The sequence below is a fragment of the Scleropages formosus genome, chromosome 4 (genome assembly GCF_900964775.1).
Source record: "Scleropages formosus chromosome 4, fSclFor1.1, whole genome shotgun sequence".
Lineage (NCBI taxonomy): Eukaryota > Metazoa > Chordata > Actinopteri > Osteoglossiformes > Osteoglossidae > Scleropages > Scleropages formosus.
In genome coordinates, this window is record NC_041809.1 from 2,604,765 (window position 1) to 2,665,712 (window position 60,948).

Below are 60,948 nucleotides of genomic sequence, written 5' to 3' on the forward strand. Positions count from 1 at the left end.
AAGCACAGTTGCACTTAACAGCTTGTCCTCCTCATGTCGCTGTGTGTTACTGATCTCCCATGTTTAACTGCGACGCACCCGCTTTGTGCTTCCGAACGTTCTTGCAACCGTACGCTGCTTCGGAGAAAAACATCTGGAATGCAATTAAAACAACGGATGGAAGGAGAAGCTCTGCACTTCCACAAAGAGCCCAGGGAGCAGTGGTAGCGTACCAACCGGAATGAGTCAACATTCCAGTCCTTGCAGCCTGTCAGCTCGGCAAACAAACGATGGCAGAGCGCCGATGTGCGGGAAAGCGTTCAGGGATGGGAGCCTTCATGCCTGTACTCTTGAGATAAAAACAAATGCACAATGTAAGATGACGCTGGTCCGCGACTGCCCGTTCATACGCCTCTTTTCCAGTGCAGTCTCTTCGGTCCCTTTAGATTTGTCAGGAGTTCTGTTGTTTAAACACAGAGGAAACGTTGACAGGAGGGCAGACTTGCTCTCTGCATGTTCTTGACGTCATCCTTCCTGGGAGAACAAGGAGTCCACGGCTGGGCTGTAACATAGCGAGTGGCAGGTACGAGGCGTGGGATTACCGCTGCCCGGCCAATTAGCATTTCCGTGTCCTCTTCGGGGCTGCCTCGTTGCCATAGCAATGCCAGCAGCCCGTATGCCACTGCACCTCGACTGTAGACACACATGACCAGCGGCCCGAGCTCTGATTCCGACGGCAAACATGCAGACGGCTTGAAAGGAAAGCGATTCAAGCCGTGTAACCGTGCTCCACGTTTGGATGGAAGTGCTCCATCCTTCAATATCTGTTTTTTTTTTCTTTTCGCATGACTCTTTTGTGGTGCGGATATTATTCCTTCACCTAAAGCAACCACAGAAATTTCAGTCTGCTGTCATCACTGCAAAACTATTTGTCTGAATTCTAACAGGAACCAGATGCGAAGCAATGACCTTGGAGAGAACAAAACCAAAACCTGCAAATGAATTCAGACAGAAGAGTCTCAGTAGGGAATTCAAATGTTACGCAACCTTTCCGGAAAAGGTGTGAATCCGAAATAAAGGCCTGTTGCATTTATGTGTGCACTTTTCATTTCTTGGCCTCTTCGTCAGCATGAAGGGCTTATACTCACGTTTACTTATCCGACGCTTTTCTCCAAAGCGACTTACCACGCTAATTTACTTACAGTGATTTACCTGTTAATAGAGCTGGGCCATTTTTACCCAGTTCAAGGTAAGTACCACACTCCAGGTACTCAAGCAGCTCTGCAAATGGCAATAACTTGTCCACATCCTGGTGAAGCGCCAGCTGCGTGAAGCTGCTGGATTCTCCGCTGACTTCTTCCCCACATTCCAAGCCAAAGTTCCCAGCCTTGATGCTCCGCCCCCTCCCCTCTCCCTGCCCCCCTCAAGGCTGGGCCCTCAGCTTCACAAAGCTCCGGATTCTTCCGCAACGACCAAACGAAACACGGCAGAGACATGAAAGAGGACGGCGAGAAGGGACGCCAGCATGACAACATGTGGAAGATGCAAATATCGGGACTGGACCGTTCCCAGTGATTTCCTTCCCTGAACTCCATTTTGTTTAATCGACCTCCTTTGCGTTATTAGTTAGAAAAATTATTACGATTAAGTCGATCACTTCTAAATGAACACTAGCACACACATTCCCAGTTTTCCGCAAACGGGCAAGGTGCGTCAAGAGATGTGTGCCTTTCCAGCTCATGTTGGAAGTTGTGCGGCAGCGGAAGCTCTTGGCAGGCAGTCGGGCCCCGTGGCCACATGGAGCGCATGATGAGCTCGTGAGTCAGCTCACCGGTTCGTTTCGTCAGACCAGCCGAGTGAACGCGGCCCGCGGCGCCGGTCCTTCCCGCCTAGGATAAGCGGGCTGTGTCACGCATTGTGCAAACCGCGGGTCACGTCAGGACTGCAGGCAGCGGCGTGGCCCTGCTTTACAGCAGCGAGAATGTTTGCGTTGGCAGGTCGGCGTAGGGTGGAGAAGGAGGAGGAGGGCAACCGATCACATGGGGGCGGGGGAACGGAGTGGTGAGTCCTTTACATGTGTCCTTATTGCTTTGTCACCGTCAACAGCTCTTCCACAAGGAAGTAAAACATTTAACTCTTAATGCTGCTCTGACCTACAAAGGGAGAGGAGTCTTTTTGGAAGCAAATGTCCATGGCATCCTGTAGCTGCTGATCAAGTTCAACGCTTTGGTTACGGTCAACAAGACGGTCAAAGGATATACACCTCGATAACGTACCCCGATACGACCTGATTACTCCTTACAGCCCAGTGAGAGCGCTGCGCTCCTCCACTTATGGTTGCTTGGTGGTTCCACTCACAAGGGTCCAAAATCATGTAGTGGAACAAGTCCCTTTGTCCCTCAGAGCTGCTGAATCCTTCCCACATTCAAGAAGGGGCTCGAAGCCATCTTTCTCAGGCCCATTTCTCTCCTGATCTCATATTTACTCCGCAAACTTGCATCCCACACTCTGGAATGACCGTTTCTGTATTTCCTACCAGTTCTCCATGCAGCTGCTCAAGTAAATTTTGCAAAATCAGTGGTGTTGGAGAAACAGACTGTGCTTCGGCAAGCGTGTCTCTCCCTGTGTCTGGAGCTCTTCAACTGTTCTGGGAAGCACTCATGGTTACTCTGAGTAGGGACTTCCTTTGGAGAAAATTGCCTGCTAAATACACACGCACATCGCTGAGGGAAAGATACCTGTATCGGACAACAGTGCTCATTTCACGCGTGTGACTCAGACAAAGGAAGTACTAGGTGTGGTAAATGGTGTTCGGTAAGGACCTTCTGTATGGCTGGGGTCACACTTCCCGGTGCAGCTTTTCCGTCTGTTTCTTTGTTCTTGGATGTATCTCCCACTTTTCTGCAGCTGATTTTTACTATTATATGTTGAGATTGTACTGGGGATAAAAGACGGTGACTCATGCTGAGGGAAATTATAGCATTTAGCCCATTCAGATAGATGGATGGATGGATGGATGGATGTGGTACAAGTAGATTTCAGGGTGTTGCCAAACCTTGACTCTTTTTAAACCAAGTTATGCCTTCAAGGTCAGGTTACGGCCGTATCCATTCATAAGTACGAAGACGGATTTTTTTGCCAAATACCGCAAAACCTGCGCAGGGAAACCCCACAGTGTGTGTTTGGTCTTTTCAAGGTTCAAAAAAATGCACCAGCTCTCTAACCGAAGGCACACGAGATGTGTTAGGATGAGACAGTAGAAATGCGAAGACAGTGGGGACGTGATGGCTCTGAGTGGAAAGGACCCCACCAAAAAGCACCACCACCAACGCTGTGGCTTTTCTAACACCTTTTGACCACCTATGGCAGGACAGGATGAGAGATGGGAAGACTAATGACAGCAGTTAAGGGGCTGTGGAGACCCCATGCAGGTTCACTTCCTCACTTCATCTCTCCTCATCTTCACTTGCTTTCTCTCTGCAGATGAAAAGTCTCTCTCTCAAACCCGTGTCTCTCCCGCTCTTTGGCTTGGCGCTAGCGGAGATCGCGTTTCGCCAAAGGCTGCGACTGTCCGGGCTGAGCTTTTCGCCACGGCCTGAAATGGACGACACCCATGTGACCAGCCTGACTGCCACGTCGTTATCACTGAAATATGCAAAGCAGCTGTGCCACGGCGCCGTGCGCCAAGGAGACGCAACATGGCACGTCGCAGCGGGGGCTGCCCGCAGGGGAGGTGAGCAGCGGGCCAGCAGCCCCATGGGTTTACTCCTCTCCCTCCAAGGGTTCCTGTCCCCCCGCCCGGGGGGTGAAACAAGGGCATCCCGTGGCCTACTTTCAAGATGCGGCCCTCGCTTACTCAGCATTGCTGAGCAAAATAGCTTAGAGGAGCATTGCGGCCTTCACAGCTGACCGGCCAGGGAGGGAGAGAGTGGGTGAGGGTGAGAGAGAGACAGAGAGAGGGAGGGAGGGAGGCACAGACTGACCGGAGGGTCACACAAAGAGGGCGGGCAACACAAATAGATTTTCCATCTGACACAGACGACTGTGGGCATCGCATGACAGATTACAGAGGCTCCGATTCGCCTGTTTTTAGTTCCTGTTTCCTTTTCTCTCCTCTCGGCCATTTCGCTGCTTTCTTCTTTTCTTCTGTCGAACAAAAGCCATATGTCACCTAAACGCTGCCTTTTTTCTCTCCTGTGGGTGTTGGACGGCACATGGAGACGCTCAGTAAGAGGAGTTACCCTTCGAGCGGGACGCAGCACCACTATTTCAGCACTGCACTGATGGGATGTTTATTTTTCCCGTATATTAGATTTACATGTATTTATTTATCTCACACTTTTCTCCAAAGTGACTTACAGTGATTTACCCATTGATACAGCAGGGTCATATTTCTCTATCAGTTTGGGGAAGTACCTTTATCAAGGGCACTACAGCAGGAGGTGGGATTCAAACCTGGCTCCTTCTAGCGCAAAGGGCCGGCTCTAACCACTACGCCCCCCACTGGCCATGTCTAAAAGGAAAACTAACCAACGATCTCGAAGGGAACGACTTCCCTACAGACATGGCGATGGCACAATGCTCCGCTGATGTCAGGGTTCGAGCCGCAAATCGCCCGGTGCTGCCATGCACACCGGAAGCTGCCAAATGGTCTACCTGCCTGCATCAAATGTAATTTTCGCTGCCTGGAAAACTGCAGAGTCATGCAGCACAATGAATCATCGCATCGCCACACCGTGCTGGCACAGTCGACACATTCCACGTTGCGCAGACGCGGTCGGAGCGGCGGCCCGTATTGCGCCCGTGTCTGCAAGGGTCCAGCCGAGCGCATCTTTTGTGTCGTTCACATGCGCCGTTGAGGTCTTCTGGGAACACCTCTGTTGTTGCGCTTCCCAGAATCCTCCTGTTCACGTACGGCGATGCAGTTTTTTGTTTCACGCCACCACGTCCTGGAACCCGACACCCACGATATCGCACCCCCTCCAACACACACTGTGGGGCAACGGGATCTTGTGAGAGAGGCTGATGGTTGGCTTCCCAGCAGATTGAATGGTGGAGCTGTGTGTGTGTGTGTGTGTGTGTGTGTGCGTGCGTGCGTGCGTGCGTGTGGAGAGGCCATGTTGGTTCACAGGATCCCTCCACTTGAAGAACGTGGAAAAGAGAGCAGCAGCACGTGGTGCAATGGCTAAAGCTGCACTCAAAGAGCCCGAGTTCAAATCATACCTCCTGCTGTGAAACCACTGATTGGAGGGATCACTCTGCGGAGGGAAACATTTTTACGGCACGTGACTAGACCTCACTCACGCACGCGACTCAACTCGTAGTCTCTCTGATGCAAATGCCGGCCGCATCCTAAACTATAATACCTTGTTTTACCCCCCGCCGACGGCAAGCTTATCGACACGCCACAGGATTTCCCAACAGCCACCCTTCCTCAGGGTTCCAGTAAACCCAACCCATGCCGTCGGCAGGCTCGCACCGCCTGGAGATCCGTGCCGCACTGTTGCGTACCAACCCACGAGGACGGCAAAGCCAACGAGGATGCTAGCAGGCTGCGGCCAGCGTGGCCTGGAGCAAAAGCAGGAACGGCAGAAGGCTGGGTGCACCTGTGAGAGTCGGTGGACTTCGCAGATAATGTGGTTAATGGCTAATTCGCAGCCGCAGTCCAATCTAAACCCAGAATGACCTTTGAAATGGTTTAACCGGCCAGTCGTCAAAACGGTAACGCCGCAGGATGGCCGCAAGGGTCTCGGCCGACGTGTCGCTGGGAAATTGGATAGGAGGAGCTAACAAGGTCTGAATGCCGATTGAGCCGACAGGCCATCCATTGTCCTCCGAACGCATCCGTGTGAGACGAAATGTCACTCGTGCAAAAGACTTGCCGGGGGACAGACGAACGAGGCGTGCGATCCGAGCCCTGTTCCGCCGTGTGAATGCGGTCATTGTCTGAAGGCTGTGCTCCACAAACCTTATACATCTGGGATAGATAGATAGATAGATAGATAGATAGATAGATAGATAGATAGATAGATAGATAGATCTGGGTCTAGAACTGCATTTTCTTGAGGCTGTTTCTCTCCCTGAACCAGCAAAACGAGAGTTCAACCCACCTGTCTGCAACACAGAGGTGAAACTGTTTTTTTTTCCTTTAGAATGTGGGGGTGGGGGGGTGAGCTGCATCAGTGATAGTAAACGAGGTATAAAAATAACTTCTTCCCTCCAGCGGTCTGCCTGTTCAACCTCCGAAGAGCACATAACAACTCATATACACACCAGAAGGGACATGAAGATCCCATGCAGCATAAATGTACCTTTATGTATTTATCTGATGCTTTTCTCCAAAATGACTCGAATAATCATTTTAGTCGATCGATACCAGTTCATACAGGTGGGAGATTTTACTGGTGCAATTTAAGGTAAGTACCTTGCTCAAGGACACTGCAGCTGGGTCAAAAGGCAGCAGCGATAAGCACTACAGTACCAGCTGCCCCAGCTAGACTAAATGAATGGAAGTGGGAATTTGCACCGGTACCATAGTATACAGCCGAAACAACAAATAATATCGCTCATACATTTTAAAATGTGTTAATATGTCTTCAGCTCCACCTAATTATGTTTGATTTTACTGCTGTTAGCCACATTTATGGCCCTGCTACTCAGATATGGTCCCTGTAAGAAACTGTGCTGCGCCGTTCACCGTTTACATCTATTTACTGCACCTCCATGCGCCTGAAGGACCATCCATCACGTCACAGTCGTTCTGTGCAAATCTACTTGGCCGTTCAAGTCTCATTCTAGGAGACCTATGAGATGTGGTGCCCCCCCACCCGAAACTGAGCTTCCTGTTGACTGGGTCAGGGGTCGGGGTGGGGGCGTGACAACGCCACTTCCACTGCAACCTCTCACTGTGTACCTCTCAGCTCCCGCTCACCAGGGCATCTCAACGTTGCTAAAAATGGCTGCACCCCCACTCCCCCCACTCAGACTACCCCCACTCCGCTCCCGGTTGCCGTGCAACCGTACGCGGCGCCGACCGCGGCCGGCGAGCCGTGCCGAGATGCGATGCGACACCCCCTGCCCCCCGCTGAAGGTCACGTCTCGTGAGGAGTCTGTTAGAATAGCCTCCCTGCTCCACACGGACCCCCGGCTGCCCGGCGGGAGCCCGCTGAGCATGCTCCGTGGACATGGAACGGTGCGCGGCGATAACGCGGTCGACGCTCCCACGTGCCTCCACAGGTACAGTAAGCACAGAGAGAGTTGCGGCAGATGGAGATCCTGGCGCTGACCCTGCAGACACAGTGGCTGTGACCACTGGCTTCTTGTTGGGGGTGGGTGGGTTTGCCCTGGGTTTGCCCTCCATTCGCCCTCCATTCTTAACTGTTAGCGCCCACGGCCCAAGCCCCAGCAGCCCACACATCCCCCCCCCCCATCTTCTTTCTTTAGCTTGTCGGGATGGCAGTGGCGGTGGGGGCGGGGCGGCGGTTCATAAACGACGCATCTGCGCTTTCACTTTCCGTTTCGGCCGTCGCAGCAGCAGCGGTCTGCGACACCCCCCAACAACAGCAGCTCACGCTTACAAGCATACGGTCGTTCGGAGCGTCACCGTTTTATACGCCGCTCTTCTCCCGACACTTTACACACGCTCAAGTCAAACTGATGTTCATCGCTTGTTTTGCAGGTTTTGCAAGTCCTGTGGTTTAATGTTCTGTCAGAAAGACTGATAGCTGCTTTTCGTATTCCTACCTGCACTTTATCGCTTCTGTTTCCTTTCGAAGCGTTTGATTGTATCTGTTGTTTCCAGGCACGCGCAACGGTTTCGTTTATCTGCATGCTTGCTGTGCAGAGGCAGCAGGTGGCGCCGTGGTTAGAGCTGCTACAACATTGAATCCCACCTCCTACTGCAGTGCCCTTGATCAAGGTACTTACCCTGGTCTGACACGGTAAAAATTACCCTGCTGTATAAATGGGCAAATCATTGTAAGTCGCTCAACACTCCAAGTGGTCTTGGGGAAAAGAGTGAGCTAAATGTGCTATAATTTGTTTGCAGAGTTTATTCGATTGTTTGTCATATAGTGTTTGATGTTATGTTACGTTTTTATTTGAATCACTTTATTTAGCAAAGTTTGTAGAAGTTTGGGGAAAAAAAACTGTTTTTTGATTTCTCCCAGAACGCGGAGTCTGACTGATGGCAACAAGTCTCCTTCCGGATCCCGTTTCTCTCGGCCCAACGCCGTTCACAGCTCGCACCTCGGCCACCCGTTCCGCCAAACCATCTTCCCTCGAGCTCATTCCGTGCGGCCTTTCGTGAATCGGCGGCGTGCGATCGCTCAGGGACAGCCCGTTCGCAGCGGCGCCAACAACAACAACAGGAAGTTGTGGGTGTTTGCATGTGGCCCACGGCTGGAAGAACCTCACACGTTCCCGCGAGCCCCAGGTGTTTACATGTATTGCCTCGCTCGTACGGCCTGCTGCTGCCGCGGGACAACCGTGCTGAACCAGTCTGGTCGGTGCCGTGGGGCGAGTTCAGTCCCTGGCACATAGGATGGATGAATCTGGGAACGTGATGAGACAGACACAAGAACACGTGATGCTCAACGACCCCTCTGTTCCCCCGTTAAACCACAACCCAGACTGCTTTTCTGCAGTTGTGGAACATGAGCAGATCGCTCTTGCATGCTTTTATGGGAGAAAGGAATTGCGTTTCGCTGCTCTTGTTGCCACCCGAAGCACACTAAATATTCAGATGACCAAAGAGTTTAATTTTCTTCCCCTCAAAAAAACTGACATTTGATCTGCATGACGGTTCAAAGGAATTGGGGGATGTGTGGACACCCTTCTGGACCTTACCGGACAGCGCTCCGTTCACCTTGTCAGGTGGACTCTGGGGTGTCGGACTCATCCTGACCCAAGCCGTGTCCCCGTGCAATCGTCATCGTGGTACGATATCAATCAGGGGACACCGGGGACCCATGCGAATCTCGGTGTCACCAGCACCTAGTCCATCTCCGACGAACTACGCACTTGAGTTCGGCTCAGCAATTTCTACAAGACACGTTCGTTGCCCAGCGACACTCCAGACACGTAACTCCGCAGCTTTCGAGGATGACACCTATATTTGGGCCACATGGTAGAACAGTTATGGTCTTAGTGACACAGTTTATAACCCTTTAGATGGGAAAAACCTGGAGAGCCCACAGTGGGTCGCTGGGCAGTTGCTGTACGGCTCACCTATCGGGTTCAGGTGACAGACTTCAGGACGACCTCGCTGGAAGCCACATCGGCAGGGAGCATCGAGCACAGCCACCAAAGAGCTTTAACATGGACCGCACCGAGCCATCCTACATTGGGCCTCCAAGGAGGCTGACATACGGTCCTGCTGCATTGTGCCAGTGCCATGAATTGGCAAACTTCTCAGGTCAGGATCTCCATCGTCGACGAGGCCCCGGGAACGCTGCTGTTACCGACACACCTGCCCTAGCCCTTAACCGCTTCCACCCCTTCCCCATGATGGCTTTGAGAAACCTGGTAACCAGGAGCCCATAGAATGGGGATGTGGATAGCCTGTTACGACCACCGCTCCGGTCCCATTGGTTCAGCCCGTGGACTGGGTTTGAGACCGGTGTCCATCGCTGGAGTTCTCTGCCCATTATAGACATTGATGAAGCCGACTGGGGATTTAACTCTTCTGGATTCGACCGCGTCGTGTAGGACACTGGTTCCAACATTTTGCTTCCCCTGTTGGAAGCATCATCAGGGAGCTGCCACATCTTGTAAAAGCTAGATGTGAACTGGAGTGTTCAACGAGGGTGGTGTATTTATGGGCGGGATCAGGGTCGGAGGTCGTAGCGGGTGGTCCTGATAGGTGGTGCCCTCGCTGTGTTTATGAAGCCGTTGTGAAAAAGAGACAAACACATTTCAACCGACTTCAGTCCTGGTCATTATCACAAGTTCTGCACTTCTTCTTGGGGCGTATGGTCCATAGACCTCCTTTGCCTGATGTGTTTCCACTAATGGTCTCCTGGGAGGAAAGCAAGTGGCTGCAGCTGAAAAACTGCGTCCTGTACCATGGTAAATTTACCGCCACACAACGTAGAGAGCCATGAGTCCTTTCCTCGATCCCTCGCCATAGCTGCACCGTTGTGATGAAACGTATACTACATAAGTGAGAAAAGTTCCTTCAAGTTACTTTTTGATCAATAATCTTGCGTAACATCTATCCTGCAGGCCAACGCTAAGAGAATTTAATTTACCAAAAGGTTAACAAAGAAAAGTTTCATTTTACACTTTTCACACAAGTCTTTTTTTATCCCTCTGCGTGGGGGTGATTTACTATAGGCATCCATGTGGTACAGAACAGGGTATTCTAAAATATCCCGCAGCGTGTATATAATTATACCAGCGGGGAAGTAGCCAAACGCCAGTTATAAGTTGTGTGACTCGAGCCTAAAAAAGGCGGACGTGAGCTGCTCTTCCAGATGGCTGAGTGAAGCACTTCCATCGCAGCGCGGACTTCAGCGTAGTAAAACGCAGCTCAGCTTGCGGAAGCCGTCACCGAAAATGCCAGCCGTACGGGCGTGTGGAGGAGCAGGTGAGAAATAAAGCGGGCAGAGGGAGGCCCAAGCTGTATGGAAGCGGGTTGGGGGGTTCGATAGTGGCGAACATGGGCACAAGGGTGACAGTGCCTACAAAGGCCACACAAGACCCCTCGATACCCCCCAGGAGGGTCCGATTACACATTACCCCACGCTTACGTACCCCTAACTGTAGGTAAGAAGGGCATCTGCTCAGGGGGGGCTGCTGTGCTCGCCGCAGCACCAAACCCATGCACACGTTGCATAAGTTTCTTGCGTGTTCTTTATATCAATAACGTTACATAAGTTCACCTCGTTTTGCTCTAGGCTGAAATTAATATTCTGCGAGCGCAGCACATGCACAGCGGTGCAGACACAAAGCTTTCTTTCCTTTTGTGCCACCAATGCCAAGCCGGAATGGAAAGAGGGGATGTGAGACAAGCGCTAGTTTCTAAGGGGGGTGAGAGGCAGTAGTGTGACACCCCCCCCAACCCCTCACAGCATCACATCGCGACCTCGTGACCAGCCTGCGGCGTATAGGTCACTACATCCTCTACCCACCCGGCAAAAGCAGTCAAAACAAAAGTGAATAAGCCGCCGCTTTGCAGTACTCCATAAACGTAATTGTGGCCCAGGGGGGTGGCGGCGGGGGGGTCGGCGTAAGAGTAAGTAAATAAAAACGACGGGGGGTGGTTCGCTGATACAGAATAAGGTCGCCGGGCCAAATGGGAGCTCGCTGTGCCACGCCGACACACCGAGGTCACGGGGTAAGCTGATAAACCAGGGGGCGGGAGGCCCAGAGGGAGCCAGGGGTGGGGGGGATCCATCTCAGCCTTGCTGTGATTTGTTTGTGTGTGTGTGTTTTTTTTTTTTTCTTTTTTAGCTCTGCCTGATTTATGAAAGCAGGGCATCTGCTCATAAGTGCTGCATCAAGGCCTGTGGCTTGAAGCTCCCTCCTCGGCCTCCTGTCCTGCCTGGGTCGCATCACACTCTCTTTAGCCACCGTCGCTTCCATCCGCCCCCCCGGCCCCCACCCTGGGCATTCGTTACGTGCACTGAATTAGTTAGCCATTTAAAGGCACAGCCACTGTTTTAGGTGATTGCTTATTGTTTTGCTTTCAGCTGGTAAGCTACTTACACTCATTTACCATTTATCAGCCAGAACTGGGTAATTTTCACTGTATCCACACAGAGAAAATAACTTCATCAAGGGTACTACTGCAGGAGATGGGACTCAAGCCTGACTCCTTCGAGTGGCTCTAACCACTACGTGTCCTAGTGGCAGTGCAGTGCTTAGGGACAGGACCCCGGATCCCTCTGTCTGCGCACCACGAGCTCTACGAGGGCCCTGGCGCGAGGAACCTTCCCTCCTGTCATGCCCTGCACATGCAGAAACGCACGGCTCGCCGCACACGTGCACACGCTGCACCGTATCTGCCTCATCTGCTGATACTGTCGCGAGATGCAGGCAACAGCCTCAGCAGAAAACCTCCCGCACTTTGTGCTTCTTCGCTGCTGTTCCGCGCGAGCGGACGGGGACCACCAGCGGCCTGCTGGGAGGAGCAGCATCGGGAACCACAGCTGGTGGAGCCCAGTGCGGCCTGGACCGTGAACCGGCTGCTGTCGCCGTGCATATTTACGTGTGTGTGTGTGTGTGTGTGTGTGTATCTACATATGTAGGTACTCTGCATGTGCGTATGCATGTATCTGTCTACACACCGACGACCTTTATCCCCACTCCCATTAGCAATCCAGTATAAAGACCCCCGCTGAGTGCACTACTGCCTGGAACGGGGATCTGAAACACTCTGGAATCCGAGCTCAGCAGCTCTCGGGCCGCATTAAGCAAAGAGAGACCCACTTACTAGGCAGCGATGGCCGTGCAATCGGTGCACATGAAAACAAACACGCAAATGCAACTAGGAGCAAACGACCCAAAATTGAAACATCTTTCAAGTCTGTTAGTGGAAACTGATAAAATGGTAAAAAGTAATATTTGGATTAGATGAGGGGTAAAATATTAACGTTGACGACACCACGGTAAAACTCTGAACAGTCACGTTCGTTAGTAACCCATTCAGCTGACCCTGTTTTGGAAGGACTTAGGGACAGGACCCCTATCAGTTTACGGTGAGAACCTTGATCAAGGGCACTACAGCAGTAGGTTGGACTCGGAGATCGTAGGTTCGAATCCTAAGGCAGCAGCTCTGGCCCCGTTACTCCAGCGTACCTACTACTATAGTATCTCGACACGGAAAGTCTCTGAAGTGTAGGACAAATGAACGGATGTTTAAATGTGCTGCGGTTGCAGAAAATCCCAGGTATAGTCAGTACCCAGAACTCCACGGCAGCTACAGTCTAGGACTAGAGCACAGGCAGCGTGGGATCATGGGAAATCCGCTCACTGTCGCAGTGATGGGAACTCGCGGGCTCGACACCCAGAGCTTCTGGGCTATTGGCAAGGGCTGATCAGCAGTGTGCAGGGGGGCCGCCCTCAGCCCTCATTAACGCGTGGCAGCGACGTGCAGATCAAAGCGACTCCGGCTCTGCTCTCGGCCCCGTGGCTCCGCCCTCAGGGCTGCTGCTTTCTCTCCCCTTTTCCGCTCCGTTTATCAGACTGTTTTCATACGTCCCCCTTCTCCCCCCTCCCCCCCACAACCTTCACGCTCCCACGCACATAACCCAGCCATTACTCGGCAACTCGATTCCAGTCAGGAACACCTTGTTGCCATAGCAACCGGCTCTAGCACGCAGGAGTGCTTTTTTCGCCTGCGCTCTCAAGCGACGGAGACCTCAGTGATGCTGCAGCCTCGTACCTTTGATGTCCCGGACGTTTGGGGGGAATGCGTGCATCTGGCACGCACCGACATGCGCAGCCCCCCCATGCTCGCCCCACAGGGCCCGCCTTTCCTGAGTGCTACCGCACCTAATTGCTCTATGTGCTCAGTTACAGCACACGCTTGCTGACATTTTACACTGGAATCGTGGTAAAGGTGTAACAAAGCACCTCTGAATTAGACCGTTTTAACGTCCTCTCGTCTTGTATTGCCGCACTTGCGGGGTTTCATCGACATGCTGCCCGCCGAGCTCTCCGAGCACAGAACGCCATGTGCACCAAATTGCGCCAGCCCTCCCAAACATACTCTACTCCAGAAACAGTTGCCATGACGACCCGACTCCATGCTTTAGCGGGGGTCCACTGATTCCATACCAAATGGGGCGCACTCGTCCTCTGCTTCGTGTCCACATTGCCACTTCTTCACCTCATAAATTATTCAGCAGGGAGATTGTCTGGCTCTTGTCGGCATACCGCGGTAAAGGAGACCACGACGAGACGTGGGCCCAGAGGACAAGCTGAAGCAGGGTCACGGACGCACCGCTCCAGCCCCATAGCTGTTTACACACTGCAAGCATGATGTGCTGTGTCAGCAGGGGAATCCCAGGCACACTTTCAGCGGGAAGGGACAAAGTCCATTGCAGTGTGGCCCCGCCCCCTTCCGCAGCCATCAATGCACCGAGGCCATGCGGGCAAAGCAAGCGGTCATTTCCGAGAACACGAGAGCTCTGAAATAGCCGTCATTGCCGGGTCCTGAAAAAACATGGTTCGGTATGGTCTCTTTGCACCCCTAGTGGAGGGTCTGCAGCCCCCTGGAGACAGAGCGCTGCCGGCGGATGTCAGTCGGTGGCTTCTGATCACTCCGCTCGCCATGCGGGGCTGCAAGAGACAGCTTCGTTCCAACTTACATTCCAGTTTTGCGTGTCGCACTTCGGCAGCATGGTGGTGCAGTGGGTAGCCTCACAGCTCCTGGGCTGGGGTTCGAATCCCACTCACTCTGTGTGGACTTTGCATGTTCTCCCTGTTGTTCCTCCAGGTGCTCAGGTTTCCCCCCAAAGTCCAAAGACAAGTGTTTCAGGTAAACTGCTGACTCTGAATTGTGTGTGTGCGTGTGTGTGTTTTAGACTGTCTTGTGATGGACTGGTGTACCCCTCCTCACACCCTGTTCTTCCAGAATGGACGCTGGACTGCTGCAACCCTGCACTGGGCAAGTAGCTGTGTGCGGTTAAGAGCCAGGCGCTGCAGTGGGATGTGTTCCGTGGAACTGTGTGGAGGAAGTGAAATTACAGAGCAGAAAAACCCCAAAATGACGCAGCGTTAAAAATGTGCGTTGCCCCACCGAGCAACAGCCGCTTTCATTTTGCTCTCCCCTCCATCTGATAAAAAAGAATTGTCACAGCTAGTTTTTATAATGTGCAAAGGGGCAGAGTGTGTGTGTGTTTCTGTACAGTAAACATGCTGTCTGGCGGCGTGTCGTCGGGGACTCGTTCAGTTAATGCCATCACACCCCACCCAACAACACGGCAAAGAACAGTAGACCGAGCAAGGTGTCCAGCAGGGGGTGCTGTAGGAAGGGGGGTGGTGTCGGCAGGACTCTCTCTTTCCGACATAATGTAGGAACGCAAAGCTCAAGGGTTGTGTGTGTGTGTGTGTGTGTGTGTGTGTGTGGGGGGGTGTTCACACACAGCTGATGGGGGTGCTGCTCAGCTCTCCAAAGGCCAGACCCCTGTTCCTCAGGCACTCCCCAAAAATTACGATATGCAAAAGAAGGAAGAGAGTGAGTGAGTGTGTGTGTGTGTGTGTGCGCGCGCGCGCACACACAGCATGCCTTTCACTGTTGAGACTGTGTGACAGAAGGAGAGTGAGAGGGGGAGGACATGGATTGCATCATCATCTCTTTGCCTCTAGGCAGCCAAACAGGAAACGGGTGCGGCTTGGTGGATGGGGGGGCACAGGAAGAGACGCCCCCCCATTACACATGCTGATTGACTCACACAGTACAGCTTGTATTAATACATTAATACCATGGTACAGCACAGCCCTGAAATCCTGTTTCTTTCCAAACCGCCCCTATTATTACTGTTATTATTAACACTTTAGTAACTGCTATTTGCCAGACACTTTTCTCAAAAGTGATTTACCCTGATTTATCAATCTGCACAACAGGGTTATTTTTACTCTTATCAAATCAGGGCACAAGAACAGGAGGTGGGATTTGAAGACTCTGCCTCTCAATGGAAGGCAATGGCTCTAACCACTGCACTCCCTGCTGGACCCCATGACACACACCACGTGTCCCCCCCCCCCCGGGAGACTGAATGAAAATAACAGGAGCCAATAGTCCCGCCCCCGTTGACTGTGTGACCCAGCTACGGCTGCAGGTACGAGGGAGGTATCCGCTAATCCCGACACGACATGTAGAACAATCCTGGCCGGCTTCCCGCTGGCCCCACCCACCACACAGGAAGGTTGCTGCTAACACACCAGACTGCTTATTCAAACCCCCAGGCCCATGTGGTCCCCCCTCCCCCGCTCACCCACTGCACTGCCTGTTTTTCACTCCTGACCGTAACTGGCGCTCCTCCGTTCCTCCTCCCCGGCCCAGATGAACCGGGTCACCCTGATGACTTGGCGAAAAACACCATCTGCTAACTTTTATTTCATTGCAGCTCCTTTTGGGATTAAAAGCAAAACAAAGCAAAACAAAACAGAACAGAAAACAAATAAGGAAGGAGGCTGAGGGGAAACGGCGGTGTGGTGCAGCACGGCACGGCGGTCCGACCCCCCGGCGCGTAAGAGCGCTGTGCTCCGGTGGCCCCCGGTGCCCCGGTTAAAGGCCACCTTGAGGGAATGTAAACAATGAGCACAAACAAACAGGCAGGGGCAAGGACACCCCCCAACTCATCGTCACACACTGGGAGGAAGTGGACCGGCCCCCTGCGTGTGTGCATACATACCTATTTTTAGGACGCTGCAGGAGAGTCCTTGCCGCAGTCAATGCTGGGCTTCCAAGTAGTCAAACCTATTGGTCGGTTTTCTGTCACAACCCCTTCTACATGCCGGGCCTTCAGGTCAGCTCCCGGCCACGTCCCCTCTCTCGTTCATATTCCTGATCACGTCTGCACTTACATGCGTGAACCACATTCTCCGTGTCACCAAGAACAGGCCGACCGATATCAACCATTTCATCTTTGCGCTACATGCCTACGCATGGTCAACATAACAGTAAACAATACCGTAAACGTTAACTAATGATGTTGCTTGGTCCAGTACAGGGTATGGTTTCCAACCGCAACCTCGCTGCTGCCAGGATCCTGGACTGCAGGACCAGGACCGTCAGCAGTAAGGTGACGCACAGAGCCGACAGACAGCGGAGAGGGGTCCGTCCTGTGGAGACCCGTCCCCACTGTGACCACGAGACCAAGCCTGTGTCCCCCCCCAGGGCCCAGTGACCACGCTGCAAATGTGCCCCCCCCACCACAGAACAACAAGCCCGACTCTCAACCTCCTCCGTCCCCTTTTCCTTTGTCCTGCGTCGCTGCGGCGGAACGGCGGCGCCCCCCAGAGCCCCCCCCGTGTAGGGGCTGCACTTGGCGGAACAGCAGCTACCCCTGCTGAAGGAAGCAGACCAACACCTGCTCTATGATTATTAATACCATGGTCACTTCTATTCGTCTCCTCTTCAGTTTTGTTAATTTTTGTCTCCATTTATTGTGAATGCATTATTGTACCACTGTTCTACATTATTGTACCACACTGGACTTCCTTCTGATTATAGAGCACCTAAAGAGGCTGATTGTGAAGGTGCTACATAAGTTATCACTTAACATCACTATCGTCATTATTACAACTCCTGCTGTAGTGCCCTTGATTAAGGACCTTAATCCTGAATTGACACAGTAATAATTACCCTGGGGTATAAATGGATAAATCAGTGTAACTGCACAAATGGTGCATTGCAAGCTGCTTTGAAAAAAAAGTATTGGCTGAATGAATAAATATTCATTATTGTAGGCCTCCATCTGGGCCCCCGTGCACAGCTACATGAAGGCTGTTGCATACAACATTTAATAAAAAAGCAAATGAGATAACTAATAACCGGACAGCAGTTAGGAGAGTCTACATGTGCATATTATTTTTAATACCTCAGCCGGGCCTTCAGAGCCCCGACCCATCATGAACACATATTCACTTTGGCGTAACAGCAACATCTTCCGTCTGGAACCCGTGAGGGAGGTGAGATCTCCATGGCGACAGGTAAACCATGGCAACCAGTGTGAGCGTCCACTTGGCTTCAGGCAGCACACACACAGCACAGGCTATCTGTTTACGACGGAAGCAGGGAAGGTGGTGGTGGGGGTGCTGAGTAACCCCCAAGTCCCAGCAGCACCCCTCCCCCCAAAGGCGTTCCAGGGACTACGTGCTCAACACCTGAAAAACAAGCCCGGGGAGCCCCCAGCGCACTGCCTTCCGCCCACCGGAAAGGGAGGAAGGAATGGAGCGAATGACAGGCCTAGGATGAGCTCATGGAAAGAGCCGCCACACTGCTCTGGTTCCGCTCCACATTTCTGGGCCACGGCTCAACTCTCAGGTTTTATTCTTATTGTTCTGGTGTGTTTTCCCGTAGCCCTGGGCCTCCGGGGGGGGGTGCCGTCCATCCTTAAAGACACAGCAGCACAGTCAGCGTGTACTGACAACGGGTCAAACCTCTAACATCTCTCATTGCTGGGGAAATACCACAAGCGTTTCCATGGCGAGAAACCATGGCAACCGCACTGTGCAGCAGCAGCAGCCGGCAGCTTGATGAAAGGGGGAGGGGGGCACCAGCTGACTGTAGTCGAGGAGCAGACATAAGTCAGCGCCCTATTTACGGTAGAAATGCTGAATCAGCAGACTCAGTGGGACCATGCCGTACCATACGAGAGAGGAGGGTTTGCACTGGACACACACACAGCACACTAACACTCACAAACAGCGATGCGTGTGAGAGGATGTTGGGGAGCACAAATGCAAACCTCCCTTATGACCCAAGTGTATTAAATGCACAGACAGAGGATATGATTGACAGGTGCAGGACCACAGTACCGGATGAGCAACTGCTTTGAGCCCAGAAATGAGGTAATTTGTGGTTCAGATGAAAATACACCACAGGAAAATTGGAGGCAGTGTTCCAGGCATTGTGGGTAATGCGTGTGGGCGGGAGAAGGTGGGGCCAAAGCACGAGGCCCCTGTGTGGTCTCCCGCTGCAGCTGTATGTCAGTCCTGCCTCTCCCTTGATGCTGGAAACCCCCATGAACACACAAAGACACACTAAGGACAATCTGGAGATATTAGTTCACCTGGAGGAAACTCTGAGACACACACACACACACACACACACACACACACACACACAGTGACAAAATGCGAACTCCACTCCCACTGAACCAAATTTAAACCCCACCCAAGCAGCTGTGAGGCACCAATGCTACCTATTGATCCATTTGCACATGACAACAGGTTCCAGAAAGGCTTCATAGGACCTGTGTACAGGGTGAGTGTAGGGGCCTTGCCATTGTGTCCCTATGTGACAACATTCTTATTTCCTGTGAAGTAACGTCATGCTGAGCTGGCCCTCGAACCCCTGCCCTACCCCTTCACACCCCAGGATGAAGAGAAAGTTTGTTCGTCCGTCTGTAGGCACCCCCCACGCGACACAACCATGACAAATCAGAGGAAAGGGTGAGAGGCGTGGATATGGAGAGGCAGCCCTGTCCACAGGCCCCTTCATTAATATTAGCATTACCAAAGCGATTTGTCGCACAGTGATTTACCATATATACAGCAGGGTAACTTTAACATTAGTACGTCTGGCCTGCACATGTAAGCCGCTGACCTACCTTCCAGCTCTTTGTAGAACAGAACATATTTTTCTGAGGAGCCACTTGTTCCTGAGTGTTCTCCTGACCTTCTTTCAGAGGTTGAATATTTTCCACGGAGAGAGACTGCCACCTGTTGGCCACATTCAGAAAGACAGCAGGCTGTTCCCTCCACTAAGTGTAAACATGAGTGGTAAACATGCATTTACATGCAATTCAGAGTAAGGACTTCTCGAGGGTACTGCAGCTGCAGCAGCATGGCAATTTTAACATGTACCTCCGAGTTCACAAGCAGCAGTTCTAAGCACTACACCATCTAGTGGCCCAGATGTTTAAAACAAACATCTCCAATCAATACTGACAGAAAAGGCACTTTTGGAAAACCATGCACACATTTTTCTAGTTTTTTTTAATTAAAAAAAGGCATGTATTATTGCAGAGTATTACAAATTGATGTCTTTCAAATAAGGCTTTTTTACTTCATTGCAAAATTCCACAAGACAAGGAGCTTCAAGCTCAGCATTTACAATCACGAGTAACAACAGAGACAAAGCAGGAGGGGGAACATGTGGCACAACAGCTCTCAACAAACCAACCAAGATTTTACTATAACAACCCCATGAACAGACCAGCTTCAATAAATAATTTTATTTAAAACACAAAAGTCCTGACACTTTTACATCACGTCACTCCTCCTCAGTGAGGTTAAAGGTCATTAACACCGAGACCAAGAGGGAGGATGTGCTGTCCTAATGATGCAAAGATACAGGAGTAACCTATGAAGATATGGTTTTCTGCATTTTGTCATGCTCTGCACAGACAGTGACACCACACAGCTCTCGATTTCACTTTACATTTACACTTGTAAAATCCATTTAGTACACAGGATGCACACCCAGAGCCATCATTCTCAGTATTCTAGCTTCATGCGCTGCTGTGAGCCAACCATGAGATGATAGAAAGTACCTTTAAAAAAAAAAAAAAAAAATACATAAGGACAGAAAAGTAAGCGCAAACAATAAGAGGGCAGCAAAAACAAATGACAGCAGCTGATGGCTACACTTCATTAAGAGTAGTACAACCTGGACAACTAACTGCCCGCTGTCCCCCTGGAGCTGACAGTCAGGACAGGAAGTGATGCATCAACATTTAACATCAGTTATGAGAACAGATCCAATTGACCATGGTTATGTCCTTGTGCTGGAAAGGCTAAGAATCCTGGAAAGATGCCCCTTAACTTTGCTCAGCACAAGGCTTTCTCTCGCATCCTATTTTGTCCCAGAAACAATAATCTGCAACCAGGGGGTTTCTTAAGAATGCATCATTTATGATGTTTTGCAGAGCACATGATGTATGTCTACATATCGAAGTCAGATCAAGAACCCGGTGGCTCACATTGTTTAGTAGCGCCCTCACCTGGCTGATGGTGGGCACCTTGAAGAGCATGTCAAACCCCTGCAGGGTTTTCTACCTGGAACAGCTACTGGGCTTCCCACGCACAGTGATGGCAGAGAGCAGGTGGTCCACACCTCTATTACAGTCACCTGTCAGGGGGTGAGATGTTTACAGTTTAGTCACAGGGGTCCAGGCTACATAAAAACAGGACATAATAACTGATGACAGGTTGTGTGTACCAGGCAATTACAAAATTTTCTCAAAGAGTTTCATCACAAACACATACCTCAATATCACCAAATTAAAAGTGCCTTGTATGTGTTACACTACCGAAGGACTCATAGCGAGAGCATATCTGATTCTGGTCTGAAAACAACTCAAATTTTGAGTTTTCTGTCCTAGAGGAAAACAGCCAAGAGTCACTAAGTGAGAAACTCAGCTTTGCACCACTCTAGACTATAGTCTTGCACTCTTTCTTGTCCCAGAAGCAGAAATCAGCAGCTGGGGGGTTTCTAAGAATGCATCCTTAGAGACCAGGCACAGACATCGTGGGTTTCCCCTCCACTTACAATTGTTCAGGCAGGGTGATGAGACAATTAACTTATAAGGAAAATGCAAGTGTCATCAGGGGGAGGTGTATCTTAACCTGAGTCAGCAGGTCCTTGCCCAGAAGGATCTTCTGAAAGGAAGCTTCAAAGTCCAACTGGTCTGGCAGCTGAAAATCCAACACAAAGTTACCTGAATTAGCTAAATCACACCATCTTCGCTTGTCACCATTGAAAAGAACACCAGAATGGCATTTGTTAATGCACTGCCTTTACCTGGGTGTTTGAGCTAAAAACTCACCCATGATGAAGGAACGAACAAACAGTGGCTAACTGCAGGATGCCCAATAAAGAAATCCTCAAAATAAGACTAACACAAATTCGAGTAATCGCTGAACAACATTTGATTTGCTGAAACAATTAGACGTATCCTAAAACAAAAGTGTTACATTCAAATCATAGATTATTTCTTATTGACGTGCCGTTTCGGCGTTTTATTTTTTTCTGCAGCCGCCTTCTCCTTCGTCGTCTGCACAAAAAAAAAAAAAAAAAAAAAAAAAAAAAAAAAATTTATATTTCACATGCAGGCATCCCAGTTGTGGAAAAAGGGCTCTCCCGACGATCACTTACGGCGAGACGTTATTTTTAAAAAACTCATCTTTACATATTTGGACTACATCTACACAAGAACACGTGCCCACGGCTGACACGCTTCTGGACCAGCTGAGCTGGGATCCGGTTCCGCTTCCGGAAAAAACAATGATCCCTTCCGGTGCAGTACCAGTGAGTGGAGGGAAAAACATGTACTACTCAAAATAAGTCGTATTTACACGTGTGTAAACGCATACACGCGACTTCACAAGTTGCGCTGCAGAAATTTAATAAAAAGTCTCACGTGACTGAACGATCCGGAGGCGCGTCTCATTCCAGTCCTGTCCTGTCCTCAGTGTCACAGTGTGATCCCGCGTCTCTCACATGCACACCACTACCACTGCACGTGAGCGGCTCCTCAGGGACAGTCAGTGAGGTAGCACGCGCGAGCGCCGTCCTCGAGCCGATGGGAACTCAGAGCTCCCCGTTTCACAGCGGCCCCCATCTTTAGATCGCCTGACGGAATGGCGACAAAAAAAGTTTCTAGACTTCAGACGTCCTCAGTTACGCTTCCCTCACCGATCGCCACATTTCCAGCACTTCGCTTCCTGTCAGACGGGCGGCTACCGTCACGTGGAGTGCGCCGGCAAAAATGTAAACCTCTTTTTTCCTGCTGCAAAATGCGCTGTGCTTACTTGCGTCCTGCGCCGTTTTGGAGAATAATACTGTTTAAAGAATACACGTAAAAATGTAATTAGCACAGCACTGACTTTCCTCTTATTATGCACTAACTTAGCCCCTAATTTCAAGCACTCAAAAATACAAGACACTTTTAACAAATTCACATCGTACTTTCATTAAAATCTTTCTCAAAGAAGTAAGATTAATTATTACACTCGTTTGACCCTGTCAGCTCTACTACCTCCACTAAACATCTGAGTGAGGGGAAATAGATAAGCAATAGTGAGTCCAAAGGACCCACATTTTCCCGCGTTCTCGGCTGTGCTGTCTTCGCCGATTGCCTGACGGAAACTTTTTTTAATTAATAAATAAGGCCCACGTGCTGAAAGGACCCTCGGCTTGTGTTGTCTCCGGCGGTGCTGTGCTGCCCTTGCCGATCGCCTGACGGAAAGCGATATAAGCATGAATTCATAGGATGAAACAATAAAAAATTGCCTGTTAGGAATTTGTGGACTAAAAAGTATTTGTCAATTGAAATTACTTTTAATGTAGCTCAAAATTAATAAAATATTGTCTATAAGCCAACTGCTGAAGAATTTTGTTTCAGGTTAATAAAAGATAATAAAGTTATTAAAAGTCTTGTGATGGACTCATGTCCCATTCATGGTGTTCCCTGTCTCACTCTTCAGGGATAGGCTTGGGAACACAGTGACCCAGCACAGGACCAGTGGCAGATGAAAATGGAATAAATATATCGTACTGATTGTGCTGCTTTGAGGTATTTACAGAACTTAAAGTGAATAAATTGAGTGATGTCAACATTAAAAAGCTTTTATTCATCCATGTACAGAGTGACACAAATTAGGCCTGCAGGAAACAGAGTTCTTAATTTCATAGGCAGGGTAAATGCCATTGAACCGAAACTGTATATTTCAGATGATCGGTGTAGAACAAAGGCAAACAAACATGCACTTGCTTCTTGGATCACAAATTTTTGCTTGAGTGCAAAAAGTTGCATGTTTTCATCACTTACCCATTTCTGTGATCTCAGTGATCACAACCTGTTTTTACCCTCTCAGCCGACTGGCGTTTCTCTTTACTGACACCAAACAGAACACGAATGATTCCACAGGTTACAGCTCGTCTGCTGTTCAGGACTCCTGGCGACACTAAAAGCACCAAAACATGGACTGTTACCAGGGCAACCAAAGTGGAGATAAACAAACCTGAAAGTGGCAAGATGGCAAACATTTCACTGGAATCAGGAAACACGTGTTTGCAGATCAATTTTAATACGGTAGAATTATTTATTCATTGTAGTGAGATATTTTTAGTTAATTAGATCCTTGAATAAATTGTATTATTCATCTTGATTTTTCACTTACTAGTATAATTATGAACCGATTTCCAGTCGCAGTATTGTTTGTAAGTTCAGGAGCCAGTGTACTACAAAAATCCTGTATCAACACTAGAGGAATTACTGTGAACCAGATTCTCTCACACACACAGCCATCCAAGGAGAGAGAGGGGGAGGGAAAAAAAAGAAAGTACTTCACATCACAATTGGCATGCTGCTTTCTATTCTTTTACTCTTCTGAACATCTTTCAAACAGCTACTTTATAGTGTCCAAATTCTCACACACGCATGCACATTTTCTGAACCGCTTGTCCCATTCAGGGTCGCAGAGAGCCAGAGCCTAACCTGGCAACACAGGGCGTAGGGCTGGAGGGGACACACCCAGGACAGGACGCCAGTCTGTCGCAAGGCACCCCAAGCAAGACTCGAACCCTAGACCCATTGAAGAGCAGGACCCAGTCCAACCCACTGCGCCACCGCACCCCCCAGTGTCCAAATTCATTTTGCTTTGTTACCTAGGTAGCAGTGACACTCCATACCCCATGTCAGCTCAGATTCCTCTGTTCAAGGTAGTGTATCTCACTGATGTATGGCATTAACCAGCTGCTTCCATCATGGGCAACAGGGATGCATTCACTGCACTGGGAAAATACTGTACATACAGGTAGCCAGTAAATTCCAGCTTGTGACAATGGAGAAGGGGAGAAAAAAAAATTTCCACAAAGTTTCACAAACTATGTCATTTATTTCAAACTGAAGCTTCTTGTAGCTTACATTTGTACAATAAATTACATCATGTTTAACCTCTGAATAATCTAATAAATAGCTTTCACTGCCCCTTCCCTGTGCCCCATAACATATGTTAAGATACAACTTTACAGTTCATTTACAAGTTGGAAAATACCTTTTAAATCACCTTCAAAACACAAAGCTTCCAACAGTATCCAGCTAAGAAAAAACACTATCTTAGGTAAAAAGTGTTTTTAAAAATAAAAAAAAAAAACAAAACAAAAAAAAAAAAAAAACATGCTTTTACCCTCTACCAGTACAGAGAAACTACAGTTAAAACAGTAAAAGTCTGTACAGAAAAATACATAGTATTAACAGTGCAAGATATTAAATAGCTTGACTCAACACATCTCAATATACAAATTTATAACAAAGGCATACAGTTACATATGAGTGCCAAAACCAAAGATATTCAGTTTACCATAGAACAGGAAGTCTTTACAGAGGAAAACAATGAGTTCTCTTCAGAACTATATGCACTAACATTGGTCATCTTTGTTATAAATATGCTCAAAATGGTAACCATTTACTGGTAGGAGACTAAGAGGGGAAGAAAACATTTCCACAAGCAAAAGCCTCTCATAACCACCTGTGGAGCGTGTCATTGGACCACCGCCTTCCCCAAGGACATCACAGTAGAGCCAAACTCCGACCTACCGGGCGAGTACCAAGCTTGTGGTATAGCGTGAGGCTTGGGTTTGGGTTCTCATTTTTTTTCCTTTTGAACTGTGTGCGGGGTAATAAAATAATCAGTGCTAGCTGCCGAGGTTCCTACGGTGCATTCGGTTTGTCAGCTGCAGTGAAAACGGGCTCTTGGATTACACAAACAGTCACGCGGGGTGTGCACCCATAGTGCTCGCACCCAGCGCCATGTGTTACGCACTCAGCTCCATTTAGTCGTTTTGATCCGACAGACTCGGAAGAGCTTGGCCAGTAAGCATACAGGAACGATAAACACTCGGAAGACACAAATGCCTGGGTCCTTCTTTCAAAGACTGTTCCTCTTAAATTCATTCCATGCCTAAGCCACAAGGTTTTATTATTATTTTTTTTTTTTTTTTTTTTTAAATATATTTAATTCCTATCAAACTTGTATTTGAAAATCTCATTGGTATCACATTTTCAGTAGTTTAAAAAAAAAAAAAAAAAAGGAAAAAAAAAAAAATTTCATTATGGCTGCCAAAAAGTTTAAAGTGCAATTTTATCCAGTCCAGACAATTGTTTTTAAAAGGTACAAAAGTTACCTTTCAGACATATTCCTGACACATTTCCTGTGGAATGCTTACAAACAGCCCTTTTTTATTTTAACAACTCTTAACTGTTGGAACACAAGTAGAGTGTATGTAAACGGGAAGCGAACTTCCAGGGAGCCTTTAGCGAGCGCAGGACTCAAAGCTGTCAGGGAGGGTCCAGGCAGGCTCGCCAAGTTATCTATCCAAGTGCCCAAGGAGGAGGAGGATTACAAGGCACTACAGCATCGCTTTCGGCTGACGGACGGCAGCGAGTGAGCTTGCCCCGCGGTGGGACTCGCGCACATTTTTAAAATAACAGAGGAACAAAATTAACATGAGAATGTGACAACACTGGACACAAGTGTCCATTCTGTATGGGGCACGTTTACAGCTCTGCACTCGAACCCTCCGGCACCGTGAGTGCTGGACTTCACAGCAAGTGGGAGGGGGATAAGGTTAGGTATACTGTTCCTTTCACTGCTCAGAGGAGTAATGGGGAGGCTGTGGAAACCAGGAAACAACTGGGATGACTTAACACTTAACGCTTGGTGTGTAAACTCTGGGGGAAACTAGACACCTACAACACAGGAAAGGACCTTTTGAAGACCACTGAAGTTCATCTCCTGACCTCCCTGCCCAACCACCTAAACACAATCAGTTTGAAATAATTATTGCTTGCAGAAATCAACTTTAAAACCGTTGCCAACAGAGAGCAAGTCCACTGTACTTGTTTCTTCTATTTCTACCCCTTCGAAAGTGCACTTAAGTGCAGTTAGCTTGCCAAGGAAACCGTTGTCAACGCAAGAAGAAAAAACATAGTGCTTTGTCGAGTTCCGTCTCTGGGATGCCAGGCTGCTGACTTTGCAGAGAACAGTGCCCACCGCAGAACAAGTGCAGAACGTGCCGTGGCCTCCGACACGCTGTGTCACCTGCACTCCACTGACATACCAGAGTTTTGCGTGGGTCCTGCAACAGGAGATTCGGCCAAAGCCAGTATGACGGCCGCGGTTAGGGAGCTGGAGGACGGGGAGGAAGAGGCAGAGGAGGCAGCTGCCGCACCTGTGAACAAGAAAGACACGTTAGCCATCTCACAGCACCTGTGTCTGTGTAGGTTTCTGCCGGGTGCTCCGGTTTCCTCCCACAATCTAAAAACATGCTGTTCAGGTTCACCCATACAGCATGAGTGACAGAGAGTGTGTTCCACTGGTGTGTGGATGAGTATCCCAGCGTAAGTAGTGTATCTAGCAGTGTAAGTCACCCTGGTGAATAAGGTGTGTGGGTTGATAACACTACATAGAGTTCACTGGAAGTCACTTTGGACAAAAGCATCTGCTAAATAAACATAAATGTAGCGTTGTGGAGGGGAATGCGACACGATACGATTGGGTCAAAGGTAGTCAGATTTGCCAGTGTAGAAACGCAGCAGGTGAAGATGAGCGGGAGGCAATCCAAGTGGAACAACTGTGACTTGAACACGGATGACTCACTTTCACGCTCCTTCTTCTTCAGGCGCTTCCGTCTGCGGTCGATAGAGGCCACCTCTGATTTCAGAGAGAGGTAGTGGTTGCGAATCTCTTGGATCTTCTCCTGCAAGAAAGCGATCCTCTCCAGACTGCTCATCTTTTCCAGGTCGGCTGGAAGGAAATGATGGAACGCTTTACTCTCGCTCTGAACTCTCCTCTCCACCGTTCCTTCATATCAAATCAGAGAGGACCAGTGGACAGGACCCTAGCAGTCAAAACTGGGGCAAAACTAAAATTCAAAACTGTGATCTAGGTAAATATAAATCCATCTGACCGACACCAGAGGGTGCAGTCAGAAGAGAGGTGGATAATCTGCTACGCTTGCAAACAGTGTTTGGTACAATTCCAGCCATGTCGTCGCTGGGGGAACCGATCTACAGACGCTGTGCCAATCACTGCAGGAACACTCTTGTTATTTACCCCAAGACTTTACACTATTTGCATACTCACACTGGTCTAGCCTTGATATTCACTTGTTCCAGTGTCAGCCTCCACTGATCTAGGAGTGTTTGGGGTCAGTGGTTATACTCACACATCTGAAAGCTCCACTTGTAGATCCGTGGTGAGCGGCCGTGGTGCTCCCTGTGCTGCTGCTGATGGGGGTGACTGGCATCCCCGTGCTTGTGCATCCTTCCCGCAGTCTTGTGAGCGGAAGATTTTGCAGCGTTTTCAGTGGTGGACTGGTCCTCACTGTCACTGCTGTGCCCTGTACGGAAAGGGTGAGCAGATACTGGATTCCTAACACTGGGGAGACACTGTCTAGGCGCTCATCTGGAGGTGGGGCAGAGTACATGGACCTGGACTTTTCACCCAGGAGGGAACTTGCAACTGTACCTTCAAGAAATTTGGTGATCATGAACTGCTTCAGGAAAAGTACAACTCCATAAATGGGTAAAGAGAAGCACTTTTGTGTAAGATGTAAACAGCTGGGAGCAGAAGTATCTGCAAATTAGTGAGCTCACCTGGTTTGCGGCTCTTCTTGTGATGCTCGGAGGAGCTCTTGTGGCTGCGCTTGTGCCTCTTCACCGACCCACTGGATGGCAATTCCCTCTGCCGCTTCTGGCCAGCTGCTGACCCTGGGTGGACAGGAAGGAAACCAACAATGGGGTGTTACACTCAAATCCTTCCGGGCTGTGGGGTTAGCGCAGTACGACACTTTGCAACAAATTGAGTTACACAAAAGGGATCGGATGGTACAGCGTTACACAAAGACTGCATTAAAACGGTTCCTAAGGACCTGGGTTCTGTCCACTGACCTTTGACCTCACGCTGTCCCTCCAGCTGACTACTGCAGCTGAGCTCCAGGCTGCTGCTACTGCTGTTGCAGGACAAGCTGCCATCAAAAGCAGTAGAAGGCGACCCAGTGCCCTCCTGGGGCAACTCCTGTGCCTCCCCCCCTAAACTCTCAATCTCCACTGTGCTGCTGTCTGTCTCACTGCGCCCTCCCACATTCTCCTCCTGAGGGGGCTGCAGCGGTGGCAGCAGGGGTTGGGCAGGGCTCTCTGCCTGGGTCTGTTCAGGAGCCTCCATGGTATTGCAGCACCCATCAGCAGCTTCGCCTGGGGAGGGGCACTCGGGTGTGGTCGGAGGAGTGTTGAGGACAGAGTTGGTACCGCTGCTCGGGGACGCCCGAGTCGCCTCAGGGTCCGGCCTCTCCTCCTCAACTCGGGGCTCTTCTGGCGGAGGGAGGGCTTGAGGGGGTGAGTTGGCCGCCTCAGTGTCCGAATCGGAGAACAGCTCCTTCAGCGTCTTTTTAGGCCACTGGCCTTGGATGCTGGACCAGACGTCCTTCTGGCCCTTCGGCCGGCTGCCAGCCACCCTCTCGTCTGCGCTTGGTGCCAGCTTGGTCCGTTTCTCCGGTACCTCCCAGATCCCGGCCGCTCGCGTGTGCTTCACCTTTTCTTTCAGCCCGTTGTATTTCTTTGACGGTGGGCCCCTGGCTTTGGAGCGCCCCCGATTTCCTTCGTCCGCGGGAGCTTTCATGAGGTTCTCCCCTTCATCCTCTGAACTGCTGCTGCTGGACATCAGGTCCTCCTCCTCCATGGTGGGCGCGTTTCTCTCTTCCGGCCTTTTCGGGGAGCTGCCAGGCAACCACTCGGCAGTCCTGCATCTTGTTCTGCTCTGGCCCTGCACCCTGGCTGGACGCTCTACAGAGCCCTCGCTTCTCCGTTTGTGGGTGACCCCTTCGCCCTCCTTACACCTGCCAGTGTCAAAGTTGTCCTGGCCACCAGTGTTCTGGACTGAGTCACACAGCACTGCTTCCGCACCACCCTGCTGAGGTGGACCGCCCTCCCAGTCCTCTGGGGGTCCACCTTTCCTGAGAACGCCTTGGTCGTGCTTGAGCCCATCATTGCCATGGTCTCTCTCCTCCTCCGGCTCACTCTCCTCTGTTGAGCTCTCAGTGACTGGAAGACATACGGTCACAAATCAGAACAAGGACACAATCAGGCCTGGGCAAACCAACAGGCAGCAAGGTTTGGCGGACTGTACCATGTAGACCGTTGAGGTCAGAGTTCATTTCAACGGACTTGGCAACAGACTGATTGGTCCCTTTCTCACTACTGTCGCGCAGATTAGAAAGACTGTCAAGGGCTGCATTCGCCTTGGCAGACCCTTCGGTGATGCTGGGTTTAGGGGAAGACGCTCCCATCGTGTCCAGTCTCTCTAGTCGGTCTCTCTCCCGTTTGCTTTTTTTCTGTCAAAAGGTTTAATACATCCAACATACACATAAGGCTCAGAGGCATTCCCCACCCAGAAATAAACACACACTTCATCGAAAGCAACTGATAAGGTGCTGAACTATTAGTTTTACTATGCATCATAAATTCGATTTGTACAAAACAGTTGTGAGCCTTTGGTACAATCTTTGGGTGAAGAAATCAGAAGCCCACCTTAATTCTCCTACGGAGCCTTATTGAGCGCACGTTCTTTTTGACTGGCCGCACAATCTGGTCTGCTTTTATCCACTCGTCGTATCTGGTTGGAGGACAGGAAGTGACTGATCAGACTGCATTGTCTACTCAGTACAGTAGACCAATGCACAAAGAACTTCACACAGCTTGTGACAAAAACACACTACAAAAATGAGGAGGATCAATATTCCAATGAACACTATGGACGCACTCAGTAGGTTTTGAGACAATGAACGCAAGAGGTAAACTAGCAGTTAGTGAACTGGGATGCTGGTCCACACTCTAAAAAGGGACCCTTTATATTTTCGAAAGGGGTATGTAACTATGAAACCGTTCTGATGGTTAAAACAGCCAAAACTGAAAGCTTTGCAAAACTGGACAAAAGGCATGTGCTTAAAAAAAAATAAGTACATCAGCGAAGCAATCGACACCTCTCAAGCGGTAGATGGAATCGGACCGACTTTGCAACTAAACTTGTCAAATTGCAAAGTTCCTTCTTGGAATCACCAGAAGAAGGAAAAAAAGCAAGATGCTCAACTGAAAAGCAAAAAACAGCAATGCAAAATAAAAACCGAGAAGGCAATTCATTCACCATGAAGTTCTTCCCAAGAAAACAAGGCATTAAATACTCATCTTCATTGTCAAGAAACAATCCCTAAGCTGTTCTTACCCCTAGTCTACCCTATCTTGCCTGTGCTGCATCTCCGGGGCAAGTTAAATGCTAATGTGGCACCTGAGCTCTATAAGGTCCTGTGGAAAAAGCCAGGAGGGCAAATAGAAGTTTGCCTGAACCATGGTGAAAAAGTAGAGGGATGGAAGGGGCCAGAAGTATGATATTTTCTGAAGATGTACTACACTTGGAGAAAAACTACTAGGGTCAACCTACTTTCCTCCACCTGTACAGTAACTTCCTTCCTGGGACCACTAGATGGTAGTAGTCAAAGGACAGTTGCTACACTGGGTCCTCATGTTAAGTGTTCAAGTTGTGAATGATTAGAAATACAATTAAATAGACTAAAAATGTTTATAGTTTGTCTCATTTCAAAAATGTGTTGAGGAGCAAACGTAATCTGCATTTTCACATCCTGCTGTTAGCTGGCAATAAAAAGAACCAAAACAGAACAGCAGCCTCATACCACATCGATTGAACTTGACACCATGTTTGCAGCTTGCGTTTGGCGGCCCCGAGTGCCGGTATTGAACAACACAAGGAACACTGGACATTTATGGGAATGAGCAATCAGCGATCTGCAGCGAATAAGGGTTTGTATACACAAACATTTTGTTTTCAGCCATTTTTAAACAGCTTTAATTTGAACTAAGCACAAAGTGGTTGGATTTATGAACAGACTGAGTTACAGACTTCCAGTCCCAATTGTGTTTGTAAGCTGAGAACCCAGTGTACAGGAGTCCCAATCAGGACTACTTTTAGTCAAGGTGGGCGGACTGTAGAGAGCAGGGGCGCTGACTGATCAGGGGACGTACTGGTGTACCCATTGCCAGGTAAAGCGCAGGTCCACAGAAAGGAGAAGCGTAGGGCGAGATGCCCAAGTCCCGCCTTACCTGATGTTCCAGCCACAGTAGTGCACCAGGTAGAACATTTCGTCCCCTTCCAGGTCTGACTCTTTCACAGTGGCTTCGTACATCTTCAGACTGCGGCCTCGCCCATACCTCACCTGCACCTTCATCCCCGGGGGGTAATACACAAACTCCTCCCATTCCCCCTCCTCATCCCTGCAAGAAAGACAGTTGAGCACTCCCTGGCCCAGGTGTCCTGGTATACCTGCAGCTATCCCTCCCCCAGCTTCACTTCCTGCCTGAGAAGCCACGTTTGGGTCATAAGCCTGCACTCAAACCTGTCCTGCCCTCACTCTAGCCCCACCCCTTCCTGATCATCTATTTCACCTTTCCTGGAAAAACTCATCAGAAACTGGAACTTAATGAATATGTGGTGAGGGAGGAGCATCACTTAAAAGCAGCACTATAAACTCCAGTCCATCTCCCACCGCTGTCACCCCTCCTCCCCCCAAGCCTTACTATGCACCCCAGTGGTGATTTGAAAATAAGTTTGCATGGAGAACAGTGAGTTTCTGGTGTCTGATGACTCCACAGGTGTGTATGTGTATCAGTGTGTTTGAGGAGGTGGGATGCCCTGTTTGTAAGCATCGTCATAGCAGCGGAACAGCAGTCAGCAGCAGAAGCAAACTGGCAGCAGACGGGAACACGCTGTATGGGTTCTGCAGAGCAAAGCATGGCTGCAACTAACACAGATGCCCCAGAGTAGCAGAGGAGAAAAGCCACCAGAAGGAACAATAATAATTTCAGAAATTAACAGCGGGGGGAGGAGGAGAAGGGGAGGGGGGGAGAAAGGAAAAAAAAAAAAAAAAAAAAAAAAAAAAAAAAAAAACACACTGCCAGACTCGGAAGGCATCGTTCCCCTAAACTTTGGCTTGTTTGTCAACAACGAATAGGTTGCCTAAACGTTCATCTATTGTTTTATTACACTCATGCTTTATGAGCAAAAAACTCCCAGTCGATCCCAGATCCAAATCCAGGGGAGGCTGCATAGGAACATCTCCACTCTGCTACACCCAGATGAGAATCCACAACTTTAGAATGGAAACTAATCCCTGAAAATATGCTTTGAGCTCCACAATCTGCCTGCTCTACAGTGTCACACAGTAACACACACACACACACACACACACACACACACACACACACACACACACACAGTTCACTGAGTCACAGGGGGACAGAAGGAGCAGATGTAACCAGCACTGAGAAGCCACAACTGAACATTAGTCAACAATGGCAATATGTCAGCTTCCACATCCTTAGATGGACGTCCACCCTTGCAGCGACCTGGAGTAGGGTGTTTGCATTTTTACCCCACACTTGTGTCTCACAAGCGACCTCAAGCCGTGAAACTGCAAACCTCTTGCTAACTCCACCCATGCTTCTGCTCACTACACTGGAGCAGGTCTACCACAGAAAACCTCACTCGCCACCCAGACCCCAACCAAAAGGGATCTGGCACCAAAGCAAGAGTTTTGAAGCAGAAATGAACTGCCATTCTTCTCGCTCCAGGTACTCCCATCAACAAAAGACCTGTGCTGGGCTACAGGAACCTGAAACTCTTCAAACGGTATCGGCTGGTACACAAACTCGTATGGTTCGCATGGACATGAAAATGACCCAGATGGTCAATCAGAGTCAAAGCCTTTGCAGAAATTTGCCTAATTTAAAAATAATCTGGAATAATCAGTAAGTTCCACAGAAGATTGAACTGCTCAAGGAACTGGCATATTTTCTACCCTGGAAACCACAATTGTTAGTCTGGGCAGAGGAGCCAGGCTGGCAAAAGCTCTTGAAAGTAGTAAAAACAGTGTTCGTAAACAGCCCCAAAGACAGGAAGGAATAGGAGTGTGAGCAGAGAGGCAAGGCAGCAGGAGAGACGGCCATGTTTTTCAGGACTGCAGCGTTGACCCAGCAGGTCCCAGGCTACAAAGGGCCGCCTGCGGAGGAAGGAGGCGAGCACAGCCAAGAGCTGGACTTCCAGCACTTTCTCGGTCATGCAAACAAGCACGAGCACTGAGCACGCTCCGACAGAGTAGCTGAAGCAGGAAACCTCCCCTCGGCCAAAAAAAGCCAGTTGCAGGGGTGATGGTTAGCAGCGCCACCTAAGGGGTGGGGGTGGGTGTGGGTTTTCAGCTGGTCCCAGAATTGCTACCTACTCTGATTTCTCCTGTTCCTGCTCCAATCCAATGTTTTCTGCCTGGGGAACTGCTGTCCTCTCCACAGCTTCGCTGCTTCCATCCTTCTCAGCAACCTCCTCAGTCTTTATATTTGCAGCAGCGGGTCTGTCCTCCACCCCCAGGACACTCTGAGTGGCTGCGGCCTCCTGAAAGTAGAGGAGTAGGGACACCAGTTAAAACCACACCAAGCTCCTCCATGTCCAGCTGCTCACCAAGAAACCAGCATCACCGGTATTGGCGGTTGCCCATTGCTGGGTACCAAACCTGCTTTGAGCAGCAGATGGCAGAGTGGTAAAACAATTGAACCGGGATCTGGTGTGCTGTTGTGCCTTGAACCAAACATTTAAGCTTAACGGTCAATCACAACCAGCGGTGCAATCAATACATGACAGCAAAACCATGCTGCTTTGAATTAGAGATGATGAGCAAATAAAGTGTGATGTAACACAGCTTTTGGAACAAGATCGCAGCTCTGGGTCTGAAACGTGTAGGAGGGCAGCAAGGGGGCTGGTTACCTTGGATACGGCAGGCTGAGAGTCGCTGGCCTCCTTCTCCGTACTCAGCATCTGCTCCTCGTCCGTGGCCCTTGGATCAGCCATACACTCTTTGCTTGGGTTTAGAGGTCGCGGCACCTGGCTGTTGGCTTCTGGATCTGCCTTCTTCTCCAGCTTGGAGGGCAGCTCCATCTGGAAAGTGATTCCAGTGGAAGTGCCGTACTCCTCAAAGCCATACAGGTATCTGCAGTGGAAGGAGGAGAGTCAGCAGGAGAGACTGCCAAGAAAGGATCCATCACAACTCAGTGGTGGACAGACTGACATGGAAGACCTCTCCACCATGTAATCCGTGGGAAAGGGATGGGAACAGAATGCATCAAGGGGCCTGATGTTTCTCCATTGTGTTCGATGGTCCCAGCACACATACAGCTTTCTAAGTGGTTGCTGCAGCAGTTGGAAACGGCCACGACAACAAGCTGCTCTGCTAGCAGGACTGTCCGCAGAGCTGGCTGCTGTCCAGTGCTGCCCTTACAAACGCTCAGCTGTTGCTTGGAGTGCACAGAGGAGCTCCTGTCATTGCATAGCCTGCATCTGTCACTCTGGAGCCCCTCGCTATTTTGGGAGCAGGGATTAAAAGCGCACAGACGCAGAAACCAGCCTGAAATCTTTACAGCTGCTTGCTGATCTCTTAGCCCCGGCCGCCATGGCACAACTAAAGGACGGATCCATTTCCAGCAAAGAGTCTGGCTGTCGCTGTTAATGGCAGGGCCAGGGTGGTGGGGGGATGTGGGCACGAGGCCTGGCTCTCACTGACAGACAGGGCAGTACGCTGTCACCAGTACTTTTGCCGGGGGGGGATCCTTACTTTCTGTAGGCACACTTGGCATTGTAACCAGCTGCAGAGTTGAGCACAGGGATCCCCAAATCCTGGTAGACCTGTTTCCAGACTGCGCCGCTGTCGATCTGAGCGAAATGGACAAAGAGAGAGAGAAGGTGGGCGGAGAGGTAAGGGGGCGGACAGAAAACCTGTCGAGAACCAGATGCTGGTTGGCAGAGCAAAGCCAAATCAAGACCCTGCAGAGCAGAACACTGTCTGGCTAAGCAGACGTGCCAAAGTCTCGCGCCAGTAGCAACGAGTCTAATTAGACAGCGCTGTGGTCACTGATTGGAACAAGTGGGAAAATCTGACATTTCTAACCATTATGACCCATCTGTCGTTGTTAAACGCTGACTATGAAGATTTGGATACTTACGCTGTCAAACCCGCCGAGTTTGTGCACCAGCCGGTACAGTTTGAAGAGGTTCAGGTTCCTGTAGCCCAGCACAGGTCTTTTGTTGATGGGAGTACCTGGAGCGAGAAGAATGGCAGTTCATTTCTGCTTCAAAGCATCCTCCACCACCAACAGTTTGAGCTGCTGAGGGCACCAAGGTCTCACCTCTGTCCTCCATGAACTTGTACAGCTGCTGCAGGAAGTTCTCTCTCTCTTCTGGAAAAGGCTCCACTTCCTCCTGCAAGCAGGAAACAAGCAGTGGGCGAACATAAGCTCCACCCACCACAAACCAAGACCTCTTCCCTTTCAGCAAGAAGTTGAGCAAGACGGAACAGTGTAGTCACAAATACAAGACCCTGATACCAAGTGAAACCCCAACAAGTAGTAAGACAACTATCAGAGCTACAGACTGCTGCAATGAAGGAAATTTACCTTCACAAAAAAAATGCTCATTGAACCCACAGGGAAACAGCAACATACTGACAGGAAGAGCATGAAAAATTGTTTCTGCTGTTGTATTATTCAAAAAAAGTTTATAACAAGGTTCTGCCTTTTTCAGATACTGATGTTTACTGGCAGAACAAATGACCTTTCCACGATCCCATCCATGCTTCATAAATCATGCATCAATGTGGTTTAGAGGTGATGCCTGCTTTTTCCGTTGAGCAGATGTGAAACCAGACACTCACTCTTCCTTCTGACTGTGCAGTAACCCACAATACTCTTCGAAGCAAATGTAGTGGGCATCATGAAACTTGTAAGGAGAGGTAGCACGAGGGGGAACCAGGCCACCTACTTCCTCTTGGCTGAATACCGGCTGTCTCCTGAGCGCTACCAATATAACACCACACTTCAACTTTATTCAGGTTGTCAGGAGGCAAACATTACTAATGGGGTTTTCATTCAAATATGCAGAGAAGAAACTTTTCCTCCACCACACAAGGGGTACCAAGACCTGTATTTTTAATAATTCCTTCCCGTCACCAAATGACACGCAGGCTTGCCAACAACGCATCACCTCCTCTTCGTCGCTGCTGCTATCTTCCTCCCGCTCCTCCTCTTCTCCCTCGTCTTCCTCGCTGCTGGAGCTCTCATCCTTCACCTCCATCTTCCACATGCTGGGCAGTACGCCCTCTCTCTGGAAGAGGATCGCTGCCTCGAGGGCTGCCAAAGGGGAGGGCACATGTTACGGTGGTCATGTTCACACCTGCACAGGTGTGCTGCTCCAAGGGTAACAGTGGGCTAGCCATTGCTCTAGCAAATTTACATTTATTAAGACGCTTTTGTCCAAAGTGACTTACAACAGATACTACATAGCGTTACTAGCCCACACACCTTATTCACCAAGGTGACTACACTGCTAGATACACTACTTACAAGGGGTTACTCATTCATGCATCAGAGGAACACACTCACACCATGACACTCACACACTATGGGGGAACCTGAACAGCATGTCTCTGGACTGTGGGAGGAACTCCACACAGACTGAGTGGGGATTGAACCCATGTGCTCTCGCACCACCCAGGCGCTACTCGCTGTGCCACTGTGCCGCTCTACTGCCGTTATGCTCACCCGTAGCCATCTATGGCCTCCTGAGTTTGCACAGGGTGCTCAGAACACAGCACACCAGCTGCAGCTGGCATATTTATACACTCACTCTGTTACAGCTGTGTATCAGCAGCAGAATTGTACATCACAAATTTTTCTAGAGCGGATGTACTCAACCCATCCCTACACTCCAGCAATAGTGCTGCAGTCGACCACTGGTCACCTGGTTCTCCCGCTTAAATTCATAGTCTCAGTTCTCAGTTTTTCCCTGATTGTGGTGGAAAGAACTTCCCCTGTCCTTAAGAACTGCTAAGTCCCTTCCAGCATTCCAGTAGTGTCTCAAAACCCACCTCTTTCAGACCCATTTCCCTCCCAAGCTCCCAACGCCCAATTCCTAATTTGTACGTCACGTCTATAGTCAGCTAATAGAATACATGCACCACGACAATGGCGGTGGCCATCAAAGTGCATTTCGGTTTTTGTGTATCTGTATCTTAGTCCTGTCTGTTGACACACTAACTTCTCCTGATTTTTGTGTGACTTCGGAGAAAAAACATCTGCAAAATGCATAAATGTCTATGATGACTGTGTTAAACTGTATACTGTAAGGAGTGGTATTAAACCCTCTCCCCAGAGGACTGTGTGCAAGGAGCTCATCCCCTTCGTTACACATTCAGGTCTATCATTCTTGCCCTTCTTCACATTTTAGGCAAATATTTGTAGATAAGTACAATTTTGCTACAAAGTCTGAAAATCTCAAAGTTCCACACACAGCTTTGAAGGAAAAGCACTGGTTTAAATAAGACAGAATACTAACCACTGGAATCAAAGCCTGAAAAGCCACAGCTGTGGACTGAAGAGACTTCACAGAAAGCTCCTCAGGTTCCCACACAATTACACTGTGGTTCCAGCTTCATCCACAGAACTACAGGGGTGCTGTCCCACCTGGGCATCACCTGGCAGAGATCTCCTAGGGAAACACCCCTGGGTGACAAGTGGTCAGCACCTCCCCGGGTGTTTTCTCCACATTGTTTCTCCGTTTAGTCTAACCCCTGAAATAGACTTTTTGTTTTCAACACATTCAGGTGGCTATGGAAGTAAAAATCACACTGGGCTGTTTGGTTATTTCCCCTTGTAATTTCCTTCTCATCCACCAGAAACAGTGTCTCCTCAGGAGGACCGTGTCTCTTACCGGGTCTCAGTCCTGCGTCTGCCTTGGGTGTCGATTCACTGTTCAGCTCACGGACATCCTTACACAGAACCACGCAGCTGCAGCACAGACAAACACACACACAAAGGGCCTGTGAGATTTTGTGATGATGCATTTCTGAATAAAGTTCATGATTTATAGCAGACACGCAGACTTCACCATTAACTTGTGTCACATTATTCTTAGGTTTCATTCTGTCAATGAGTCTGGATATCACTAACTCATTAAAAGGCAATATCATTCACATTCATTTTAATGTCGTTAAGTTTAAATGCTTTCGCATCTGCAGCTTTAACTCAAGGGATAATTTAGAAGTCTCAAAGTTTGCCAAAACATACCCAGGACCCTCACTTAATAGGCCAGTTCCATTTCAGCCAAGAAAATGAGGGAACTACAAGTGATTAATGCCACAGGAATTAAAAAACCCTCTGATACAAAAAAAAAATTACATTGTTGCTGGGTTTCCGCAGTTAAAAACATTACTTTTCCTCCAGAATCTTGTTTTCACATTATCAAAATTCATTCTCATGAAAAATGTGTGATGAGTGGGTGACATCTGGTGAGGAGAGTTCCACCTTTGGACCAAAAGGACCCAAGTTTGAACCCCACTTTTGATGTAGTAGCCTTGGTTATGGCTTTTACCCTAAAAAGGATGTAGTTAGACTGCTTACACTGATTTGTTACAAAGCTGCTTAACAATGTAAGGAAGTCTGGAGAAAAGCATCAGATAAATAAATAAAAATGAAACAGGGCAGAGAAGTGCTTTGTGCTCTTCCCCTGTCCCACCAGCAGAGAGAGCTCACAGGTACAACCCAGCCTTACCACCGGGGCACGGCCGTCAGTTGCTCACAGTACACACCATCCATTCTCTCATGAACCGTCCTATCGGCTCCAACCCAAAGAGTACCAACAGTTCACTGATATGAGTGAACATCTCGACTACGAGGTCTGCAACCCACACCTGCCTCTTGGGAACAGACTAGATTCACAGGTGTTTGTGGTGCTGTCAGCAAGACAGGGACAGTAAGTGGTTTATAACCTCTGCAGTGCTCCTGAGCTCCTTGATGGGAGTGTGGCAACCTCACTGCAAACACTGGAAAACACCTCCTTCGCTAAGCAAGGGGAATCCTGACACCTAGCAATAAACACCTCTCTCGCTGTAGGACAGACTCGTTTGTTTAGGTCTTGTTTTTCTGCCTCAAGTCACATCTGCGCTGTTGCAACATGTGCGTAGAGCTGGTTTTCCGCTCTCTCGGTGTTGGTGGTGAAGGCGTGCTGACATCACTATGTTTCCCTGGGCCCTCTCACTGTCCAGAGCTGCTGGCAGAAAACCCAGATTCCCTGGGATCAGTTCAGCTTGGACGTCTCAGCCACATCCATTCCGGCAGCTCCTCCTTGTTGAGAAGAGCCTAAACTGTCAACACAAGCAAAGCAGCCAGGGCTTTTATGTCACAATTTTCAATCACGACTCACAATTTCCCATCCTTGAAGGAGCGGACGAGAACAGAGTCCCTCTTCATCGCGACATCCTCGATGCAGTCCGGCGACACAACCTTTGTGTGGAAAAAGAAGAAAACACAACACGTACTTACAAAACATGTTGACTGTTATCCAAACCCACCGAAGCAGAAGGGACAGTGGAGAGTGTACACTAACAGTACTATACTAAGATCCAGGGGCCACCACAGTCCATCCTAGCATGACCATACTAACCAAAAAAAAAGAAAAATCTGGACAACAGTAAATTGGTCATATATCAATAAAATGTTTTAGCATTATAGGTTTGTATTGTATATTTAGTGGCGTTTGCTTGCGAATCAAAATGATTTTAACAAACCGTATTTCAGTTCTCTTCATCGCCTACAAATAGTGAGAAAAGCACCAGCGATCTTAATGAGAAGGAGGTGCCTGGTACAAAACATACAATTCTAATCAAATGCATTTCCAAAGAATATTCTGAGTTGTATGCTTGAAAACCACTTAAAATGGTCAGCCTCCTCTTCCTCACTGGAGGACAAAGATGACTCTTCCTCCTGACTACAGGAGGAAGGGGGGAAAAAAGCAGTAGGACAAGCAGTGTGAAATAGCAGATCCCCAATGTTCCTTCACTTCACCCCCCTCCATTCATTTCATTTGCACAGGTCAGCAGTGAGCCACATAAAATTAAGAGAATTTTTTTTCTTTTTTAACAATTAGTGTTTCATTTTGGTGATTAACCAATTGCTTTAATTTTTTTTTTGAAAAACCTGGAAAATAAAGTGTTGCAGTGCACTGGACTGTCAAGTCAATGCAACATATGGTCATGCATGGATGAGCAGTATGAACAGTACAGTGATGAAGGACACACACTGCACTGAGCTACAGAGCTGCACTGATATGGCCAGCTCATGGTATCAATACAGTACACACCCACCTAGCAGCACCAAGGTAAAGGTATGCTGAGGTATTCCATCTAAGAGGCCATTCTGCAGAGTCCACACCAGAACAGTATCTTTCCCACAACACAAACCATGCTAGCTGCTGCAGCTGCAATAAAGAGGAATAGGACCCAAATCCTAGGAGATGGAGAACTCCTGGATTGCTACAGTACTTTTAAAGTGTTTTTAAAAAAAAAAAAAAAAAAATGTAAGCCTAACCTATACAATTTGCTTTCAATAAAAGTGTCTCGAAAAACATAAAATAAGCAGTGCCCTAATATCAAGTAACAGGCACTCAATCCAAACACAATTTTCTGGAGAAGTCTCAGCACTGTACGCTATTGCATTCAGAGCCTGAAGTAGAATGTTTCCAGGGAAACCAGCATTAGTTCTAATCGAACATTTGTTTACCTTACAACATTTCCCGTATATAAAACATACACCCCAAGCCCGATTTGACCAAATCAAATAAGCCTGTGATCAGAGAGGCAAGCAGAGCCAGGATGGCGTGTGCATGTATTGAATTAACCATTTTAAAAACGGAGCCTCGTTAAAACCGAGCTTGTAGCTCCAGTGCCATTTTTAGCAAAAACCTTCTCCGCTGAGAGCAGGGCAGCAGCGGAGCATTACGATGGCAGAGAACGCAACCGTCCTGACCAGACTGTGACCGACTGCTCACCAGACCCGGGTACCACGTGGTTCGTCTTTTCTCCGCTGTGGCGACTCCTTCCACACACACCACTTTACCCAGCAACTCATCGCTGAGCCGCTGGTCGGCCTCCTCTTCCTCACTGGAGGACGAAGATGACTCTTCCTCCTGACTACGGGAGGAAGGGGGGAAAAAGGCAGCAGGACAAGCAGTGTGAAACAGTAGATCCCAAATGTTCCTCCACTTCACCCCCCCATTCATTTCATTTGCACAGGTCAGCAGTGAGCCAGCAGCCCAGAGGCAGCACATGACATAATGGTTAAAGCTACACTTTGCACTCAAAGGACCGGGGTTTGAATCCCATCTCCTGATGCAGTACCCTTGATAATGACACTCACCCTGAATTGGCAGAGTAAAGTTACCCAGCTGTAAAAGTGAACCAGTACACTTTTCTTCAGTGGCATCTGAACAGTTTTGCTGCACATGTCATTCATCTCCCACTTCAGGGAACATCAGGTTCAGTCCACATGCTCATGAGTCATTACTGCAAAAGCCCAACACCAAATGAGTCTCCTCCCTCCTCAACGAATCTGCAGTAACCTAGATTGGTCCACACTTGACACACAGAGCCTGTGGGCAGGGCGGTCGCAGCTCGCCACCCGTGTAAACAGCAACACAGCATGGACGGCGACAAGCCCAGCACTAATTATTCCTCTAATGCGATTAGCGTGCAAAACAGGAACGCATGTTTACGTGTCCGATTTGCTTTTCATCACATTCTGTGTGACCCCATTTCGGCAGCCACCCCTGGAACAGCAGTGGCAACAGGTGGAAGGGTTTGACTTACAGAGGAATCAAGCGGCACAGCTGGAAGTTTGGAAGCCATATGGTAAAACGCAGCTGGCACCAGCAAGCAGTGACCTCTTGCATGAGCAAAAGGTCCAACAGAACCAGCTCAAGTCTACCTGGGATTTTAAAGGCTGGGGCACAAAAACAGAACCAGTTAGACTACTCACACGGGGTTGGATCTCCTGCCGCGGTTGCGCTTCTTCCCGATGACTGGTGTGCTAAAGTGCTCAGGGTTAGTCAGCGGCAGCCGATCAAGGGTCTGCAGAATAAGAAAGAGGGCATTACCTACACTCAGCAAATCATACATGCTCCTGCCTACTCTGAGCGAAGGAACCAGGTGATGCAGCCAGATGTCTACAGGTAGCCAGAACATCACGATATTCAAAGGAACATCTGACAAAAGTGGAGCAATCGGATTGCAGGGATTACATGTTTATGAAAAAGAAAAATTATGATGGGTGTGGAGTAAATATTGCACACTTGTGGACTTTCCACAGAGACGTGGAGAATGGCCCCAGTTATAGTAGAGCAGAGGCGAGGAAGACAGCCACTTGATAACACTTAATGTACAAGGTATCTAGTTCTTAATGGTTTCAGTGGGCAGAGAAACATTTCCACTAAAAAGCTCATTCAATTTGTGTAGGGCATTGGACAAGCCGCTATTTCCCAGGGAAAGTCGCATTTGCATGTAGGCTCTTTTCAGAACCCATTAACTTCCCACCTTTTCACCGAGGACCTTTGTAGCGCTGTCTGGCTTCAGCAGTGTAAAGCAGAGATTTAAACGGCTGCAGATTCACCGTCACACGCGGACTCACCTCGCTCTCCGCAAAGTGGCGCGCTCCTTTCAGGCACAGCGAAGACCGCCTCAGTGTCTTTTCATCACCGTCATCGAATACTGTGGAAAGCAGGGAGTCAGTCACACACCTCCACAGTAACACACGTAGAGCTACACACAGAAGTACAAGTGTGGACTCCTCACCAACTGTATACGAACTGGCATCCGTTAACTTGTTGATGGTGGCTTCCTGGTAGCTTCCATCTTGGCTCTTCACCTCCACAACAGCTCCTACCTGTCCCAAGGAAACAAGGTGAGTATATTATGAAAGGTATTGAGGAGAAGGGCTTCACGTCCATCGTTATACACTTCTTCCTACACGAAATAAAGCTTACTGTAGTATAATTAGCAAGTGGAAGAATGTGCATGAGCCCTACCTTTAAAACCCCCCTGATGTGCTCGTCATGCACCTCCGCTGTCGATGAATCGAGCTTAAAGGTCACCTAGAGAACAGGAGGATGGGGAGTCTGAACAAAGTCAAACAAACATCTGTACCGCAGAAGACCCCATCAATTCTTGCTTACGGCCTTCGCCGCTTCTGGAAAGCGGCCTGTAGGGCTGGAGACTGGATCTCTGAAACTTAGCAACACCACTGTGAGCCTTGAGCCGCACCTCTAACACCAATGCTGTACATCAGATGATTTACTGCTAAAGCCAAGTGTTTGTCTACAGCAGCAAGCAACCAAACAGGGATGCTCTTCCAGCAGGTCTCCACCAGCAACAGGACATCATCTTGCAACTTGCCTTCAGTGGACTGGCTACCTGAGAAAGCCACTTAACGGTGGTGAAAGTGGCCACGTGGACAAAAACAGAAGGGGAGCACATTGGATAAGGAGGCCACTATCACTTCACTTTTGGGTATTTTAAACACTTGTCCAGGTGTCCACATGTGACAGCTATGAGTGGAGCCACACTCTGATGACCCTCCTCCTCCTCCCCCCTCACATCCAACATCATGTCTGCAGTGTTGTATTGACAGGTTAAGTCACAGCCATCATTTTTGTTACTGCCCTCCCATAATTGAATTCTTAACAGAAACAAAACTTGGACAAATGGAAATGAGGTGAGTGGCAGAGAATGGAAACTGATATTTCCTGAATGTCAGTTTCTCTTTTAACTCTGGTACTGTACAATGTTATTTACTGCATACAGTATATTATTGTTACTGTATTATTTGTTGTCTTTCCATTTTCCGTTCAGGAAAAGTACCTTAATCTTACTACAGCAGGAGGGTGGCATTCAAACTGGAGTCCTTCGAGTCCAAAGGGCCTGGCTCTGACTGTTATACTACACGTAGCCCTACTTGCATCCCCCATAACACACATCACAACAGCACCTCTTTCTCACTGTTAAATGAGGAACAAGGGAAGAAAACACAGCCCCCAGCAGACTGACTGTCACCCAACGCATTAGAGCCTGGAGGGGCCAGTTGTACGAGACCAAACGGCACATTTCAGAAGTGACATAAACAAAATGAAACTGGAGTCTGAATGGGCCCAGAAACCAGTTGGACGGCTTCTCCCTGCCAAGGGGCCTTCTGGAGATCAGAGCACTTTCGGCACAGCGAGGGAGGTGAACCACACAAAGGAAAGGGAACGCGAAGGACGTTGTGGCTGCCAGGGGCCTGTTCAGCTTTCACTGCTGCCTGTCTGACTTAATACAACTGTGCAAGGTCAGAACCATGAAATATTTTGCTTTCGCCTCCTTTCCAAAAATGGAAAATTTATATCTACTTTTAATGACACTTTTCTCCAAAGTGACTTACAACATTAAGCCACTTACCTACTGATTCAGCAGGATAACTTTTACTGTATGAATTCAGGGTTAACCACCATACCACCTGCTGCCCTATTATTTAACATTCAATAATATGTATCTGGGATTCCATGTGACACCAGAAAGCATGAAATGGAAAAGATGAGGAGAGAAAAATCGAGGAAACATTGCTGCTGTCATAGTGTCTTTGAGTTGCTGTTGGTTCTTTCCCTCCAGAACATTTTGTCCTCCAGTATGTTTTTACTCCGCAATATTACCACTAAAGCCAGTTGTGCAGGAGAAGATTTGCAGCTGTTGAACCCCTGTGCATGCTGCTCTGTGCTCATATGCCAATTGTACTGCTTCACTAACCTGCTGATTGATTCAATGACACTAATCAATCATGAGAAACCAAAAGACACACAAACTGGTGCAAGTCAAAGGACGTCCACAATGGAGACAAGATTACATTAGTCTTTGCTTTTAACGTAAGAAAGAAGGTGTGTGATTTCTGTAATTTGTATTGATTGCTGGCAAAAAGCTCAACTAGTTCTCAGCCAACAGTTATATGACAGTTTAAATGAGCCGCTCAGTCAAAAGAACTTTACTCCCATTAACTGTTTTTTGTTCCATCTCACAGACTACCTTACATGTTGTTAAAGTACTTTCCTTCCAGCCAAGGTTCATCACGTGTTGGCTAAAAGCACAAACCCAAAGGGGACAGCAAAAGAATATGCAGCAGCATTTCCCATAGATTATCTCTAGACTGTTAAGAGGTGTGTGTGTGTGTGTGTGTGTGTATATAACCAGCAGACACTAAATGACCACATTAGCAGCTAACAGCTGACTGCCTGTCAACAATGATGCCCTGAAGCAAACACCAACAATGGAGAAAAAACTGACATCTCATGCAGCCTTCAAAGCACAAAGGAATTTAACAGCATGCAGCAAGTGGCATAGTGGTTAGTACCATCACATTGGAATCAAAGGGCATGGGTTCATATCCCTGCTGCTGTTGCTGCTGTAACATCCTTGATCAAAGTACTCAGAATTGACACGGAAAGTTACCCAGCTAGGTAAATCAGTGCAAGTCACTAAGTGTACAAACATCAGACTGCAAGTCACCTTGGACAAAGGTGTCAGATAAATTGATAATTCCTCCACACACAGCAGAGCCCAGTCCCTTCCAGTGAGCCAGCTGGAGATTAAAAGATGACACTTTGGAAGGAAATCAATTCATAAAGTACACGAAGACAAACTGCACACTAAATCTAATGGCTCAAAGCCCTGATCTGTTCCATATTCATGACATCACATCAGCCCCTCTTCTACAAACAGGACTCCATCTAAACCAAGAGGCCAACAATATGTTTGTGGCTTGTGGCCTCACATCAGAAAAGGCCATTTACAGACTATTTAAAACTCCAGTGTTGCTGCCCTGGTTATTAATGCCATGCAATTTCATTACAGAATTAGCAGGAGTCATTTGTGGGGCCGGTTACTCGTAATCCCATCATTATTCGGTGCCGTTTTCGGTCTCAAATGGATACTGCGGCTTTACAGCACTCTGTCTCTGATATCGATAGCCATGGAGGAGAAAAAAAATAATGTAATTTCCCCGAGCCCTGAGGATATGAGCAGCAGACAGCAGCAAAGCAGAAGACACCGAGGGAGGGGAGTACAGTGGGTCTTGTCCTAGGTTTAGCTTCACTAATAGCCACTGCAGATGCCATCTGTGCCCGCGTACATGTGCCAGTGTGTGTGCACGAGGTCGCCTTCCTCCAAATCAAAAAACCCCTGGCAGCAGCAGCTGCCCCAACAAACCCCACCCACACCACCTTACCTTGGCTTTGACCAGTCTCTTGGCGGTCTTGATCTTGGCCTCGCAGAAAGCCCCTCGATACTTGGCACTCACATCTGTCCCGACGGTCAGATACGGGGGTTCCTCCATCGTCTGGAAGGGGAGCAGAGTGGCTGGTAAGACACTTTCACATAATCAGAAACAGACCCTGCTCCAATATCAGCTGTGTTTTCATGTCAAAGGGCAGTGAACCGTGTAGCAGTGAAGGACCTCGACTGGAAACTCAAAGAGCTAGAGGTTCAAATCCCAGCGGTGATCCAACCCCTGCACCATTAAGCTAAGTTCTCACTCTAGACACCGTAACACCCAGCTATGTGGCGTCCAGTCTTCCGCATTCCATCCAAGTCCACATCTATCGAAGACACGAGCAGTGAGTCGGGTGCATCCCTTACCAGCTGTCTCAGAGTGCATAGAGGAAATGAGATCACAGACAGAACAGCACCCTTTGTTTCAGTACAGCTGCAGCACAACACAGAGCTGGCTGAACCCTCACAAAACAGCAGACAGGTGCTAGAGCTGGTAAGTGTGAAAATATCAAGCCCTGTGTTCGTAATTAAACCTTCATGAAGGTTTTTTGTGTTCCCAGCTTCTCAGGGGGTCACCACTCTGTCTGTGTGGAGTTTGCATGTTCTCCCTGTGTCTGTGTGGGTTTCCTCCCACACTCCAAAGACATGCCGTTCAGGTTCACCCATAGTGTGCGAGTGATAAAGAGAATGTTCCACTGACATATGGATGAATGACCCATTGTAAGCAGTGTACAGTACTGGCAGTGTAAGTCACCTTGGTGAATAAGGTGTGTGGGCTGAAAACACTACATATAGTTCACTGGAAGTCACTTTGGACAAAAACGTCTTTGCTAATGAATAAATCTAAATGTGAACGAGGGCTTTGGGAGCACAACACGTACATGTAACCCATGAGCCACTGAAAGTCACATGGAAAATGCTACAGCGGGAAGAATTCCCTCCGACATCAACTTCCTTTCCAGCCATACACATTTACACAACTTGCAGATGCCCCCCCCAAAAGTGACATACAGCACAACTCAGAGTTAACAGGAGTGTATAAAAAGACACAGGGATCAGATACAAACACAAAGCGCAGCTTGTCTGACACCACTGTTTCATAGCATATATTCCAGTAGCTACATACTGATGTGACATGAATAGGAAAGTAGACAGACAGAAGTAGCAGGGTGTGAGGGACTGACCAAGGAAGGTTTCAGGAACTCGAGAGGGAAGCTCGCCTGAAACAGACAGCTTTTGAAACCCTTTTTGATAATGGGAGAGATTCAGCAGTTCTGAGGCACAAAAAGAGCTCATTCTAGACAATGGGGACAAGAATGTGGATTTAGGTTTTGGGCCCTTTTTGAGGAGGACAAGAATACAGCGAGAGGTGGAGGAACACGGTGGCACACAACAAACTGCTACATTTACCCATATGAACACAGAGTTCCTGCCAGCTTCAGAAGAATTAGTGTACAGCCATCCTTTCCACACAGTGCCAGTCAAAGAGCTGATATCTAATGAGTAGACTGGGGTGAAATGATGGCACTTTCTCAAAGGGTGGGATTTTACAGAGGAACAAACTGTGGGTTTTTTTTTTTTTTTTTTTAAATAAACAAAGCAAAAGCGAAACTGGCTGAGCACTTCCTAGGAAATAGAACAAGTGCCCCTCGCCCCAGTCATCACGTTGTGCAATGTCCTGCTTCTTGTGTGGAAATCACCGAGGACACGATGAAACTTGGCCCATTTATACAGCAACCACGGGTCCGTGTCTGTGACCAAAAAAAAATAAACTCAGATATTATTAGCAGTTTGTTGTTTGGGGAGAACAGCAGTTGGGGGGGGGGCACGACTGTTCCTGCAACAACCAAGTGACTGAATGCAGCTCCAGCCATTATTCTGCCTGCTGAATCCCGCGTGCCTTTGAGAAATTTAATGTATGAACAAATTAAATCAATTTTTTTTTCATCTGGGTGCCCATTGCTGAAATGTTTTGTTATCTGTGACTGAGTTTTGATAAATTTAATTCTGGGATTGGCTCCAGACCACTATGCCCCTGCATTATGACAAGTGTTTAATGATAATCAAAGAGAATAAATTCCCTTCAGATTAAAACTGGGGACAAGCTGTCCTAATGGGACATGAGGCCACGTGGTCTAGAAAGGATGACATGTTACACCATTAAGAAGGGTCATAAGTCACAAAGCAATCCGAGAAATAAGGTCTTTTCAAACATCAAAAAACGAGGATATCCAGTGACCAGGAAAACCCTGAACTGCTGCATTTTACTACTGCCTCAGGGGCCATTTATGACGTAGGGGTCCTCTGGCTGGCAGCCGTCCTCAGCATTCCCTGCAGCTCTGGTCACTGTCCACGCAAAAACAACTGGACACTGGCTTACAGGTGACCAACCCTGTGCAGCACCCCCCAGTCTCACCAGCTAGGGGAAAATGGCACAAAAGGGTGCAATGAGGACAAAGACAACACGGTCAGACTGATACACAGGTGGATCATGGGTCGGAGGGCTCCAGAGTAACAGAAACACCCCAGTGTGTTGTACTCATCATTACTGACATTAATTGGGTCTATCAACTAGCACTGAACTGTTTAACAGCTAGCAGCACTTACACAATTGTAAATAATTTAGAAGCGTGATCTTTTCACCATTTCGATGCAATTATCCCTTGATAAAGACCAATTTAGTTTAACACAACTCCAAAGTAACGGCGTGTCCAGTGTAACGCATAATCTGATACATTTAATCAACAATGGTTAAGAGTTCAGATGGAAGGATGTACAGCCCAAAGCCCAAAAGCAAAAAAATGCCCCAGTCCCATGATCTGTACACTTTGTCACCACAGTATCATAATAACCAACTCCACTTTGTGGTGCAACCTCAACTACTGCACCCCCTGCTGCCAGAAGCACAAAGCTGAGCTCCACAGCCTGGGTCCATATGCTGGGCTTGCACATTCCAGGAGCCCCTGCATGCTCCCATACGAACTCCAACAAAGATGCTTCAGTACAAGCCCCAGTGAGGGGGGGGATTTGACAAAGAGCCATTCAGCTTGGAGCTCCCCAGCGACGGCTGCGGGCAGCATTCCGGCACATTCAGCTGCACGATCCACGAGCAAACGGTAAAAGACCTGGAAGCCCATCTCAGAGCCGCGGAAAAACTGATACAGAGGACTTGTCCTTTCAGGAAGCAGGGTTGACAGATGGGCAAAGAAACTACTGAAGTCCAATCAACACTGCCTGCTGGTCCTGAAGTGACGTCTCAACAGCAGTCACTCACTGCTCGACTCCAAGCAATGGACCCCGCAAACTTCTACTGGTGTGTGAAATTCTACTGACTGCCTGGCTGGGCACGCAGCAGCTCCCCCCTTGGTTGCCCCTGTTGACCGGGGCCAGTGGAACAGCTCAATTGTTTGGGGCCGACGGAAAAAGGGTGGTCCCTCAAACAGGAAGCGCCCCACCCCCACTGCTCTTGCTTGAAACAGTGCGGTGCAGACGATTCTCCTCATCACCGGCAGATTTCTGCAACACAACTTCGCACCAAGTCCTCCTTCTGGAGGATGCTGTCTGAAAGAGTGGGTACTGGGTGGTCCTGAATGACCCACAAAGCACCAACAAGAAAACAGTACTGTTAAACACACTCAGCAGAAGTACCATTGAGGACCAGCTGCTCATGATTTTTCATTAAAAATCAAACCAAGCTCATTAAACATCACTTCCTGGAATTTTTACCCATTTAATAAAATAAAAAATAAAAAAAAGATGTATTCAAAAAGGTTTCAGAGAAGATTTATTACCTGAGGGGAGGAGAACATGGTCCACAGGGGTCTTTCCCTCCCCACAGCAGCACACAGCACAGGATCAATTTAAGGGACCAGAAATTCCCAGAGACAGGTGCGCACTTAAACACATACACAAACAATCCAATGCAGCACATATTGCGATGAAGTACAAAAAAAAACCAAACAAACAGCGCTCATACGGCTAAAAGCTGTCTCACAGACACTGACAAAATCAGCAGGAAGCCAGAAGGAATACATTTTGTAGAAATGTTTTAATCGCATTTTACGAAGAGAGACAGTGGGTGTGAAATTAACAAAAAGTTAGAATTTAACGGAAAGTTGTTTTAATACTACATGTAAAAACCCCACTAGGATTAGATAGAGTGTGTGGGTTGGAGCAGCGTTCCCTACAACCACTTCATGTTGTAATTCCAAGACATTAAAGAGCGAAGAAAAGGGATGTTGGATGTGAGAAGGAATAAGCCGTTCGAGGCTCACGCGCTGTGGAATAATCCCGCTCTCAATCGGCCCTTTGTCCGCATTCTTGCCTCCACAGGCCTGGTTGGGGCTGACACACACTCATCTGCGTCGGGCAAAGACCTGGGATTTGGATGAGTTTAAAAGGAAAGAGCTGCTGCTCGCTGAACTCCACATCACCCTGCAGAGTGTGTGTGGAGGACAGGCACTGCAGAAAGTTCAAACACCAAAGGGCATGAAAGTGATAGTGCATCGAGGATTTCCCCTTCCCCTTAGGCAGCTTCCCAGAGTCAAGAGTGGAAAAACCAACCTCAATTACAAATAACTGATCATAACGCAGTGCTCGTGCCCCGCAGCTCCTTGAGTGGATGCTGCGCCCCTAAACACAACCTCACAGCCATGACCCTCAGCCATTCATCACACGGTCTGCAGCAGGCGATTCTTCTGATGGGAAATAATTTGTCTCTGCACTGCCAACGCTCTCATTTCTTCCACGCCGGTTTGTAGGCTGGGATTAAGAGTCGACATTCATCTAATGAATCTCTCTGAAAACCCAGAGGATGTTTTTCAAGGATTTACTGAACGCCCTTCCTGTCAAGTCTAACAACATATTATACTACAATACATGACAATCATTAAAGCATTACACCCCTTCTCATGCCTAACAGTAACTACAACAGTTACTACGTTAGAACACGACTATCATCAGCTCTGTCTTCATGACTGACTTACCATGGCTGCAAAGCTAAAATTAGGTTACGGGTTTGAGCGTTGCTCACACACCTTGGGAAGTGAGTAAAGGCAGAAGAGGATGACAGTGCAACATTTACAGCGAGGCCAGCCTCCTACTTTCTGCAGTCCTCCACAAACACACACTTTGTATCCACCATCTCAAACCCACCCATGGGCACAACAGCAAATAACCCACCGAAGCAAAGAGCGTAGGTGCAGCCAAAACCTCAGGCTGCACAACACACCACCTGTGGACCATCTTCTCCCAAAGCATTCTGAGCACAACCTATGAAACAAATATTTTCACAACAGTCCCTCCAGTGTTGCACTGAAACCCAAAACTCCTTAACTATTAGTGTCATTTGTGTTGTTCCTCTGCTGACATGCAAGTCAAGATTTTAACACTTAACATGACACACACCGGGGTAAAAAAGGCCAAGTTCCATAAGCATCCACCTCACATGAAAAAACAAAATGTAATGCAATTCCCCTTTTGCTTTTCTTTTACGTTCGTCCAGTAAGTGAGGGAACAAATCATGCAGGTAATACCGAAGCAGCAGGTTACCATGGAAACAGAAGGGGGACCCCACCCCACCCCACCCCACCCCACCACAACATTCCCGATCCAAAGTAGTAACAAAGAGACTTAACTTCTGAGCGAGACGGGACTGTGGAGAAAGACCGGCTCGACTCAAAGAGCAATACCACAGACCATGGACCATAGCTTTGGAACATCACACTTCCCAGCACAGCGCACACACTCTGCTCGGTCCAAAAAGCAGCATATTAAAGAATACCCCCTACACAGCATTAACTTAGTGTTCACAATACTCTGCTCCAAAAATTTAATTATTCCTGATAACCAATTTTGAACCGGACACTGACTGAGATGCATTCCAGGAAAATACAAATCAAAAACATTGCTTAAAAGCAATAAATCAACCTAATTCTCAACAATTCACATTAAGGACATTTCCACTTGTTACCGCATCACTTCTGCTGTACTATGGCAAGAGACTGAAAAAACAAATAAAATATAATCAAATCAAAATAATTCACTTTGTTATGCTTCTACTTAGAATTGTCTGCAGATTATTCTACCGCAAAGTTACACAAATCTGGACAACATGCCAAAATGAACAGCACTGATAAAGTTCCTGTTTTCTTCTCCCTTTAAGTTAAGAAGTCACTGACTGAGTCTTGTTCCTCTAAACAGAAACCAGAACAAATACCTTGAACCAGCAGTCATTAAATCCCAGCTTAGAAAGTGCACAGAACCAGCGAACCCCCCAAGGATCGAGTTCACGGTTAAGGAGACTGTATAGAAAGGGAATTAGATGAGCGTGGGGTTACCTTCATGTCTGCTCAAGGTTCGCCTGCTCCTCTGGAGGGGACTGCCGTTCGTACCCTGGGACAGAAGGGTTTGGTTAGGGATGCAGCACCACTGCATATGAGTCATGACAGGTCATCACTTGGACAGTAAGCAGTCAAGGGGGTCACCACTCTTACTTGCTCAAACTACATTCACAATTATTTAGCTGATCCTTCTATCCAAAGCAACTTACAATTACTTACCCTGGGTAATTTTACTGGAGCAATTTAGGGCAAGCATATTGCTCAAGGGTACTAGCTGGAGGTGAGGCTCGAATCTATGACCTTTGAGTCCAAAGGCAGCAGCTCTAACCAGTACGCCGCCAGCTGTCCCAGCTACCCAACTCAAAGGACTTGCTGTATCTGACCCTTTGCGGAGTGTGTGACCAGTAGGTGGCACGGTGGTTAGAGCTACACCTTCCACTTGAAGGCCTGTATTTCAACACTTACTTCTGTCACAGCACCCTTGATCAAGGTACTTACCTTGAAGTGATGGAACAGAAGTTACCATGCTGCACCAATGAGGCAAATCACTACAAGAAGCCAAGCGTACAAAGCTAACAGCGAGTTCCCTTTTTGAGAAGAGAGACAAAGACCAATAAAGAACACGTTTACTGCAGGAATTCCAGGTAAGTGTGCCGCTCAAGGGTATTCGGGGCAGTAGGTCTGGAATCAACAAGGTTCAGGTTACAAGTCCACCTCATTCAGGCAGGGCTGTGCGACCTGCTACCAAATACTTGATCTAACAAAGTACTTCAAACGGGGGGACCTGCAGAAGAAGAGGAAGGGCCGCGTGTTCCCTGACACCTCGAACCCGTGTCGCCGAAACACAACAGTGAGGGGACAGAGTGGGTGGGATCTCGCGCTGCTGAAGGGAGGACGGAGCGATGCGAGTGTGTGAAAGATGGTGTGTGTGTGTGAGACACCGTAACGGGCCGTTCTCGGTGGTGTTAGTCGTATATCTAAGGACGCGAGGGCAGGCGGGCGCGCACGCACACACACACACACACACACACACACACACACACACACACACACGGGAAGAGTCGCGTGTCCTTGGAAGGAAAGTACCGCATGGAGAAGAGGCACGAGGAACGCAGTGACACCGACCAGCCCGGAACACTGTGCGCGCGCGTGTGTGTGAGGGGTACTGCGCTACGGCGGAGTGAGTGACGCCATTTCTGTCGTCCGTCCGTCCCCACACACACACACAGCTCTTGCTAAGGAGGATCTCGGTATATGAAGCAGTGTCGGAACCCCACCGAGAGAGAGGGGAGACTAGGCGGAAAAGCAGCAGGCAGGGTGACATCTTCCTGGACCAGGCGGACTGTCCACGGGCCCCGCGGGGGTCTCGGAGCCCCTCAGTCCGCACGGCGAACAGGAGGAACCGCGTCGAAGATCAACAACTGGAGCGGAAAGCGGGACAAAGTGGAGAAAGTGCGCGCGGAGCACCGAGTGTGTGTGTGTTTGCGTGCGTGTCGAAAAAAACGAGTGTCACGGCGACGGAGCGAGTCGAGTCGAGTGTGTTCGAGTCGGGGACACACACACACACACACACACACACACACACACACGACACACGACACACGACACACGACACACGACACACACAGCAGGGCTCGCGGGTGAAACCGCTATGCTATCGACCCTTCGCTTCGATGCCGAAAAGTGGCTTCGGTACAGCCGCGGCGACGTTTTCTCGCAAACCCTCCCGCTTCGAGCTGCGGGAACAGAGACACGACGAGTCTGAGGTAAATGTTAGCGTTTCTAGTCACAGAGCGACAAAAAGCCCGGCCGGATTGTGTGACACGACAGACTCTGTGTGTGTGTCGCCCCGCTCTCCCAGTCGGACGGCGTCCGTCCCGCGAGCCCCCGTGCACAGCCCCGCAAGCGCACCTCCGCACGCAGCCTTATGTAAGCGCGAGCCCCCCGGTCTTCGCGCCGTCCTCCCCCCCGCGCTCCGACACGGCGGACAATCGCAAGAAGCGCAGTCAGCGCGAACAATGCGCGCGGAGCCCGAGTGCTGGGGCGACGGAGGGAAGAGGAGGGCCGCCCGGGCAGCGCGCGCTGTGCCGCCCCACCTGGAGCCCCGCATTGTTTACCACCCCCAACATGGTGACCTTTAAGTTTCCTGCGCGAACAACACAGCCATCTGTGAAGAGAAGTGTTCTCCCCGGTTTCTTACCGTTCAAAGTCAAGTTCCGGAATTTGTTCTTTTCCTCCTGTTTGTTCCGCCACAGTCGGCGCACTGATTTAAACATCCGTCAAAGAACAGAAACGCTGCATGAGCGCTGAGGGCGGTTCTGTTCTTCTCCCGAAAAGCCCCGGGTCCGTGTCGGGATGCGAAACCGACAGAACGGGTCTCGGCGCTGGGCTCCCTTTCTGTCTGCGCTCCCCTCGCCTCCTCAAAGTGACTGACGGCCTCCCGGAACCGCCCACCTCACGACGCGTTCCGTCATTGGCTGCCGTATTCGAGTCCTTGCCCCTTCTAGCAGACTATTCGTCGGCGATGGAGAGACGTTGCGTAACTTTCCACAAGCAATACAAAAACGGTCCGTTTACGGGTAGCCGGGAAAAGTAGTTGAAAACACCATGAGCTCCTTTGGTGCGAAAGGAGTCATAGAACTACAACTCCCAGAAAAGTGGGGGAGAAAATGGGCGGAGCAGGGGCGTTGAAAAATAGACGCGTATTACGCACCCCACCCACCCCACCCCCCCACTCCACTTATAAGATGCGCTCGTGCTGCGCAGGGCCGATGGCGTAGATGGTTTGTGTGTGGCTGCGGACGAGGAGCGGAGCGGAGCGGGAACGACGTATTTCACCATAGGATTTACCAGAGGATTTGTCGCCGGAGAGCCGCGTCTTTGTAAGGATATAACCACATATTGAGGGATCTCGACGGTGAGCCGCCACCTACCAAGCTATGCTGGTGGCTTTTTTTAAGGGAAAAACGTCGAGAATATGCCGAAGGATTATTACTTTTCATGACGGCTAGTTAGCTGTCAGCTCGAGACATGGCGGCTTGAAGCGGAAGTAGTGAAGGAGCGCCGGTGTCCCGGATCGCAAACTGCTGATCGGACAGGTGGGTGGAGCCATCGTCTGGGGGGGGTGGAGCTCTATTACACGGCGTCGGAAATCACGGGAGTTCCTCGGTAGGATGCGCTCCAAGTCGGACTGTCTTGGTACGAAATGAAATACGCGGCGTCGCATCAGTCATATTGCGTGGAAGTCGAGTGGGTTGTTTTGTTTTAAGCTTGCAGGTGGTAGCGCCCTAAGTGTACACCTCGGTGGTTGTTGGTTCAAGTCCCACACACTGTCGGGCCATAATTATGTTATTGTAGGTGCTTTCACCAGAGGGGTGAAATTGTAGGCTGTTTTTTTAGATACAAAGAATGGTTAAGCAACAAAACACCATGTTTAAATAACGTTTGCAGACACACACTGCTCTGCTTGAAAACAGTGGCTCTACAAGTACCGTGCTGAGCGTTTATTGCTGTCTCACGGGTGTTTGAATTGTTGCACTTTTGCACTTGTACAGTTGGGTGTCAACAGGAGCCATAAACACTTCCTCCCGAGTCTCAAGTGACAGCAGGTGGTGCAGGCTGTTGGTTTGAATCCCACCCCCTGGCGTAGCACCCTTGCTCAAGGTACTTGTCCTGAACTGATGGAGTACAAAGTACACTGCTGTACAAATAGGTAAATTGCTGTGAGTACCTTAGGCTTAACACTGCAGGGGGTCTGGAGGAAAAAGTGTTGGATGGATGAATAATAATATTGCTGGAGGAATTCCTGTTGGGCACCCAGGTCAAGGTTGTCCGAGGGCAGTGGGTCTTGAACCGGTCAGCAGATCACTACTGGCTCTTACCAGCTACATGAAATTATGCTGCTTTTTTTATTTTTATTTTTATTTAAATCGGTGTCAAGGACATAAGGATTCAAACCCATGTCAGTGAGGGAGGCAGATTGATCGTTGCGCTACATTGGGGGTTGCCCTAGCGGCCCGAATACTGTGGCTCCGGTGCACGTTTAGGGTTGGGTTTCTTTTTCCCCCTTTTACCCTCCGCTGTGCGTTGGTCGTCATGTTGACAGTAAATGCAGTGATGAGCATCTCCGAGCCGACTCGAATGGTGCTCCTGGAACGTCATCCAGGGGTTCGAGCCATGAGCGACGTTCCTATGTTCAGCCTCTCGGCTCCTGGGCTGCAGGTTCGAATCCGGCAGTCTGCGTACAGTTTGTACATTTCCTCTGTGTCTGTCTGGGTCCCTCCCACAGTCCGGAGACTTGTTTCAAGTGGGTCGGTGATTCTAAATCGCCCGTTGTGCATGTGCGCGCAGCCTGCAGTACCCTGCCTCACACCCCGTGTTTCCAGGACAGGCCCTGAGCCTGTATTGATGAGTGTTGGACTGTGTCTTGTCTCACCATATTTAACAAGGTAAAACTTTAAGTCAAACCTATGTTTATTTGATACTTTCTTCCAAAACAACTTAGTGATTTACCTGTTTATACAGCAAGGTCAATTTGACTGTATGAGTACTTGATCAAGGGCACTATAGTAGCAGTGAGATTTGAACCTGTGTCCAAAAGCAGTCTCTCTAACTAGTACGCCGCCTGCTGGCCTGAAGAGTGCAAACAGCGGTGTTTGGTCTCGAATGAAGTGGTGAGTGTTGAGTTGGATCAAAACATCTAAGTGTCACTAGGATGATAATCAGAAATGTGTTCAAATCCCAGAATGACCCCCTGTGTTGGAGTCATTTAATTGTCGAAGTGTTTACTGAAATGTTGATATTTAAAAAAAATAAATAAATAAAAAAAATCAATGTCTTAAGATGTGTTGGTGTGTGAGAGAGAAGGTAGCTCTTATGTTACTTCCCACTGCAAAATCAGCAGGAGGTGTAGCAGTAGGGGGTGTAGTTTAAATCCCACCCCTTGCAGTATACTTTTGGGGGGATGACTCTGAATACAGTAAAATGTCCTTGCTGTATAAAGGAGTAAATTGGTGTAACTTGAAACCAAGGCGATTTGGAGGAAAGTGTCACATGAATGAATAACAGCAAAAGTGTCTGAACCACAGTGACCATGTGGTCACACTGAATTTCAAAAGCCCTGTACCTGTCCCATTAGAGTCCAGTTTACCGTAGTACAATGTCGCTCCAGCAATGCATCCTGGAGAGATGTCCATGCATCACACCCATAGGGGTTTGAACAGAAGGTTCCTTGAGTTCAGGTTTTCAGCCTTTGTACTGCAGCTGCTCCCATGGCTGTTGTGCCTCTGCTTTTTAAAGTTCGACTGAAGCTCCCTGAGTGACACGAGTGCCACTGTGAGCGAATCTCTGCCCTGGTTACTGTGGTTATGGTAATGAGCTGGACTTCTGTCCAGGCCATTTGCTCCACAGACTGGACCTGAATTGCGCCCGTACCTCCCCAGGTGTTGCGTACGGTGCCAGCGCTGGTGTGGAGAGCGCCAAACACTGGATTAATGCCATTCTGTTTGCCACCACCTTGCTGGTTCGCATCCCTCTAGCTGTTGGATTCATTTAGGTAGGTGTCAGAGAAGTGGTTCTGAAAGAGATGGGTTTGAGACCTTTCTTGAATTGTGGGAGGGATTCAGCACCTCAGAGGTGCAGAGGGAGTTGATTCCATTGCATGGGGGTCAAACCTTTTTCAGGTCTTGAAGCTGAAATAAGTCACAGTAATGATTGTCCAAAAGTGCTACCAGAGATCTGATGTGAATGTGTCCTTGAGATGCCAGCGTCCTTCTCAGTGTACAGTTACCCTCAATGAAGGTCCCTGCACATGTTGGGATGGCAAAGATGGGTGCTGCCTGTTGAAAAGCCCCCCCCCCCAACATCTGAGATCAGTCTGTTTGGAACAGTGGGGGGGAGTTGGTGGGTGTGTCCTGAATTTGTCATGGGGGGCGTTATAAGTGACAATTTGGAGCAGCTAGTGGACAGCGTGCATAGCCAATCACAATTTTGCCAGCAGCTGTGCATTTCAGCAGGAAACCTTTGTAAATAACTGCAGTGAATTGTGGTACTTTCGCATTCACTTGCTCCGTAAATGTAGTTCCAGTACCAGGGTGGCATCACGTTACCGGTGCGAAAGTGATCCGATGCCGCAGCACAGCGGGGGCGGTTTAAAAATAGCTGCGTGACGTAACACTTCGCAACTATTTGGACAACGTGTGCATTAGAACAAAGACCACAAGCTGGGAAAGTTGGTTTGTGCCATGGGACCCCACACCCTGCTGGTGTCCTGTTTCATGCAGTCATCAGGACACAGGAATATCCCCATGGTCCTAGTGGGAGTTCTGGATCGACTGGATCCAACATCCACCTGTTTGTCCTTCAGTTCCATGTCTCGCCTGTCCTGCTTCAGTGTCCACCTTCCACAGCGCTATAAAAACACAATAGTGCTCATTGTCCTTGTGGGTCCATGAGGAAGGACATGTCCACTGTGTAGGATCTCCACCAGGTCTCCGTATCCTCTCTCCCACATGTTTAAAGCAGCAAATACTACATTTTTACCATAGTAGAAGAGCTCATCCTCTTTCCTCCCCCTCTTCTGTCCACTCAGCTGACTGGTGAGGTCATGGAGATGCCACCCAGCAGATGACATTAGCACTGTCTGCAAGGCGCAGCTCGCTGGGCCAGTGATGGGCAGACCGGGCCCTGGATGTCCACGTGGGACCTTCCCTTCCAGGAAGGAGGCGGGACCTCGGGGACCTGTCGGAAAATGGACGCGTGCTCCTGTTTCCGCATACTTTGACAGCGAAAAAGCTCTGCGTCGGTCCACCGTCGCCTAATTAGGGTCTTGGCTGTGGGAGATGAAGGGGATGAAATGGAAAATAAGGAGCGAGCAAACAGTGCTGCACATTAACATTCTCATATGCACTCCAGCTCCCTCACATGGGGAACCCTGATGCTTGTCTTCAGGAGGAGCTCCTCCAAGGCCATGTTCTGCACCATGTGTGAAACCTGTTAAATGCATACAGGAAAGACAGGCAGGCTCACAGACCGCAACCCTTTTTGCTTTTGCTGTAGACAGAGCAGGGAAGAGGAAAACCACCACGCTCACGTGGGGCAGAATGCAGACTGTCAGGGTCCAATTCCTGGCACAATGGCATCTGCTGCCCATCCTCGATGGGGATGAAGTCAAAGTGGATGGTAATGGACTCTAGTCGCTGTCCAGTGCGCTTCCTTTTGTTAGAAGCGCCCTTCTCAAACTGGGCCCTGCAGCAAAAACATTTTCCACTGGGTCTTCAAGCAGTCACAAGTGTTGTGATGCCCTCTAGTGGTCAGTAGGAAAAACTACAGGTCACTGGTGACACTAGTTCCTGCTATTGGCAAATCTTTGTTTTTCAAAGATGGTACAAGTCCCCATTTCCCCCCCCCCCGCCACCCAGACTATCAAAATTGCTGCATTCAGAATTTCGTAGGGACAGGGGATGCATTAATCTAGCTTGCTTTAGCAGTGTTTACAACTAGTCTCTTGGTTATGAGGAACATTGCACATTTGTGATGAAATGGTCAACGATCACATGGAACAGGACATTCGAGACACTTTTGTAATTTTGGCTTTAATGTAGCCTAATGGTTTTTATTGTAGCTATTATGAAGGTTTTTAAATACATTTGTAATACAGGGAAT

At 48.8% G+C, this 60,948-nt stretch overlaps 1 protein-coding gene and 2 long non-coding RNA genes across 7 annotated transcripts; 1 reads left to right on the plus strand and 2 right to left on the minus strand.

Moving 5' to 3' along the window:
- Positions 1-19,672: 19,672 nt before the first annotated feature.
- LOC108927053 (uncharacterized) lies at positions 19,673-22,982 on the minus strand. 4 transcript variants are annotated; one of them, XR_001965523.2, is made up of 4 exons: positions 22,080-22,982; positions 21,286-21,354; positions 20,661-20,788; positions 19,673-20,210 (listed from the first exon to the last, which is right to left on the minus strand). It is a non-coding gene; the product is annotated as an uncharacterized LOC108927053 (long non-coding RNA). The 4 variants fall into 4 exon arrangements; XR_001965521.2 differs by lacking the exon at positions 22,080-22,982 and adding an exon at positions 21,486-21,705; XR_001965524.2 differs by lacking the exon at positions 22,080-22,982 and adding an exon at positions 21,486-21,705 and having other exon boundaries at positions 20,640-20,788.
- A 2,766-nt stretch (positions 22,983-25,748) lies between these two features.
- Positions 25,749-55,697, minus strand: LOC108927127 (AT-rich interactive domain-containing protein 4B-like). Of its 2 annotated transcripts, XM_018740214.2 has the most exons (24): positions 55,487-55,697; positions 53,284-53,338; positions 46,902-47,012; positions 43,681-43,746; positions 43,448-43,538; positions 43,284-43,363; positions 42,636-42,727; positions 41,650-41,791; positions 40,027-40,106; positions 38,536-38,612; positions 36,811-36,956; positions 35,958-36,030; positions 35,775-35,869; positions 35,387-35,484; positions 34,543-34,765; positions 34,007-34,173; positions 31,833-32,003; positions 30,249-30,333; positions 29,848-30,052; positions 28,614-29,762; positions 28,320-28,433; positions 27,890-28,063; positions 27,322-27,468; positions 25,749-26,893 (listed from the first exon to the last, which is right to left on the minus strand). In XM_018740214.2, exons 2-24 carry the CDS (start codon positions 53,287-53,289, stop codon positions 26,760-26,762), a joined length of 3,726 nt encoding a protein of 1,241 aa, XP_018595730.2. In that variant the 5' UTR covers positions 53,290-53,338; positions 55,487-55,697; the 3' UTR covers positions 25,749-26,759. The 2 variants fall into 2 exon arrangements, with proteins under 2 accessions (XP_018595730.2, XP_018595731.2); XM_018740215.2 differs by lacking the exon at positions 31,833-32,003.
- A 371-nt stretch (positions 55,698-56,068) lies between these two features.
- On the plus strand, positions 56,069-60,655 carry LOC108927152 (uncharacterized). Its single transcript, XR_001965550.2, has 2 exons — positions 56,069-56,384; positions 59,876-60,655. It is a non-coding gene; the product is annotated as an uncharacterized LOC108927152 (long non-coding RNA).
- Positions 60,656-60,948: the final 293 nt, after the last annotated feature.

Coding starts and splice junctions, on each gene's coding strand:
- LOC108927127 (XM_018740214.2), bottom strand. Junction 32,004..34,006: donor CAGGAACAGGAGAAATCAGA/GTAGGTAGCAAT, acceptor TCTTTCTTGCAG/GGATGAGGAGGGGGAATGGG. Junction 30,053..30,248: donor GGCTCCGTAGGAGAATTAAG/GTGGGCTTCTGA, acceptor ACCTTTTGACAG/AAAAAAAGCAAACGGGAGAG.